General features: G+C 39.4%; 4 protein-coding genes across 4 annotated transcripts in view; all 4 read right to left on the reverse strand.

Annotated features, from left to right (window-relative positions):
- Window positions 1-4,261, reverse strand: part of LOC115226706 (zinc finger protein 91-like) — a 59,757-nt gene extending 55,496 nt beyond the window's left edge. The window contains exons 1-3 of the mRNA XM_036515121.1: window positions 4,124-4,261; window positions 1,389-2,992; window positions 1,162-1,304 (exon numbers count right to left, since the gene is read on the reverse strand). Of these exons, the coding sequence (XP_036371014.1) occupies window positions 1,162-1,304; window positions 1,389-2,634 (1,389 nt within the window). The 5' untranslated portion in view covers window positions 2,635-2,992; window positions 4,124-4,261. The remainder of the gene's footprint in view (window positions 1-1,161; window positions 1,305-1,388; window positions 2,993-4,123) is intronic.
- Window positions 4,262-18,295: 14,034 nt separating this feature from the next.
- On the reverse strand, window positions 18,296-19,936 carry LOC118768496 (zinc finger protein 2 homolog). Its single transcript, XM_036515122.1, has 2 exons — window positions 19,643-19,936; window positions 18,296-18,867 (listed from the first exon to the last, which is right to left on the reverse strand). The coding sequence occupies exons 1-2, from the start codon at window positions 19,815-19,817 to the stop codon at window positions 18,296-18,298; spliced, it is 747 nt and encodes a 248-aa protein (XP_036371015.1). The 5' UTR covers window positions 19,818-19,936.
- Window positions 19,937-28,179: 8,243 nt separating this feature from the next.
- On the reverse strand, window positions 28,180-51,882 carry LOC115226775 (zinc finger protein 91-like). Its single transcript, XM_036515222.1, has 5 exons — window positions 51,077-51,882; window positions 44,772-46,279; window positions 43,695-44,351; window positions 37,182-37,204; window positions 28,180-29,806 (listed from the first exon to the last, which is right to left on the reverse strand). The coding sequence occupies exons 2-5, from the start codon at window positions 45,937-45,939 to the stop codon at window positions 28,568-28,570; spliced, it is 3,087 nt and encodes a 1,028-aa protein (XP_036371115.1). The 5' UTR covers window positions 45,940-46,279; window positions 51,077-51,882; the 3' UTR covers window positions 28,180-28,567.
- Window positions 51,725-55,524, reverse strand: LOC115226707 (zinc finger protein 239-like). Its single transcript, XM_029797725.2, has 3 exons — window positions 55,399-55,524; window positions 52,313-53,625; window positions 51,725-51,765 (listed from the first exon to the last, which is right to left on the reverse strand). Exons 2-3 carry the CDS (start codon window positions 53,283-53,285, stop codon window positions 51,725-51,727), a joined length of 1,014 nt encoding a protein of 337 aa, XP_029653585.2. The 5' UTR covers window positions 53,286-53,625; window positions 55,399-55,524.
- Between the last annotated feature and the right edge of the window lie 7,499 nt (window positions 55,525-63,023).

Genomic DNA, 63,023 nt, shown 5'->3' on the forward strand with positions numbered 1-63,023 from the left:
GAACAAACACTTCCGCGCATGCGTAATACAATAATGGTGATGTTCTTAACTGTTATATGGAAATGTAAATATGTTTGCAAATTGTTTTTGTTACATGTTTTCTGTGTTCTGAATACTTTTATTTTAATAAATGTTGCTTACCGCAAGTTATGGATGATTCTTTTATGACTTCATTGCTTTCAAAGGTATTTTCGTGCCCGACATTAGGCAGATGCCAGAGATCCTAGAAGCCATACACACACACACACACACGCAGATAGAATGGATTTTATATGAGATGTAATATATAACATCTTATACAAGTTGTTTGTATCAATTTGCTGTCTACACCTGTTAAAATTCTGTGAAACATTGCAAATATGTTAAAGTAACATTCAGTTTGTTACTAGGCTCATTGAAGTTTAATAAAAAATCTATAATTATATGGCTACGGCCCCTGGAAGGGATCCACATATATAACCAATATATTTTCCTTTAACAGACAAGGGAAATACCTCATTCATTTTCCTATAATAAATACCTCTCGATTTATTAAACGAGCTGTAACAAAAATGTGGGATAAATTTTCCTTGCAAACAAGCAAGATAAAAGCGATTTTGCGAAATATTTGCGTGACGAAGAATTTGTTCTGCGGCTTACGTATTTAGCAGATATTTTTTCGAAATTAAACGACCTGAATTTGTATTTACAACGAACAGAAGGTATTAGTATATTTGCAATTTATGAGAACATTCGAGGTTTTATGAAAAAACTTGTCTTCTGGAAAATTGTATTAACAAGTGAAATTATTACCGTTTTGAAACATTTGAAATTTTTGTAATGGAGAATAAAGCAAAAGTTGATGATGGTATAATCATTGAGATATCTGAACACTTGAATAAGTTAAATGAAAGTTTTGAATTTTATTTTCATAAAGTGATGAATACTATACAACAGAAAAGATGGATTATGAACCCCTTTCAGTCTGACGTGACGACTGGAATATCAACAAAAGCCGATGAGGAACTTATTGTTTTATCCGAAGACTCTTCCTTGAAAATGACTTTTAACACAGGAATATGGTGTCTCTCCTGAATGAAAATGTTTGTGAGAAGTTAAGCACTACTTTGAGAGAAGGATTTACTATAAATGATATGGTTTCTATCCTATATGATCAAGTATGTGAGAATTTAAAACACTTCGGTCAGAGAATGATGTACGACAGACATCACAGTGATATGGCTTCTCTCCTGTATGAATACGTATGTGCGTAGTCAAGTTACCTTTTCGAGAGAATGACTTACCACAAGTGTCACAGTGAAATAACTTCTCCCCTGTATGAACACTTATGTGAGAGTTTAAAGCACTCTGGTCACAGAATGATGTACCACAGACATCACAGTGATAAGGCTTCTCCCCTGTATGAATACGTTTGTGTCTAGTCAAGTTATTACTCTGAGGGAAGGATTTACCACAAATGTCACAGTGAAACGGCTTCTCCCCTGTATGAACACGTATGTGATAATTTAAAGCACTTCGGTCAGAGAATGATTTACCACAGATATCACAGTGATAAGGCTTCTCTCCAGTATGAATACGTATGTGTGTAGTCAGGCTACCTTTCTGAAAGAATGATTTACCACAAATGTCACAGTGAAATGGCTTCTTCCCTGTATGAAAACGCATGTGCGAATTAAAGGCACTTCGCTGAGAGAATGATGTACCACAGACACCACAGTGATAAGGCTTCTCTCCTGTATGAATACGTTTGTGTGTAGTCAAACTACCTTTTTGAAGGAACGATTTACCACAGATGTCACAGTGAAATGGTTTCTCCCCCGTATGAAAACGCATGTGCGAATTAAAAGCACTTCGGCCAAGGAATGATGCAAAACAGACATCACAGTGATATGGCTTCTTCCCTGTATGAATAAGTTCGTGTGTAGTCAAGCTACCTTTTCGAGAGAATGATTTACCACAAACGTTACAGTGAAATAGCCTCTCCCCTGTATGAACAAGTATGTGAGAGTTTAAAGCACTCTGGTCAGAGAATGATGTACCACAGACATCACAACGATAAGGCTTCTCCCCTGTATGAATACGTTTGTGTCTAGTCAAGTTATTATTTTGAGGGAAAGATTTACCACAGATGTCGCAGTGAAATGGCTTCTCCCCTGTATGAATACGTTGGTGTGTAGTCAAGTTAATTTTTTTAGAGAATGATTTACCACAGGTGTCACAATGAAATGGATTCTCCCCTCTATGAACAAGTATATGAGAGTTTAAAGCAGTCTGGTCAGAGAATGATGTACCACAGACATCACAACGATAAGGCTTCTCCCCTGTATGAATACGTTTGTGTCTAGTCAAGTTATTACTTTGAGGGAAAGATTTACCGCAGATGTCACAGTGAAACGGCTTCTCCCCTGTATGAATACGTTGGTGTGTAGTCAAGTTAATTTTTTTAGAGAATGATTTACCACAGGTGTCACAATGAAATGGATTCTCCCCTGTATGAACGCGTTTGTGCATATTTAAGTGACCCTTTTGTGAGAAAGACTTTTTACAGACATCACAGTCATATGACAGTTTTTGTTTCCCCTCTTCTCTATCTTCAGGAAAAATCAGTTCCTTTAGATTCTCACTCTTTTCCATTATTTTTCTTCAAAAATCACAGTATATAATCTTTTTTCACCTTTTTGATTCTATAGTCTTTTGTTTACAAATATTTCAACTGCTGTATTTCTGTCCATTGTTAATTTTGTCCCAAAACATTTTACTAAAATAATCCAAGTTTAATTCTTACACAGATTCATCTTGTGGACACTCCAGCCAGTGATATCCAGAAGGTTTGCTAATAACACATTTCAGAGTAAATATATCAGAGGAATTCCACCACAGATTTGTAGAAACAATCTTATATATCTGTTTTGTACAATATTTCCATTTTGGTCTTTAAAAGATGATAAATAATGAGAATGTATCTTCAGTTATGCCAATGTCATCTGATATTCTGAAATAATAAAGAAACAACAGTGTAAGATATAGAGGCTACTTAAAAAAATACAGATTCAATATTTCCATAAAGATTAACTCTAGAAATAAACATTTAACTGAACAACAGAACTTTTTAATTTATTAATATTTACATCACAAAATCCTGTTTGAAGCTAACATATTTGTAAACTCCAGCTACACATTCACACACACACACGTTTATGTATATATATACTCTTCCTTGTGTTAGTTGTTTTGACTGTGGCTATACTGGAGCATCATCTTAGAGGGTATTAGTTGATCAAATCAACCCTAGGACTTCATTTTTGAGCCTAGTACTTATATTGGCCTCTTTTGTGAAACCACTAAATTATGGGGACATAAACACACCAACACTGGTTATCAAACAGTCACAAAGACACACAGATATATATATATATATATATATGTATATACACATAAATACTTATCAATATACATATATATAGGGCTTCTTTCAGTTTCCATTCCAGAAAGCACGCGATCCCCAAAGTAAAAAAACACAGGATTTTACAACATTCAGAGTTTTGAAATGCCCTTCGGAATAATTCTGGCTAAAATCTACAATGATTTCAGTTGAAATCCTTACAGCCAATGTCAATGGCTAGAGAATAAGGCGAAATTACTCATTTTGCCCCGCTTACTAAGTTCTTCCCTTCCCGATACCAAGAAACAAACATTCGATGACTTATAATAAAGTATTCTTTATAACATCCCACGGAAGTTTCCAGCAGAGTTCTGAAATGTCGTTTAGAATAATTCTGGCTAAAACCTACAATAAATTCAGTTGAAATCTCTCTAAGCAATGTCACAATGGTGAGAGAATAAGGAGAAATTACTCATTTTGCCCCACCTAACTATTTTGTCCCTTTCCCTGTATCAAGTGACAAACATTCGATAAATTATAATAAAGCATTGGTTTCTCAGCATTTCTGTGGTTGGAGTTTATTTTAAGAACATTTCTCCAACTAAAACACACAACAAACAAACTTAAAGAAGAAACGATGGAGCCATAGCTAGAAATAGCAGCCAAATGTGGAACAGATCAAAGGACATCTGAGACACCAAAGTATTAAAAGATTAAATGTTTTCGTTGTTTAATACTTACGGAAATGTCTTTATAAAGGATGGTGTTGTTGTTATGAGTGCATCAGGTGGGAGAGAAATGTATTACAAATGTGTTTGGGAGTGAATTGAGAGAAATTCTGGCGCCAAACAAAGCTTGTCAAGATGTAATGAATGGAAGCGGAAATAGGTTTAGTGCGCATGCGTATGTAATAGTTGCGCGTGATATTCACATTTTGGCACAAGGCCAGCAATTTCAGGGGAGGGGAGGGTGCGTAAGTCGATTACCGCGGACCTCAGTTGTTAACTGGTATTTATTTTATTGAACCCCAGCAAAGAGGTGAAAGGCAAACTTTATTTGGATCTTTTCGCTTTGACCGACAGATTTTTAAATAATTTCCACGTAACTAAACACTTTTAAACTTCGTATACTGGTAGAATGTGTTACATAAAACATCTTTTTCTCTTGGCTTTATTGAGAAAATTATGTAGTTTGTAAGCTATTTGTTCTTTAATTTCTTGCATTTCGGCAATTTCAACCAATCAATGACGTCTATTGAGGTGAATACAATCTGTCCGGATCTTTGTCAACAACAATTTTTTGCGCTGTCAGCAATTAGAGCAAAGTCATCAGCATAGAGGAGCTCCCAGGGGCATACTATCTTGAATTCCTCCGTTATTACCTGGAGGACTATGATAAATAGGAGGGGGCTGAGGACTTAACCTTGGTGGACTCCTACCTCTATCCTGAATTCTTCAGTGTACTCGTTGCCAACCCTAACCTTAAGTGCAGCATCCCTGTACATGGCTTGCACGGTTCTCACTAACCATTCATCTATCCCTAGTTTCCTCATTGACCACCAGATGAGTGATCAGGGGACCCTGTCAAAGGCTTTCTCCATGTCAACGAAAGCGAGGTACAGGTGCTTATCTTTGGCTAGGTATATCTCCTGCAGCTGTCTTACCAGAAATATAGCATCAGTGGTGCTTTTCCCTGGCACGAATCCAAACTGCATTTCATCCAAACTGACTCTCTCCCTAATTAGTTGGGCTATGACCCACTCCCTGACCATCATTACCTGATCCAACAACTTGATACCTCTGTATTTATTTGTATCTAAACCATCACCTTTACCTTTGTAGCAGTTGACTATGGTGCTGCTACACCAGTCGTTGGGTATGACTCCTTCGTGTATCACCTGGTTAACTGTACGGGTGACTAGGCTATAGCCGACACTGCCAGATATTTTGAGCATCTCTGCAGTAATTCCTGATGGGCCGGGGACTTTCCCTGTCTTCATACTTGTAATTGCCTTATCTATCGAGGTACTGACAACTCGGATAGCTGGTCAGTACATATATATATATATATAAAATCTCATAACAATTCTGCTTGTCGTTGTTACTTAACCCTTTCATTACTGTATTTATTTTGAGATGCTCTCTGTTACTTTCAATTACTTTAAATATAACAAAGAATTTAGTAAAATAACTTAGTTATCATTCAGCTAGTGTTAGGAACATAAATTGTGACTAAGGTTTGGTGGAAGATTTTAACTCAAAACTTATGAGAACAAGACATTTGTACTTAGAGCCAGAGCCGGTTTCAGCCGGGTTGGTAATGAAAGGGCTAAATGTTAAGTAGCAATAAAATACATCACTAAGGAAAGCTGTTGTTCTGGCTGTCAACTTGTGAGGTGTTATTGTTTTCAACTATGAACCATAGAATTTGCTATGGGAAAATTGAAGATTTGATTTCGATTTTAGTGCTAGCTTGTTTGCAAGGAAAATTTATCCCACGTGTTTTGTTACAGCTTGTTTAATAAATCGAGAGGTATTTATTATAGGAAAATGAATGAGGTATTTCCCTTGTCTGTTAAAGGAAAATATATTGGTTATATATGTGGATCCCTTCCAGGGGCCGTAGCCATATAATTATAGATTTTTTATTAAACTTCAATGAATGTTACTTTAACATATTTGCAATGTTTCACAGAATTTCAACAGGTGTAGACAGCAAATTGATACAAACAACTTGTATAAGATCTTATATATTACATCTCATATAAAATCCATTCTATCTGTGTGTGTGTGTGTATGGCTTCTAGGATCTCTGGCATCTGTCTAATGTCGGGCACGAAAATACCTTTAAAAGAATCATAAAAGAATCATCCATAACTTGCAGTAAGCAACATTTATTAAAATAAAAGTATTCAGAACACAGAAAACATGTAACAAAAACAATTTGCAAACATATTTACATTCCCATATAACAGTTAAGAACATCACCATTATTGTATTACGCATGTGCGGACGTGTTTGTTCGACTAGGTACTGCTGGTTTAATTACGCACGACTCTAGTTAGAGAAGGGGTGCGTATTATACACAAGGTTTAGGTTTTTCAGTGGTACAGCTCCCTAAAAATCCCCTGCATATTATACTCAAGGATTTACGGTACTCCCTTCAGTCGAATACTTCTTTGCAGACTATGTTGTTTGTGTAAGTTCTCCCTCTTCTTTCCCTGTGCTTGTCAGTCTTGTTAAATTTAACCCTCACATCAGATCATTTGCGAGACCTTCAGAATGCAACATACAGCTGACCATGGTTGAATACAGGTTCAGGCAAGAATGGCCCCACTTTATGAAATGTCTGCCCTTGTAAGCTTTATTGATAGTCATTGCATGACAGGTGAACAGGAGTCTGGTTTCTTTCTAAAGAGAATGGCAAGTTTGGGATGCGCATGTGTCAAGTGATAGGTAATACAAAAAACTTAGTTCAATTAAAAACAAAAGCAGTTTTCTTTTCACTATGCACTCACCATTGTCACCACCACCACCACCACCCTCTCTCTTTCTGTCTTTTTTTAATCTCACCATCAGAACATCACCCCTCTACTGAAATTATATTCCTAACACTTTTCTGTATCACTTTGAACTGACTTTTTAATCATGTAATACATATTATGTACTCCCCTGTCACACTTCATGCTTCTCACTCACTCTTTTTCTCTCTCTCGCCCTTTCTCTGATCATGTGAATGTGTTACCCTTTCGTTACCAACCCGGCTGAAACTGGCTCTGGCTCTAAGTACAAATGTCTTGTTTTCATAAGTTTTGAGTTAAAATCTTCCACCAAACCTTAGTCACAATTTATGTTCCTAACACTAGCTGAATGATAACTAAGTTATTTTACTAAATCTTTCAACATCAATGGAAATTGTAGCTGAGATACCAGTGCCGGTGGCACGTAAGAGAACCGTCCGAACGTGGCCGTTGCCAGCGCCGCCCCAACTGGCCTCCGTGCCAGTGACATGGCCAGTTGCCAGCCTCGTCTGGCACCTGTACAGGTGGCACGTAAAAAGCACCCACTACACTCTCAGAGTGGTTGGCGTTAGGAAGGGTAACCAGCTATAGAAACACTGCCAGATCAGACTGGGCCTGGCGCAGCCTCCTGGCTTCCCAGACCCCAGTTGAACTGCCCAACCCATGCTAGCATGGAACAACAGACGTTAAACGATGATGATGATGATGACTTCAGTCAAAATAGTGAACTTTATTAAGTCAAAGACTTTGCAATCGCGCCTATTTGAGAAGTTGTGCAAAGAGATGAGAAGCGATCATAAATCACTTCTTTTGCACACAGAAATACGATGTCTCCCTAGGGGGCAAGTGTTAACAAGACTTGCAGAACTCCACGAAGAAGTAGCTATATTTTTAGAAGATAATAGCGATTTTGCGAAATATTTGCGTGACGAAGAATTTGTTCTGAGGCTTACGTATTTAGCAGATATTTTTTCGAAATTAAACGACCTGAATTTGTATTTACAAGGAACAGAAGGTATCAGTATATTTGCAATTCATGAGAAAATTCGAGGTTTTATGAAAAAACTTGTCTTGTGGAAAAATTGTATTAACAAGCGAAATTATGACCGTTTTGAAACATTTGAAATTTTTGTAATGGAGAATAAAGCAAAAGTTGATGATGGTATAATCATTGAGATATCTGAACACTTGAATAAGTTAAATGAAAGTTTTGAATTTTATTTTCATAAAGTGATGAATACTATACAACAGAAAAGATGGATTATGAACCCCTTTCAGCCTGACGTGACGACTGGAATATCAACAAAAGCCGGTGAGGAACTTATTGATTTATCCGAAGACTCTTCCTTGAAAATGACTTTTAACACAGGAATATGGTGTCTCTCCTGAATGAAAATGTTTGTGAGAAGTTAAGCACTACTTTGAGAGAAAGATTTAATAATAATAATAATAATAATAATAATTGTGTACAGTGCTCAGGTGCACTACAACTCATCTAAAGTGTATGTATAATCAGGTGTAGTTTCGGCGGATTTCGGAAAGCATTAAAGGATGCAGTGTCATGGCAGTCAACAACTGACGCAGGCAGTTTATTCCATGCTTCAGCAACTCTGAGCGTGAAAAAATGTTTCCGAAAGTCATGATATGGTTTCTATCCTATATGAACAAGTATGTGAGAATTTAAAACACTTCGGTCAGAGAATGAGGTACCACAGACATCACAGGGATAAGGCTTCTCTCCTGTATGAATACGTATGTGCGTAGTCAAGTTACCTTTTCGAGAGGATGATTTACCACAAGTGTCACAGTGAAATAGCTTCTCCCCTGTATGAACACTTATGTGAGAGTTTAAAGCAGTCTGGTCAGAGAATGATGTACCACAGACATCACAACGATAAGGCTTCTCCCCTGTATGAATACGTTTGTGTCTAGTCAAGTTATTACTTTGAGGGAAAGATTTACCACAGATGTCACAGTGAAATGGTTTCTCCCCTGTATGAACACGTATGTGTGAATTAAAAGCACTTCGGCCAAGGAATGATGCAAAACAGACATCACAGTGATATGGCTTCTCTCCAGTATGAATACGTTGGTGTGTAGTCAAGCTACCTTTTCTAGGGAATGATTTACCGCAGATGTCACAGTGAAATAGCTTCTCCCCTGTATGAACAAGTATGTGAGAGTTTAAAGCACTCTGGTCAGAGAATGATGTACCACAGACATCACAACGATAAGGCTTCTCCCCTGTATGAATACGTTTGTGTCTAGTCAAGTTATTACTTTGAGGGAAAGATTTACCACAGATGTCACAGTGAAATGGCTTCTCCCCTGTATGAACACGTATGTGTGAATTAAAAGCACTTCGGCCAAGGAATGATGCAAAACAGACATCACAGTGATATGGCTTCTCTCCAGTATGAATACGTTGGTGTGTAGTCAAGCTACCTTTTCTAGTGAATGATTTACCGCAGATGTCACAGTGAAATAGCTTCTCCCCTGTATGAACAAGTATGTGAGAGTTTAAAGCACTCTGGTCAGAGAATGATGTACCACAGACATCACAACGATAAGGCTTCTCCCCTGTATGAATACGTTTGTGTCTAGTCAAGTTATTATTTTGAGGGAAAGATTTACCACAGATGTCGCAGTGAAATGGCTTCTCCCCTGTATGAACAAGTATGTGAGAGTTTAAAGTACTCTGGTGAGAGAATGATGTACCACAGACATCACAACGATAAGGCTTCTCCCCTGTATGAATACGTTTGTGTCTAGTCAAGTTATTACTTTGAGGGAAAGATTTACCACAGATGTCACAGTGAAATGGTTTCTCCCCTGTATGAACACGTATGTGTGAATTAAAAGCACTTCGGCCAAGGAATGATGCAAAACAGACATCACAGTGATATGGCTTCTCTCCAGTATGAATACGTTGGTGTCTAGTCAAGCTACCTTTTCTAGGGAATGATTTACCGCAGATGTCACAGTGAAATAGCTTCTCCCCTGTATGAACAAGTATGTGAGAGTTTAAAGCACTCTGGTCAGAGAATGATGTACCACAGACATCACAACGATAAGGCTTCTCCCCTGTATGAATACGTTTGTGTCTAGTCAAGTTATTACTTTGAGGGAAAGATTTACCACAGATGTCACAGTGAAATAGCTTCTCCCCTGTATGAACAAGTATGTGAGAGTTTAAAGCACTCTGGTCAGAGAATGATGTACCACAGACCTCACAACGATAAGGCTTCTCCCCTGTATGAATACGTTTGTGTGTAGTCAAGTTATTACTTTGAGAGAAAGATTTACCACAGATGTCGCAGTGAAATGGCTTCTCCCCTGTATGAATACGTTGGTGTGTAGTCAAGTTATTATTTTGAGGGAAAGATTTACCACAGATGTCGCAGTGAAATGGCTTCTCCCCTGTATGAATACGTTTGTGTCTAGTCAAGTTATTATTTTGAGGGAAAGATTTACCACAGATGTCACAGTGAAATAGCTTCTCCCCTGTATGAACAAGTATGTGAGAGTTTAAAGCACTCTGGTCAGAGAATGATGTACCACAGACCTCACAACGATAAGGCTTCTCCCCTGTATGAATACGTTTGTGTCTAGTCAAGTTATTACTTTGAGGGAAAGATTTACCACAGATGTCGCAGTGAAATGGCTTCTCCCCTGTATGAATACGTTGGTGTGTAGTCAAGTTATTATTTTGAGGGAAAGATTTACCACAGATGTCGCAGTGAAATGGCTTCTCCCCTGTATGAATACGTTGGTGTGTAGTCAAGTTAATTTTTTTAGAGAATGATTTACCACAGGTGTCACAGTGAAATGGCTTCTCCCCTGTATGAACACGTTTGTGCATATTTAAGTGACCCTTTTTTGAGAAAGACTTTTTACAGACATCACAGTCATGTGACAATTTTTGTTTCCCCTCTTCTCTATCTTCAGGAAAAATCAGTTCCTTTAGATTCTCACTCTTTTCCATTATTTTTCTTCAAAAATCACAGTATATAATCTTTTTTCACCTTTTTGATTCTATAGTGTTTTGTTTACAAATATTTCAGCTGCTGTATTTTTGTCCATTGTTAATTTTGTCCCAAAACATTTTACTAAAATAATCCAAGTTTAATTCTTACACAGACTTATCTTGTGGACACTCCAGCCAGTGATATCCAGAAGGTTTGCTAATAACACATTTCAGAGTAAATATATCAGAGGAATTCCACCATAGATTTGTAGAAACAATCTTATATATCTGTTGTGTACAATATTTCCATTTTGGTCTTTAAAAGATGATAAATAATGAGAATGTATCTTCAGTTATGCCAATGTCATCTGATATTCTGAAAGAATAAAGAAACAACAGTGTAAGATATAGAGGCTACTTAAAAAAATACAGATTCAACATTTCCATAAAGATAAACTCTAGAAACAAACATTTAACTGAACAACAGAACTTTCTAATTTATTAGAATTTACATGAGAAAATCTTGTGTGAAGCTAACATATTTGTAAACTCCAGCTACACATTCACACACGTTTATATATATATATACTCTTCCTTGTGTTAGTTGTTTTGACTGTGGCTATACTGGAGCATCACCTTAGAGGGTGTTAGTTGATCAAATCAACCCTAGGACTTCATTTTTTAGCCTAGTACATATATTGGCCTCTTTTGTGAAACCACTAAATTATGGGGACACAAACATACGAACACTGGTTATGAAGTGTTGGTGGGGCGTCAAACAGTCACAAAGATATAAATGCATATATACATAAATACTCATTAATATACATATATATATATATATATATATTGGGCTTCTTTCAGTTTCCATCTACCAAATCCAATGACAAGGATTTAGTCGGCTAATGTCTATTGTATAAAATACTTGCCTAAGTAGGTTCGCAGTGGGACTGAACCTGGAAACATATATATATATATATATATATATATATATATATATGCTTACACGTTAATATATACGTACGTGTATGTATATACATGTGTGTGTATGTGAAGGTTTTGGGGTTAGTGGTGTGAGCAATCAGCTCCTAATAAGGTCATAATTTCAATTCCCAGCAGTGTGCTGTGTTGTTGAGCAAGACATGTTGCTCCAGGTTCACTCAGCTGACAAAAGTGAATTGTACCAGTAATTTGAAGGGCCAGCCTTATCACATTAGTAAGGTGGATCAGAATTGGGTAGAAAGTTGATGGAAAATTTGCTGAAAATAAAAAGGAGGTGGCACCCGACTGTGTTATGGACAGCAACTGGAAGAAGTAGGATGGCCAATTTCTAGTGGTAAATATAAAGTGAAGGAGAAAATACAAAAATTAAAAAAAAGGGATTACTCATTTTGCCCCACTTACTAATTTTGGTTCCCTTTCTCTATATCAAGAAACAAACATAGGATGCAGAAAGTGATGTAGATGTTCTTCGGTTTCTATTTGGCTGTCTTCATATTTATTATGGTTGAATGAGATATTCCCACAAAGATATTATATTTAAATTGACCTAATATGTTGGGATTGACATGTGCCCTTCATTTAACCATCTTACAAACAATAACTCTGAGCACCTTTTCGAACTCCACCCGTCTACCACCCGTGGACATATTTACAAAGTCAGAAAACAGCACAGCTCCCATGACTTCAGGAAACATTTTTTCATGCTGAGAGATGCTCAAACATGGAACAAACTGCCGGCATCAGTTGTTTGTTGTCGGAGCATTGCATCCTTCAAAACTTCCTGAGATTCGCCAACACTACACCTGATTTTCTCCCCTCCATATACACGCAAGCATGTATCTGACTCATACATTGTTCGCTTCCCAGACATTTGTACATCACTGCATACACTTCATTACACACTTTTGACAAGTTGTGGTGCACCTGAGCACTGTATACAATAATTTCATTATTATAACTTAAACCTGATTTCTTTTACAACTTGCTGTCGATAAAATGACAAGAGCGGTCAAATACCTTTCCTGGAGACGTATTAAAGTGTCAATTCCAAAGATATTTTCATTTGGTTCTCGTTCATTTATCCAAATTCAATTCCATATAAATACTTGAGAGTAATTTCCCTTCGTCAATAAAGATCCAGGTGATTAAACGGGAAGGCGGCCCTAAATTCCGGTCTGAAAGCTATGTCCCACAGAGATGACAAGAATTAAAGCACCTCTCTGTTTCGTTTAGACAAATCTGAAGCTAGTACAAGATTTAAGACGGCATTCCTTCGACATAATTCGACAAAAGTCAAACCATTTCACTTTGGGTATTTTCCGTGGAAGCAAATGACAATTCGATTCTGTTTGGAAATTTTCGGATTTTACATACACACATGAAACGGGTGTAGAACGAATATGCAAGGCTTTCTTTCTTCGAGGTTATACCCTTATGACTTCTGGTCATTATGGAGGAAAGCAACGTCGGGTATCTTTAATTCTACAACAAGAACTGTATGTGGGAATGAGTAGCTTCCAGAAAGCACGCGATCCACTAAGTAAAAATCGGAAAAAAAACCCAGGATTTTACAACATTCAGAGTTCTGAAATGTCCTTTAGAATAATTCTGGCTAAAACCTACAATGATATCAGTTGAAATCTTTCTAAGCAATGCCAATAGTGGAAAAAAAAGGCGAAATTACTCATTTTGCCCCGCTTATTAATTTCGTCCCATTCCCCACACCAAGAACCAAACATTCGATGAATTATAAAAAAGCATTCTTTATAACATCCCACGGAAGTTTCCAGAAGAGTTCTGAAATGTCGTTTAGAATAATTCTGGCTAAAACTAATATCAACAGTGTAAAAGTGAGGCGAAATTACTCATTTTGCCCCGCTTACTAATGTCGTCCCCTCTCTCTTTATCAAGAAACAAACATTCAATATATTATAATAAAGCATTGGTTTTTCAACATTTCTGTGGTTGGAGTTTATTCGGGAATACTTCCCAAACTAAAACACAACAAACGAACGTGGAAACGATGGCGCGTGTAGGAAGAAATGAGGAATTACTCATTTTGCCCCACATGCCTATTTTGTCCCCTTCCCATTGGTTTCTCAGCATTTCTGTGGTTGGAGTTTATTTTAAGAACATTTCTCCACCTAAAACACACAACAAACAAACTTAAAGAAGAAACGATGGAGCGTGTAGGAGGTTGCCGCCATAGCTAGAAATAGCAGCCAAATGTGGAACAAAATCTGATTCACAAAGTATTGAAAGATTAAATGTTTTCGTTGTTTAATACTTACGGAAATGTCTTTATAAAGGATGGTGTTGTTGTTGTTATGAGTGCATCAGGTGGGAGAGAAATGTATTATAAATGTGTTTGGGAGTGAATTGAGAGAAATTCTGGCGCCAAACAAAGCTTGTCAAGATGTAATGAATGGAAGCGGAAATAGGTTTAGTGCGCATGCGTATGTAATAGTTGTGCGTGATATTCACATTTTGGCACAAGGCCAGCAATTTCAGGGGAGGGGAGGGTGCGTAAGTCGATTACCGCGGACCGCAGTTGTTAACTGGTATTTATTTTATTGAACCCCAGCAAAAAGGTGAAAGGCAAACTTTATTTGGATCTTTTCGCTTTGACCGACAGATTTTTAATATAATTTCCACGTAACTAAACACTTTTAAACTTCGTATACTGGTAGAATGTGTTTATAAAACATCTTTTCCTCTTGGCTTTCTTGAGAAAATTCTGTAGTTTGTAAGCTATTTGTTCTTTAATTTCGGCAATTTCAACCAATCAATGACGTCTATTCAGGTGAATACAATTTCTGCCGTAGTTTGTCAAAAACTTCCTGCACAGATACACACATTACATATTATCTATTCGTTTAAAAATCAGAATGGGGATCTTTTCGGTTTGAACGGCCGTTTTTTTAAATAATTTCCACGTAACTAAACACTTTTAAACTTCGTATACTGGTAGAATGTGTTACATAAAATATCTCTTTCTCGTGGCTTTCTTGAGAAAATACTGTAATTTGTAAGCTATTTGTTCTTTAATTTCTTGCATTTCAGCAATTTCAACCAATCAATGACGTCTATTGAGGTGAATACAATCTCTCCGGATCTTTGTCAACAATAATTTTTTGCGCTGTCAGCAATTAAAGCAAAGTCATTGGCATAGGGACGTTCCCAGGGTCATACTGTCTTGAATTCCTCTGTTATTACCTGGAGGACTATGATAAATAGGAGGGGGCTGAGGACTGAACCTTGGTGGACCCCTACATCTACCCTGAATTTTTCAGTGTACTCGTTGCCAACCCTAACCTTAAGTGCAGCATCCCTGTACATGGCTTGCACGGTTCTCACTAACCATTCATCTATCCCTAGTTTCCTCATTGACCACCAGATGAGTGATCGGGGGACCCTGTCAAAGGCTTTCTCCATGTCAACGAAAGTGAGGTACAGGGGCTTATCTTTGGCTAGGTATTTCTCCTGCAGCTATCCTACCAGAAATATAGCATCAGTGGTGCTTTTCCCTGGCACGAAACCAAACTGCATTTCATCCAAACTGACTCTCCCTAATTAGTTGGGCTATGACCCTCTCCGTGACCATCATTATCTGATCCAACAACTTGATACCTCTGTAATTATTTGTATCTAAACCATCACCTTTACCTTTGTAGCAGTTGACTATGGTGCTGCTACACCAGTCATTGGGTATGACTCCTTCGTGTATCACCTGGTTAACTGTATGGTGACTAGGCTATAGCCGACACTGCCAGATATTTTGAGCATCTCTGCAGTAATTCCTGATGGGCCGGGGACTTTCTCTGTCTTCATACTTGTAATTGCCTTATCTATCAAGGTACTGACAACTCAGATAGCTGGTCAGTACATATATATATATATATATATAAAATCTCATAACATTTCTGCTTGTCATTGTTACTTAACCCTTTCATTACTGTATTTATTTTGAGATGCTCTCTGTTACTTTCAATTACTTTAAATATAACAAAGAATTTAGTAAAATAACTTAGTTATCATTCAGCTAGTGTTAGGAACATAAATTGTGACTAAGGTTTGGTGGAAGATTTTAACTCAAAACTTATGAGAACAAGACATTTGTACTTAGAGCCAGAGCCAGTTTCAGCCGGGTTGGTAACGAAAGGGTAACACATTCACATGGTCAGAGAAAGGGGGAGAGAGAGAAAAAGAGTGAGTGAGAAACATGAAGTGTGGCAGGGGAGTACGTAATATGTATTACATGATTAAAAAGTCAGTTCAAAGTGATACAGAAAAGTGTTAGGAATATAATTTCAGCAGAGGGGTGATGTTCTGATGGTGAGATTAAAAAAAGACAGAAAGAGAGAGGGTGGTGGTGGTGACAATGGTGAGTGCATAGGGAAAAGAAAACTGCTTTTGTTTTATAATTGAACTAAGTTTTTTGTATTACCTATCACTTGACACATGCGCGTCCCAAACTTGCCATTCTCTTTAGAAAGAAACCAGACTCCTGTTCACCTGTCATGCAATGACTATCAATAAAGCTTACAAGGGCAGACATTTCGTAAAGTGGGGCCATTCTTGCCTGAACCTGTATTCAACCATGGTCAGCTGTATGTTGCATTCTGAAGGTCTCGCAAATGATCTGATGTGAGGGTTAAATTTAACAAGACTGACAAGCACAGGGAAAGAAGAGGGAGAACTTACACAAACAACATAGTCTGCAAAGAAGTATTCGACTGAAAGGAGTACCGTAAATCCTTGAGTATAATATGCAGGGGATTTTTAGGGAGCTGTACCCCTGAAAAACCTAAACCTTGTGTATAATACGCACCCCTTCTCTAACTAGAGTCGTGCGTAATTAAGCCAGCAGTACCTAGTCGAACAAACACGTCCGCGAATGCGTAATACAATAATGGTGATGTTCTTAACTGTTATATGGGAATGTAAATGTTTGCAAATTGTTTTTGTTACATGTTTTCTGTGTTCTGAATACTTTTATTTTAATAAATGTTGCTTACCGCAAGTTATGGATGATTCTTTTATGACTTCATTGCTTTCAAAGGTATTTTCGTGCCCGACATTAGGCAGATGCCAGAGATCCTAGAAGCCATACACACACACACACAGATAGAATGGATTTTATATGAGATGTAATATATAACATCTTATACAAGTTGTTTGTATCAATTTGCTGTCTACACCTGTTGAAATTCTGTGAAACATTGCAAATATGTTAAAGTAACATTCAGTTTGTTACTAGGCTCATTGAAGTTTAATAAAAAATCTATAATTATATGGCTACGGCCCCTGGAAGGGATCCACATATATAACCAATATATTTTCCTTTAACAGACAAGGGAAATACCTCATTCATTTTCCTATAATAAATACCTCTCGATTTATTAAACGAGCTGTAACAAAAATGTGGGATAAATTTTCCTTGCAAACAAGCAAGATAAAAGCGATTTTGCGAAATATTTGCGTGACGAAGAATTTGTTCTGAGGCTTACGTATTTAGCAGATATTTTTTCGAAATTAAACGACCTGAATTTGTATTTCCAACGAACAGAAGGTATTAGTATATTTGCAATTCATGAGAACATTTGAGGTTTTATGAAAAAACTTGTCTTCTGGAAAAATTGTATTAACAAGCGAAATTATGACTGTTTTGAAACATTTTAAATTTTTGTAATGGAGAATAAAGCAAAAGTTGATAATGGTATAATCATTGAGATATCTGAACACTTGAATAAGTTAAATGAAAGTTTTGAATTTTATTTTCATAAAGAGATGAATACTATACAACAGAAAAGATGGATTATGAACCCCTTTCAGCCTGACGTGACGACTGGAATATCAACAAAAGCCGATGAGGAACTTATTGTTTTATCCGAAGACTCTTCCTTGAAAATGACTTTTAACACAGGAATATGGTGTCTCTCCTGAATGAAAATGTTTGTGAGAAGTTAAGCACTACTTTGAGAGAAAGATTTAATAATAATAATAATAATAATAATTGTGTACAGTGCTCAGGTGCACTACAACTCATCTAAAGTGTATATATAATCAGGTGTAGTTTCGGCGGATTTCGGAAAGCATGAGGGCCTTAAAGGATGCAGTGTCATGGCAGTCAACAACTGACGCAGGCAGTTTATTCCATGCTTCAGCAACTCTGAGCGTGAAAAAATGTTTCCGAAAGTCGTGATATGGTTTCTATCCTATATGAACAAGTATGTGAGAATTTAAAAGACTTTGGTCAGAGAATGATTTACCACAGACTTCACAGGGATAAGGCTTCTCTCCTGTATGAATACGTATGTGCGAAGTCAAGTTACCTTTTCGAGAGAATGATTTACCACAAGTGTCAAAGTGAAATAGCTTCTCCACTGTATGAACACTTCTGTGAGAGTTTAAAGCACTCTGGTCACTCTGTATGAATACGTTTGTGTCTAGTCAAGTTATAACTCTGAGGGAAAGATTTACCACAAATGTCACAGTGAAACAGCTTCTCCCCCCTGTATGAACTTGGGAACGTATGTGAGAATTTAAAGAACTTTGGAACCGAATGTGATGTCCACAGAACATCACAATGAAAAGGCTTCTCTCCTGTATGAATACGTATGTGTGTAGTCAGGCCACCTTTCTGAAAGAATGATTTACCACAGATGTCACAGTTAAATGGCTTCTTCCCTGTATGAATACGTTGGTGTGTAGTCAAGTTAATTTTTTTAGAGAATGATTTACCACAGGTGTCACAATGAAATGGAGTCTCCCCTGTATGAACAAGTATATGAGAGTTTAAAGCACTCTGGTGAGAGAATGATGTACTACAGACATCACAACGATAAGGCTTCTCCCCTGTATGAATACGTCTGTGTCTAGTCAAGTTAAAACTTTGAGGGAAAGATTTATCACAGATGTCGCAGTGAAATGGCTTCTCCCCTGTATGAACACGTTCGTGTGTAGTCAAGTTACTTATTTTAGAGAATGATTTACCACAGGTGTCACAATGAAATGGATTTTCCCCTGTATGAACCGTTTTGTGCATATTTAAGTGACCCTTTTGTGAGAAAGACTTTTTACAGACAAGAATGATTTACCACGGTGTCACAATGAAATGGATTTTCCCCTGTATGAACACGTTTGTGCATATTTAAGTGACCCTTTTGTGAGAAAGACTTTTTGTAAGTTTAAGCACTCTGTGTCACTCTGGTATGAATCAGTTTGTGTCTAGCAAGTGTATAAACTCTGAGGTGAAAGATTTACCACCAATGTCACAGTGAAACACTTCGTCCCCTGTATGAACACGTTGTGAGAATTTAAAAACTTTGGGAACCGAATGAATGTACCACAGACATCACAATGAAAAGGCTTCTCTCCTGTATGAATACGTATGTGTGTAGTCAGGCCACCTTTCTGAAAGAATGATTTACCACAGATGTCACAGTTAAATGGCTTCTTCTTCCCTGTATGAATACGTTGGTGTGTAAGTCAGTTTATTTTTTTAGAGAAATATTTACCACAGGTGTCACAATGAAATGAGTCTCCCCTGTATGAACAAGTATATGAGAGTTTAAAGCACTCTGGTGAGAGAATGATGTACTACAGACATCACAACGATAAGGCTTCTCCCCTGTATGAATACGTCTGTGTCTAGTCAAGTTAAAACTTTGAGGGAAAGATTTATCACAGATGTCGCAGTGAAATGGCTTCTCCCCTGTATGAACACGTTCGTGTGTAGTCAAGTTACTTATTTTAGAGAATGATTTACCACAGGTGTCACAATGAAATGGATTTTCCCCTGTATGAACACGTTTGTGCATATTTAAGTGACCCTTTTGTGAGAAAGACTTTTTACAGACATTACAGTCATATGACAGCTTTTGTTTCCCCTCTTCTCTACCTTCAGGAAAAATCAGTTCCTTCACTTTCTCACTCTTTTCCATTATTTTTCCTTCAAGTTCACAATATACCTTCTTTTTTTATTCTTTTTGCTTCTATAGTCTTTTGTTTACAAATATTTCAACTGTTGTATTTCTGGCCACTGTTACCTTTGTCACAAAACAACTAATTTATCCACGTTCAATCTGCAAACAGGCTCATCTTGTAGACACTCTCCACCAGTGATGTCCAGAAGGTTTGCTAATAACACAATTCAGAGTAATATATCAGAGGAATTCCACCATAGATTTGTAGAAACAATCTTATATATCTGTTCAGTAAAATATTTTCATTCTGGTCTTTAAAAGATGATAAATAATGAGAATGTATCTTTGGTTATGCCAATGTCATCTGATATTCTGAAATAATAAAGAAACAACAGTGTAAGATAGAGAGGCTACTTAAAAAAATACAGATTCAACATTTCCATAGAGATAAACTCTAGAAATAAACATTTACCTGAACAAAAGAACTATTCACTTTATTAAAATTTACAAGAGAAAATCTTGTGTGAAGCTAACAGATTTGTAAACTCCAGTTATACATTCACGCACATTCTTTTACTTATTTCAGTTGTTTTGACTGTCGCCATGCTGGAGCACCACCTTAGAGGGTTTTAGTAGATCAAATCTACCTAGGACTCATTTTTTGAGCCTAGTACATATTGTATTGACCTCTTTTGTGAAACCACTAAATTATGGGCACATAAACACACATATACATATTTACATTAACACACAAACACCGCAAAATCCTAAGTAATTTGCACACTTGTGTTATTGACGCAGGCAATTTTCAGGATAAAAATTATTAAAAAAAGCTTGTAAAATTCTCACCCAAAAGTTTTCAGAATTGCCAATATGGCCAGGAGCAAAAGGTTTTCAATTTAGTTGTATTTAGCATAATTTCACCTATGATTAGATTTTATTAAACTTTCCTTAAATAAAAATAATTTCTGTTTAACAGGTATCACATTCTGGGGAGAGTCATTTTCTTTTTGTGCCTTATAACGTAACACACTCACTGGTAAAATTTCCACTTATTTCTTATTTTTATTTTCCTAAAATTTTCGTTGCGTCTTGCAACCTTTTCAAAGCTATTAAATTACAAAGTGTTTATATTGTTTATAATAAACTTTATTTTACATTTTTTGCCCACAAGATTACGACCAATCTTTAGTATACTGCTGAGGTGTGGCAAAATAAGTTTAATTAGCAATAAACATCAGCTTGGATGACACTCAACCGACAGAGGTGACCCATCAAACTGATTATGGAAACAGAATTCTGATGCATAGAACATAACTCTTTACTCTCTTTCACTTGTTTCAGTCATTTGACTGTGGCCATACTGGAGAACCACCTTTAGTCGAGCAAATCGACCCCGAGACTTATTCTTTGTAAGCCCAGTACTTATTCTATCGGTCTCTTTTGCCAAACCGCTAAGTGACGGGGACATAAACACACCGGAATCGGTTGTCAAGCAATGCTAGGGGGACAAACACAGACACACAAACATATACACACACATACATATATATACATATATACGACGGGCTTCTTTCAGTTTCCGTCTACCAAATCCACTCACAAGGCATTGGTCGGCTCGAGGCTATAGCAGAAGACACTTGCCCAAGGTGCCACGCAGTGGGACTGAACCCGGAACCATGTGGTTGGTAAGCAAGCTACTTACCACACAGCCACTAGAAGAGTCAAGTGGGGTTGGTTATAAAGCCATTCTTAAAACAGAACTCCGCCTTCTTTATTTTCTTTTTGTTTTCACAGTAGATCTTATCAGAAACATCATCCGGATACTTTATTCGCAACCTGAATTACAATCGGGTTGAAAGACGATGCGAAATTCCTTGAAAATGAAAAAAGACCACGTTTCGGACTGCAATTTCGACAACCACGACAACCAATTGCCATTCCTAAACATAATGTAACAACAATAACGATGTAACGAGATTCCAAACAGGCGGGGAATAAAACAAAGAGAAATTGGAAATTACTTATTTTGCCCCGCTTACCTATTTCTTCCCCTTCCCTATATCAAGTGACAAACATTCGATAAATTATAATAAAGCATTGGTTTCTCAATATTTCTGTGGTTGGAGTTTATTTTAAGAACATTTCTCCAACCAAAACAAAAAACAAACTTAAAAGGGAAAACTAGGAAATTACTCATTTTGCCCCGCTTACTAATTTCGTCCCCTTCCCGATATCAAGACACAAACATTCGATGAATCATAATAAAGCATTGGTTTCCCAACATTTCTCTGGTCGGAGTGTATTTTGGGGATATTTCTCCACCTAAAACACACAACAAACAAACCTAAAGAAGAAACGATGGAGCGTGTAGGAGGTTGCCGCCATAGCTAGAAATAGCAGCAACGTGGAACAAAATCTGATTCACAAGTATTGAAAGATTAAATGTTTTCGTTGTTTAATACTTACGGAAATGTCTTTATAAAGGATGGTGTTGTTGTTATGAGTGCGTCAGGTGGAAGAGAAATGTTTTATAGATTGTGTTTGGGAGAAATTCTAGGCACCAGACAGTCTTGTACTGCAGTGATGAATGGAGACGGAAGAACGTTTAGTGCGCATGCGTATGAGATGTTGGCTTCAAATTTTTAGCACAAGGCCAGCAATATCGAGGGAGGGGGTGGGTGCCTAAGTCGAATCCATGGACCAGTGCTTTTCAAACTTTTTGCTGTTGTTGTTATGAGTGCGTCAGGTGGTAGAGAAATGTATTATAAATGTGTTTGGGAGTGAATTGAGAGGAATTCAAAGACGTACTGAATGGAAGCGGAAGTATATTCTGTGCGCATGCGTATGAAATATTGGTTTCACATTTCGACACAAGGCCAGCAATTTCGGAGGCGGAGGCGGGGGCGGGGGTGCTGCGGCCGAAGTCGATGACTTGGACGGCGAGCTGGCAGAATCGTTAGCACGCCGGGCGAAATGCGTAGCCGTATTTCGTTTGTCGTTACGTTCTGAGTTCAAATTCCGCCGAGGTCGACTTTACCTTTCATCCTTTCGGGGGTCGATAAATTAAGTACCAGTTACGCACTGGAGTCGATGTAATCGACTTAATACCTATGTCTGTCCTTGTTTGTCCCCTCTGTGTTTAGCCCCTTGTGGGTAGTAAAGAAATAGGTATTTCGTCTGCCGTCACAAGGGGTTAAACACAGAGAGGACAGACAAATGGATTAAGTCGATTACATCGACTCCAGTGCGTAACTGGTACTTATTTAATCGACCCCGAAAGGATGAAAGGCAAAGTCGACCCTGGTGGAATTTTTTGAGACAAATTAAATATTTTTCGAACAAAGTAAATAATTTTTTAAACTAAGTAAATAAATTATTTATTTTTATAAACAAACTAAAGTTAGGGTCAAGAAGTCGTTGTAGGATCGACTACTTACGACTAGCTAGCGCGTATGCGCGCACCGGGACCACTGTTCGCTAGTAGTACCCCGGACTGCAACTTCAACAACTATGATGATTAAATTTCAGTCCTAAATACAATCCAGCAACACTCACAAATGTAATGATTCCGAAAAGGTACAGAGAAAATAAAGATGGGAAATTACTCATTTTGCCCCGCTCACTAATTATGTCGAATTCTCTATATCAAGTGACAAACATTCGATAAATTATGCGCACCGGGACCACTGTTCGCTAGTTATACCCCGGACTGCAACTTCAACAACTATGATGATTAATTTTCAGTCCTAAATGCAATGCAGTAACACTCACAAATGTAATGATTCCGAAAAGGTACAGAGAAAATTAAGATAAGAAATTACTCATTTTGCCCCGCTCAGTAATTATGTCCAATTCTCTATATCAAGTGACAAACATTCGATAAATTATAATAAACCATTGGTTTCTCAACATTTCTGTGGTCGGAGTTTATTTGAGGATATTTCTCCAACTAAAACACACAACAAACTAACGTGGAAAACGATGGAGCGTGTAGAAGGTTGCCGCCATAGCTAGAAAAAGCAGCCAAATGTCGCACACATCAAAGGACATCTGAGACACAAAGTATTAAACAATTAAATGCTTTCATTCTTTAATACTTACGCAAATGTCTTTACAAAGGATGGTGTTGTTGTTAGAAGTGCGTCAGGCGGTAGAGAAATGTATTATAAATGTGTTTGGGAGTGAATTGAGAGAAATTCTGGCTCCGGACACGTTTGTCAAGGTGCGAAGTATATTCTATGCGCATGCGTATGAAATATTGGTTTCACATTTCGACACAAGGCCAGCAATTTCGGTGGGAGGAGGGGGGTGCTGCGGCCGAAGTCGATGACATGGACCGCAGTAGTCAACTGGTATTTAATTTATTGAACCCCCCCCCCAACAAAAAGGTGAAAGGCAAAGTGGACCATACAGGAATTTGGGAATACCTACACAATTGTACCTCCCTCGGGTTTCTTTCTTTATAACTTTCAGAGAAAAATTTTTAATGAAATTTTCAATACATACGCCAAAGATGGTGTAGATTACGACTGCTTTGGAATTTGTTCTGAAGGAAAAAAACCCCAGAAAACCCAGGCTAACGTTTACAATATTAACGAAATAGAAACGAACTAAAAAAGGGCAACGGGTGTAAACTTTCAGGAAAATGGTTTTTTAAATGAAATTTTGGATCTTTTCGCTTTGACCGGCAGATTTTTAAAATAATTTCTTTGTAACTAAACACTTTTAAACTTCGTATACTTGTAGAATGTATTTATAAAACATCTTTTTCTCTTGGCTTCCTTGAGAAAATTCTGTAGTTTGTAAGCTATTTGTTGTTAAATTTCTTGCATTTCGGCAATTTCAACCAATCAATGACGTCTATTGAGGTGAATTCAATTTCTGACGTAAACATTTTCTGGCGGTGTCATATGAAAATATCCCTGTTATTAATGAGAAAAAAGATACTCTGTGGCCATAAACTGAGGGGTCACTTGTAAACATAGCTGGATAACAAAACCATTCCCTATTTAGTGTCCACCAATAATTATGACCCTAGTATCGATCTATTGCATTTTAATCTGTTTTAGGGTTAGGGTTGAGTTAGGGTTAGGGTTATGGGTGGGGGTAAGGGTATCTACGAGCTGGGATATCAATGTCCTCCTCTAACAATTGTTTGCAGATTTTCACAGCTTTGTTGGTAGAGATACTTGTTCCAGTTACAAATCTCATATCAATTGCATCATTATCATCATTGTTTGACCGTGGTCGAGACAATGGAATTTACCATGCTACGCCAGACTTCACGGTCCATCATAGCATCACGGAGGTCCTGTTGCTGGATGCCTGTATCCCTGGAGATTACATCAGGGTAGGAGAGTGTGCGCCCTCTGGTATCGCGAGTAGATGGCTTCCAAAGGAGAAGAGTAGAAATTACCTCGTTTTCAGCTCTACAACAATGTCCAGCAAACTGGACTCTTCTACCTTTCACAAGAGATATGTATGTATGTATATATATATATATATATATATATCATCATCATCATCATTCGAACATGGTGGAGACAATGGAATTTACTATGTTACGCCAGACTTCATGGTCCATCATAGCATTACGGAGGTCCTGTTGCTGGATGCCTGTATCCCTGGAGATTACATCAGGGTAGGAGAGTGTGCGCCCTCTGGTACCGCGAGCAGATGGCTTCCAGAGGAGAAGAGCAGAAATTGCCTCTTTTTCAGCTCTACAACAATGTCCAGCAAACTGGACTCTCCTACCTTTCACAAGAGATGACACAGGTGGTAATTTCCCATATATTTGTACTTTGGTTGGATGACGCTTCCATGAGAGATTTTGATTTTTACAGACATACATACACACAAACACATGGGTGTAGTGTATAATGACTATGTATATAGGAATAACTTCATCACCACACATCACTGCCATGGGCTGTAATCTTCTCAACCGTATTCTACCCTCCCACTTCAACGGGTCCAATATTAAACTGCTTCCCTTTTTCATATCATTCCCATTGTTTCAATACCACAACCCATTTTCATTTACCCAAAGAACTGCACCCCTCATGAACCCTCCCACCCGTACCCCATATTCTTCTTCTTGTCCACTTCAATACAGATTCAGCTCAGCATATATCCAACCTCATCCAGTTGATCTTAACCTTTTTGTTACTAACTCGGCCAAAACCGGCCCTGGCTCTGTGGTAAAATGTCTTGTTTTTGTAAGTTCTGAATTAAAATCTTCCACCAAACCTTAGTCACAATTTATATTCCTAACACTAGCTTAATTGATAACTAAGTTATTTTACAAATTTCTTTGTTATATTTAAAATAATTGAAAGAAACTCAGAGTATCTCAAAATAAATACAGTAACGAAACGGTTAATCTTGCATCATCTTTGTTTGTGTTGGTGTGTGTTTCTCTCATCTTTTACTTGTTTCAGTCATTTGACTGTGGCCATGCTGGGGCAACAACTGAAAGAAATTTTATTCAAATAAATCCACCCTAGTACTTGTCTTTTTGTTAAGCCTGGCGCTTATTCTGTCAGTCCCTTTTGCTGAACAGCTAAGTCACGAGAAGGCAAACAGACCACCACCAGTTGTCAAGCAATACTGAGAGACAAACACAAAGATGTATATAGATACGTATATATACTCTTTTACTCGTTTTAGTCATTTGACTGCGGCCATGCTGGAGCACCACCTTTAGTCGAGCAAATCGACCCCGGGACTTATTCTTTGTAAGCCCAGTACTTATTCTATCGGTCTCTTTTGCCGAACCGCTAGGTGACGGGGACATTAACACACCAGCATCGGATCTCAAGTGATGTTGGATGGGACAAACACACATATACATATATACGACGGGCTTCTTTCAGTTTCCGTCTACCAAATCCACTCACAAGGCTTTGGTCGGCCCGAGGCTATAGTAGAAAACGCCTGCCCAAGGTGCCACGCAGTGGGACTGAACCCGGAACCATGTGCTTGGTAAACAAGCTACTTACCACACAGCCACTCCTGCGCCTATATTATATATATATATATATATATATATATATATATATATATATACAGTGTGTTGGTTATAATTTTCGCTTGAGTTAACTGTGGCTGGTTCATCTTGATGTACCTGTGTGTTGGTTATGCATTCACTGGTCTAGTCTGTCTGCCTGGAGTTACCGAATACAAAAGAATGACAAGAAGAACCACGTAAATTCAATGCGATTTATTTATTACAACCCCTTATAAAAATACATGGCAAATGTCTTACATATTGTGAAGTAACAGGTTTGGCAAGTTTTAACGAACTCTATCTGGAACAGTGGGAGTTGTATCACAGTTGAAATTCTGTAGCATCTTCATGGTTTGGTTCTGTGTGTTGGGCAGCATCATTTGTTGTGATCTCATCTCTTTCTCCCCCTCCTTCTTTCTGCTTAAAAGAGTGAGGAACCATTCCTTATATAACAACAACTAGTGGGCAGGAAGAGAATTTTTCTGCTTTGGGATAAAGACACTTGCTCAAACACTAGTTGGCTAATTAAGACAATTTGATCTTTACAACAGAGTTAGTCCAACACTAATCATGTGATCGATGTTGACAATACCGAAATACACACATCATCCTAATAATCATTTAATGTCCGTTAACAACAGAAAAACACAAAACTATAGCAAAAGTAAATAAGAAACTTTAAGGAAAATTAACTAAGTGTATGGACTTAGTTGAAATTTTAATTCACTGCTGTTAGTAAATTATGAACTTGCTTTAATCAGTAAGTCTGTCAACAACTAAGAAACACAAAAACTTCTCAAAAGTTTATGAGGAAGTTATAGGCAAATTTAATGAAGTATACAGATTGAAGTCAAATTTAAGAAGTTACTTCCGTCAGTAAATTATGAAATTACTCTTATCAGTAAAACTCAGTTTTGTCTGTAAATAGCAATTAAAAACTTGTGAAAAAAAAGAGTGAGTGAGATATATATATATACATATATTCAAAATGTGACCACGTGTGTACCGTTGGCAATTTTTTTCCCTCTTTCTTCCCTTCTCCTATGTTTCCGACAAAGAGCTCCGCTCGAAACGTTAAACCCTCCTTCTTTCCTGAGTGTCCAATAATACTATATTTGTTTCACGTCCTTGCGTTGTTGGGTTTTTTTTTCGTTTTTGTGCTTTCATGTTTGGATTAACTTTATATACATATATATATATATAGAGAGAGAGAGAGAGCTAGCTAGTTAGACAGACAAATGAGATAGATATAGATAGAAAAGATATAGACAAAAAGACACAGATATTGAATGTGCAATCATGAGTATCATTTTATATATGTGTGTATAAATATATATTTTTCACATGTAAATAAATGCTAAAAGAATGTATTTTCAAATCCTTTATTCAATGCATTTGCTAATATTTAAAATAAATTGTATTAAATGTGATTTTCAATGACAGTCAAAAATGGTCCCCTATGGTCCTTGTGGGAAGTAAGAAATGTTGTTACTTGTAGGGTTAGGTCTTTAGCATTTAAAGTTGCCATATCTGGTCCAAATTTTCTATCTATCTTATGGTCAAACTAGCCAGAGTTGGCCTCTTGCACCTACCCTACAATGTCATTCTAAATACAAACAATCATATCGTAAAAACTTGAAAGCTGTGAGATAATGTAAGACAAGTTGAAAATAATGTGAATAAATAAACATCACATTCGACAGAATAACCTGCATGGTAAAGGGTTCAGGCACCACTCACAGTCAATAGGATTTTCTCATGTATGGAAACGTTTGTGAGTAGTTAAGTTGCCACTTTGAGAGAATGACTTGCCACAGATATCACAGTGAAATGGCTTCTCTCCTGTATGAACACGCTTGTGACTAGTTAAAGCAGTACTTCCAGAAAATGATTTGCCACAGATATCACACTGATATGGCTTCTCCCCTGTATGAATACGCTTGTGACTAGTTAAAGCGCAACTCTGAGAAAATGATACCCCACAGATATCACAAGAATATGGTGTCTCTCCTGTATGAATACGTTTATGAGTAGTTAGGTTACTACTGGCAGCAAAAGATTTGTTACAGATGTCGCAGTGATATGGCTTCTCACCAGTATGAATACGTTTATGATCAGTCAAAGCACAGTTGCGAGGGAATGATTTACCACAGATATTACAAGAATATGGTTTCTCTCCTGTATGTGTACGTTTGTGAGAATTGAAAGCACTTCGGTCTGAGAATGATTTACTACAGGTGTTACACTGATATGGCCTCTCTCCTGTATGAACACGTTTGTGACGACTGAAATAGCTCTTCTCAGAGAATAACTTACCACAGACATCACAGCGATATGGCGTCTCTCCAGTATGAATACGTTTGTGTTTAGTTAATCTGTCATTTGTAGACAATGATTTACCACAAATGTCACAGTGAAATCGCTTTTTCCCTGTATGAACAAGTGTGTGTGTATTTAAAGCACTTTGGTTAGAGAATGATGTACCACAGATATCACAATGATAAGGCTTCTCCCCTGTATGAATACGTTTGTGTATAGTCATGTAACCATTTGAGGAGAACAATTTTCCACAGATATCACAATGGTATGGCTTCTCTCCTGTATGGATATATTTGTGTTTAGATAAGTTGAAACTCAAGGAGAATGACTTGCCACAGATATCACAAGGATACGGCTTCTCTCCTGTATGGAAACGTTTATGAGTAGCTAAATTGCCACGTTGAGAGAATGATTTACCACAGGTTTCACAGCGAAATGGCTTCTCTCCTGAATGGAAACGTTTATGATTCATTAGGGTACTACTAAGAGAGAAAGATTTATTACAGATATCACAGTGATACGGCTTCTCTCCTGTATGGACATATTTATGCTTAGCTAAGTTGTCATTTCGGGAGAATAATTTACCACAGATATCACAAGAATAAGGTGTCTCTCCTGTATGAATACGCTTGTGAATAGTCAGGGTACTACTTACAGAGAAAGATTTGTTACAGATGTTGCAGCGATATGGCTTCTCACCCGTATGAATACGTTTGTGAGAATTTAAACTGCTTTTGCTTGAGAGCGATTTGCCACAGATATTACAGGAATATGGTGTCTCACCTGAATGAATACGTTTGTGCATATTGAAAGTTCCAGAAATTTGTACGAACACATTTTCAAAGTGGAATTCTACGACACATTTCAGAAACAATCTTTATACATCTGTTCTGTACAATATTTTGGTCTTTAAAAGATGATAAAAATGGAATGTATCTTCAGTTATCCACGGTCATCTGATATTCTGAAATAATAAAGAAAACAACAGTGAAGATATAGAGGCTACTTAAAAAAAACTGATTCAACATTTCCATAAAGATAACTGTAGAATAAACATTTACCTGAACAACGAATTTTAAATTTATTAAAATTTACATCTTATGTGAAGCTAACATATTTGTAAACTCCAATACACATTCACATTTAAAAATAATACACACAACAGGCACAGGAGTGGCTGTGTGGTAAGTAGCTTGTTTACCAACCACATGGTTCCGGGTTCAGTCCCATTGCATGGCACTTTGGGCAAGTGTCTTCTACTATATCCTCAGGCCGACCAAAGCTTGTGAGTGGATTTGGTAAGACGGAAACTGAAAGAAGACCGTCGTATATATGTATATATATGTGTGTGTGTGTTTGTGTTTGTCCCCTAGCATTGATTGATAACCGATGCTGGTGTGTTTATTCCCCGTTACTTGGCGGATCGGCAAAAGAGACCCATAGAATAAGTACTGGGCTTACAAAAGTATAAGTCCCGGGGTCGAGTTGCTCGATTAAAAGGGCGGTGCTCCAGTATGACCGCAGTCAAAATGACTGAAACAAGTAAAAGATAAAGAGTACACACACACACACACACACACACAGTGAGAACAATCAAAACAGTCAAAATCAAAGGAAATGAAATCAGATATCAGAAAGCAGAACCAAAATCGAGGTCGATCAACATCAGTGGAAGTTGCAGCAGTGGGTTAAGCGAACCATCCGATCGTGGTCGCTGCCGGCGCCGCCCCGGTGGCACGTAAAAGCACCATCCGTTCGTGTCCGCTGCCAGCCCCGACTGGCCCCGGGCCGGTGGCACGTAAAAGCACCATCCGTTCGTGTCCGCTGCCAGCCCCGACTGGCCCCGGGCCGGTGGCACGTAAAAGCACCATCCGTTCGTGTCCGCTGCCAGCCCCGACTGGCCCCCGGCCGGTGGCACGTAAAAAGCACCCACTACACTCATTGGAGACAAGATCGGGATTCGTAGTGGGTGGGAAAAACAAATGGGGAAACGATGGAGCGTGTAGGAGGTTGCCGCCATAGCTAGAAATAGCAGCAAATGTCGCACGCATCAAAGGACATCTAAAACACCAAAGTATTGAAAGATTAAACGATTTCGTTGTTTAATACTTACGGAAATGTCTTTATAAAGGATGGTGTTGTTGTTAGAAGTGCTTCGGGTGGTTGAGAAATGAATGTATAAATGTGTTTTGGAGTGAATTGAGAGAAATTCTGGCACCAGACATGTGCGCAGAGATTTCAGGAATGGAGGCGGAAATACGCTTAGTGCGCATGCGTATGAAATATTCATTTCACCTTTTGTCACAAGGCCAGCAATTTCGGTGAGGAGAGGGGGGGGTGCCTAAGTCGATTACACGAACCTCAGTGGATGGAAGCACTCCGTCGGTTACGACGATGAGGGTTCCGGTTGATCCGAATCAACGGAACAGCCTGCCCGTGAAATTAACGTGTAAGTGGCTGAGCACTCCACAGAGACGTGTACCCTTAACGTAGTTCTCGGGGATATTCAGCGTGACACAGAGAGTGATAAGGCCGGCCCCTTGAAATACAGGTACAACAGAAACAGGAAGTAAGAGTGAGAGAAAGTTGTGGTGAAAGAGTACAGCAGGGATCACCACCATCCCCTGCCGGAGCCTCGTGGAGCTTTTAGGTGTTTTCGCTCAATAAACACTCACAACGCCCGATCTGTGAATCGAAACCGCGAGTCCTATGACCGCGAGTCCGCTGCCCTAACCACTGGGCCATTGCGTCTCCACTAACGAACCTTAGTAGTCAACTGGTAATTTATTTTATTGACCCGCCAAAAAAGGCGAAAGGCAAAACTGACCCCGAAACGATGAAAGGCACAGTCGACTTCCCGGAGTTTCGGCATACGTAGAAAAGGTGCACCCTGCCTACTGGATCGATTCAATCTGACGTGTGATTTTGGTAGGGGGATACTTTGGCTGCTATTTTTAGCGAGTCGAGTGGCCAGGTAGAGGCTCTTTCGTTGGTTTGATTGCGTGATGAGATTTTTTTACACCTATACGTACGTATATATATATATATCATAGGCAGAAGTTTGAGAGTAAGTCAAAAGCTGAGAGTTTCATGTATTGGCACTCATGAAACACGAATTTGGCCATTGTCACTCTGTAACTTCTGCCTATCATTGACGTGTGTGTTTATTTATATATATATATATATATATATATCATCATCATCACCGTTTAACGTCCGTTGTATGTGCTAGCATGGGTTGGACGGTTCGACCGGGGTCTGGTAAGCCATAGAGGCTGCACCAGCCTCTTGTCTGATTTGGCAGTGTTTCTACAGCTGGATGCCCTTCCTAACGCCAACCATTCCATGAGTGTAGTGGGTGTTTTTTACGTGCCACCGGCACAGGAGCCAGAGCAGGCTGGCAAACAGCCACGATCGGTTGGTGCTTTTACGTGTCACCGACACAGACGCCAGTCAGGCGACGCTGACAAAAATAAAATTCTAATCATTCTGGATTATGCATTAACTGGTGTAGTCGGTGTCCCTGGAGTTACCATAAATAAACAAATGACAAGAAGATCTAGGACTGTTATTTATTACAACCCCTTATAAAAATACATGGCAAATGTCTTACAAATTGTGAAGTAACAGGTTTGGCAAGTTTTAACGAACTCTATCTGGAACAGTGGGAGTTGTATCACAGTTGAAATTCTGTAGCATGTTCATGGTTTGATTCTGTGTGCTGGGCAGCATCTGTTGTTGTGATCTGTCCGTTGCTGTACAAGTTTACCAGGCCAGAGAGAGAGAGATCAGGATGAAGACAGAAACAGGTGTGCCGCCACAAAGGAGATACATGGTTACCCAGCCTGAGGGAAATGCAGGAGAAGGAGATAGAGGCTGGGAGACAACACGATGGAGATAGTGGCAAAATGATGGGCGTATTCACTAGGGAGGGGATCAGAACATAAATGGGGATGGTTGAGTAAGGGAAGAAAGAGATATAGATGGTGGCAAGGGCCAGGACATACCTTAAGGTTCAAACGTCATAATCTAAGGGACAGGATAGGATACTGTAATGTGGCGAGCTGGCAGGAACGTTAGGCTCTGAGTTCAAATTCCGCTGAGGTCGACATCCTTTCGGGGTAGATTAATAAGTACCAGTTACGCACTGGAGTCGATGTAATCGACTTAATCCCTTTGTCTGTCCTTGTTTGTCTCTCTCTGTGTTTAGCCCCTTGTGGGTAGTAAAGGAATAGGATACTGCAAAGGAAGCATGATTAGAGTGTAGGGGGTGTTGAGTTTAACGAACTCTATCTGGAACAGTGGGAGTTGTATCACAGTTGAAATTCTGTAGCATTGGTTATGAGTTTTGCTTGCGAGTTAACAGTGGCTGGTTCATCTTGATGTACCTGTGTGTTGGTTATGCATTCACTGGTCTAGTCTGTCTGCCTGGAGTTACCGAATACAAAAGAATGATAAGAAGAACCACGTAAATTCAATGCGATTTATTTATTACAACCCTTTATAAAAATACATGGCAAATGTCTTACATATTGTGAAGTAACAGGTTTGGCAAGTTTTAACGAACTCTATCTGGAACGGTGGAATTTGTATCAGTTGAAATTCTGTAGCATCTTCCTGGTTTGGTTCTGTGTGCTGGGCAGCATCAGTTGTCCTGATCTCATCTCCATCTCTCCTTCTTTCTCTCTTTACAAAAACGGTAAGGACCATTCCTTATATAATGACTGGTGGTCCAGAAGAGAAACTACTATCTTCAGTGCTTGCAATTTCACTTGGCTTCATGTACCTTTTCATTTGTAATAATTTAACACTTTCGTTACTGAATTTATTTTGAGATGCTCTGTTTCTTTCAATTACTTTAAATATAACAAAGAATTTAGTAAAATAACTTAGTTATCATTGAGCTAGTGTTAGGAGCATATATTGTGACTAAGATTTGGTGGAAGATTTTAATTCAAAACTTATGAAAACAAGACATTTGTACTCAGAGCCAGAGCCGGTTAGTAACGAAAGGGTTAAAGATTAATAGCCAGGAAGACAATATGATTCCTATAAATATAAATGTTGGGTTTCTTTCAGTTTCCCTCTAAAAAACCCACTCACAAGGATATGTTCGGCTTAGTATTCTAGTAGAATAGACTTGCATAAGGTGCCATGTAGTGGGACTGATCCCAGAAGCATGCAGTTGGGAAGCAAGGTTCACACCTATTTCTTTACTACTCACAAGGGGCTAAACACAGAGAGGACAAACAAACGAATTAAGTCGATTATATCGACCCCAGTGCGTAACTGGTACTTATTTAATCGACCCCGAAAGGATGAAAGGCAAAGTGGACCTCAACCGAATTTGAACTCAGAACGTTACTGGCAGATGAATTACAGCAAAGCGTTTCGCCCGGCATGTTAACGGTTCTGCCAGCTCGCCGCCTTGCTTAGGAAGCAAGGTTCAAACCACACGGCCACACCTATTGGTTTTAACAGATTCTTAAAATTCATGCAAGACAAAATTTAAAATATGCAAAAAAGTTGCTTTTAATAAAAATAAAAATATCCCACAGGTGAGTTACCTGAGATGTGGTGAAATAAACTCTGGAGTTAGGAGGCTGTTATCACACACAGCTCTATCTCCTCTCCTGTGTGATTACATCTATAGTTAGAGAGAGTGTCCCTTATTCTTTATGTTTTGGTATAGAAGGAACTTCCACAATTACAACAATTCCCTGATGAATAGTTTGGTTAATGCCATGGAAAAAGCCCACAACACTACCACAATTTTAGAAGCTCAAAATGCTTATTGTTCTTATGAATTGTCACATTGATAGTCATACATCTATATGAATAGATACACATTTAGTTAACACCAGAAGTACCGAGCGGTCATTTACCACCAATTCTGCTAATTACTTTTTAATTCCTACAAATGTATTGAATGTGCAATCATGAGCATCATATCAAATATATGTGCATAGATATATATTTTTCACATGTAAATAAATGCTAAAAGAATGAATTTTCAAATCCTTTATTCAATGCATTTGCTGATATTTAAAATAAATTGTATTAAATGTGATTTTCAATGACAGTCAAAAATGGTCCCCTATGGTCCTTGTGGGAAGTAAGAAATGTTGTTACTTGTAGGGTTAGGTCTTTAGCATTTAAAGTTGCCATATCTGGTCCAAATTTTCTATCTATCTTATGGTCAAACTAGCCAGAGTTGGCCTCTTGCACCTACCCTACAATGTCATTCTAAATACAAACAATCATATCGTAAAAACTTGAAAGCTGTGAGATAATGTAAGACAATTTGAAAATAATGTGAATAAATAAACATCACATTCGACAGAATAACCTGCATGGTAAAGGGTTCAGTCACCACTCACAGAGAAAAGGTTTTCTCATGTATGAATACGCTTGTGAGAAGTTAAGGCGCTACTATGAGAGAATGATTTGCCACAGATATCACAGTGATATGGCTTCTCACCTGTATGAATACGCTTGTGACCAGTTAAAGCGCTACTCTGGGAGAATGATTTGCCACAGATATCACAGTGATATGGTGTCTCTCCTGTATGAATACGTTTATGGGTAATTAGGTTACTGCTGGCAGAGAAGGATTTCTTACAGATGTCACAGTGATGTGGCTTCTCTCCTGTATGAATACGTTTATGATCAGTCAAAGCACAGTTGCGAGGGAATGATTTACCACATATATTACAAGAATATGGTTTTTCTCCTGTATGTGTACGTTTGTGAGAAGCGAGAGCACTACAACGTGAGAATGATTTACTACAGATGTTACACTGATATGGCTTCTCTCCTGTATGAATGCGTTTGTGAGAATTGGAAGCACTTTGGTCAGAGAAAGATTTACCACACACATCACAGTGATATGGCTTCTCGCCAGTATGAATACGTTTGTGTCTAGTCAATTTGTTATTTGCAGAGAATGATTTACCACAAATGTCACAGCGAAATCGCTTTTCCCCTGTATGAACAATCGTGTGTGAATTTAAAGCACTCTGTTGAGAGAATGATGTACCACAGACATCACAGTGAAAGGGCTTCTCTCCTGTATGGATACGTTTGTGTACAAGCAATTCGTAACTTGTACAGAATGATTTACCACAGATATCACAGTGGTATGGCTTCTCTCCTGTATGGAAACGTTTATGGGTAGCTAAGTCGCCAAGTTTAAAGAATGATTTACCACAGATTTCACAGTGAAATGGCTTCTCTCCTGTATGAATGCGTTTGTGATTAGTTAGGGTACTTCTTTGAGAGAAAGATTTATTACAGACATCACAGTGATACGGTTTCTCTCCTGTATGGATATATTTATGTTCAGCTAAGTTGTCATTTCGGGAGAATGATTTACCACAGATATCACAAGAATAAGGTGTCTCTCCTGTATGAATACGCTTGTGAATAGTCAGAATACTACTTACAGAGAAAGACTTGTTACAGATGTTGCAGCGATATGGCTTCTCACCCGTATGAATACGTTTGTGAGAAGTTAAACTGCTTTTGCTTGAGAGCGATTTGCCACAGATATTACAGGAATATGGTGTCTCAACTGAATGAATATGTTTGTGCCTATCCAAGCCACCCTTTTGTGAGAATGATTTACTACAGATGTTACACTGATATGGCTTCTCTCCTGTATGAATACGCTTGTGAAATGAAAGTACTTCGGTCAGAGAATGATTTACCACAGATGACACAGTGAAATGGCTTCTCCCCTGTATGAATACGTTTATGAGTAATTAGGTATTACTCTGAGAGAAAGATTTGTTACAGATGTTGCAGTGATATGGCTTCTCCCCTGTATGAATACGTTTATGAGAAGTTAGCTGATTACTGACACAAAAAGATTTGTTGCAGATGTCACAGTGATATGGTTTCTCTCCTGTATGAACACGTCTGTGAGCAGTCAAAGAACTGCTGAGAGAAAATGATCTACTGCAGATATTACAAGAATATGGTGTCTCTCCTGTGTGAATACGTTTATGATCAGTTAAAGTATTACTGTGAGAGAATGATTTACCACAGATGTCACAGTGAAATGGCTTCTCTCCTGTATGAACACGTCGGTGTGAAATCAACTCCATTTTCTGAGAGAATGATTTACCACAAACATCACAGTGAAATGGCTCTCTCCTGTATGAATACGTTTTGTGTGTAGTCAATCTGCTATTGCAGAGAATGATTTACCACAAATGTCACAGTGAAATGGCTTCTCTTGTATGAATACGTTTGTGTCTAGTCAATTTGCTATTTGCAGAGAATGATTTACCACAAATGTCACAGTGAAATGGCTTTTCACCTATATGAATACATTTCTGCTTATTCAAGTTACCCTTTTCAGAGAAGGACTTTTTACAGACATCACGTTCGTGTGACAATATACGTCTCTTCTTCACTTTGTCTTCTAGAAAAGTCAAATCCTTTGGTTCCTCACTATTTTCCATTTTATTTCTTTGAAAATCACAATAGATATATTTTTTCCTTCTCTTTGCTTCTACACTATTTTGTTTACAAATATTTCAACTGCTGTATTTCTGTCCAGTAAATTTATCCAAGTTTAATTTCCACACAGACACATCTTGTAGACACTCCAGCCAGTGAAGTCCAGAAAGTTTGCTAAGAACGCATTTCAAAGTGGAATTCTACGACACATTTTCAGAAACAATCTTATACATCTCTTCTGTACAATATTTTGGTCTTTAAAAGATGATAAATAATGAGAACGTATCTTCAGTTATACCAATGTGATCTGATATTCTAAAATAATAAAGAAACAACAGTGTAAGATATAGAGGCTACTTAAAAAATACTGATTCAACATTTCCATAGAGGTAAATTCTAGAAATAAGCATTTACCTGAACAACAGAATTTTAAATTTATTAAAATTTACATCTTATGTGAAGCTAACATATTTGTAAACTCCAATTACACATTCACATTTAAAAATAAATACACACGCAAGGCACAGGAGTGGCTGTGTAGTAAGTAGCTTGTTTACCAACCACATGGTTCCGGGTTCAGTCCCATTGCATGGCACCTTGGGCAAGTGTCTTCTACTATATCCTCAGGCCGACCAAAGCCTTGTGAGTGGATTTGGTAGACGGAAACTGAAAGAAGACCGTCGTATATATGTATATATATATATATATGTATGTGTGTGTGTTTGTGTTTGTCCCCCTAGCATTGATTGATAACCGATGCTGGTGTGTTTATGTCCCCGTTACTTGGCGGTTCGGCAAAAGAGACCCATAGAATAAGTACTGGGCTTACAAAAGTATAAGTCCCGGGGTCGAGTTGCTCGATTAAAAAGGCGGTGCTCCAGTATGACCGCAGTCAAAATGACTGAAACAAGTAAAAGAGTAAAGAGTACACACACACACACACAGTGAGAACAGTCAAAATCAAAGGAAATGAAATCAGATATCAGAAAGCAGAACCAAAATCGAGGTCGATCAACATCAGTGGAAGTTGCAGCAGTGGTTAAGCGAACCATCCGATCGTGGTCGCTGCCGGCGCCGCCCCGGTGGGACGTAAAAGCACCATCCGTTCGTGTCCGCTGCCAGCCCCGACTGGCCCCCGGGCCGGTGGCACGTAAAAGCACCATCCGTTCGTGTCCGCTGCCAGCCCCGACTGGCCCCCGGGCCGGTGGCACGTAAAAGCACCATCCGTTCGTGTCCGCTGCCAGCCCCGACTGGCCCCCGGGCCGGTGGCACGTAAGAAGCACCCACTACACTCATTGGAGACAAGATCGGGATTCGTAGGGGGTGGGAAAAACACATGGGGAAACGATGGAGCGTGTAGGAGGTTCCCGCCATAGCTAGAAATAGCAGCCAAATGTCGCACGCATCAAAGGACATCTAAAACACCAAAGTATTGAAAGATTAAACGATTTCGTTGTTTAATACTTACGGAAATGTCTTTATAAAGGATGGTGTTGTTGTTAGAAGTGCTTCGGGTGGTTGAGAAATGTATTATAAATGTGTTTGGGAGTGAATTGAGAGAAATTCTGGCACCAGACATGTGCGCAGAGATTTCAGGAATTGAGCCGGAAATACGCTTAGTGCGCATGCGTATGAAATATTCATTTCACATTTTGTCACAAGGCCAGCAATTTCGGTGAGGAGAGGGGGGGTGCCTAAGTCGATTACACGAACCTTAGTGGATGGAAGCACTCCGTCGGTTACGACGATGAGGGTTCCGGTTGATCCGAATCAACGGAACAGCCTGCCCGTGAAATTAACGTGTAAGTGGCTGAGCACTCCACAGAGACGTGTACCCTTAACGTAGTTCTCGGGGATATTCAGCGTGACACAGAGAGTGATAAGGCCGGCCCCTTGAAATACAGGTACAACAGAAACAGGAAGTAAGAGTGAGAGAAAGTTGTGGTGAAAGAGTACAGCAGGGATCACCACCATCCCCTGCCGGAGCCTCGTGGAGCTTTTAGGTGTTTTCGCTCAATAAACACTCACAACGCCCGGTCTGGGAATCGAAACCGCTCTCCTATGACCGCGAGTCCGCTGCCCTAACCACTGGGCCATTAGGCCTCCACTAACGAACCTTAGTAGTCAACTGGTAATTTATTTTATTGACCCGCCAAAAAAGGCGAAAGGCAAAACTGACCCCGAAACGGTAAAAGGCACAGTCGACTTCCCCGTAGTTTCGGCATACGTAGAAAAGGTGCACCCTGCCTACTGGATCGATTCAATCTGACGTGTGATTTTGGTAGGGGGATACTTTGGCTGCTATTTTTAGCGCGTTGAGCGGCCAGGTAGAGGCTCTTTCATTGGTTTGATTGCGTGATGAGATTTTTTGACACCTATACGTACGTATATATATATATCATCGGCAGAAGTTTGAGAGTAAGTCAAAAGCTGAGAGTTTCATGTATTGGCACTCATGAAACACGAATTGGGCCATTGTCACTCTGTAACTTCTGCCTATCATTAACGTGTGTGTTTATATATATATATATATATATATATATCTCATCATCATCACCATCATCGTTTAACGTCCGTTTTAAGTGCTAGCATGGGTTGGACGGTTCGACCGGGGTCTGGTAAGCCATGGAGGCTGCACCAGCCTCTTGTCTGATTTGGCAGTGTTTCTACAGCTGGATGCCCTTCCTAACGCCAACCACTCCGTGAGTGCAGTGGGTGTTTTTTACGAGCCACCGGCACAGGAGCCAGAGCAGGCTGGCAAACAGCCACGATCGGTTGGTGCTTTTACGTGTCACCGACACAGACGCCAGTCAGGCGACGCTGACAAAAATAAAATTCTAATCACTCTGGATTATGCATTAACTGGTGTAGTCGGTGTCCCTGGAGTTACCATGTATAAACAAATGACAAGAAGATCTAGCACTGTTATTTATTACAACCCCTTATAAAAATACATGGCAAATGTCTTACAAATTGTGAAGTAACAGGTTTGGCAAGTTTTAACGAACTCTATCTGGAACAGTGGGAGTTGTATCACAGTTGAAATTCTGTAGCATGTTCATGGTTTGGTTCCGTGTGTTGGGCAGCATCTGTTGTTGTGATCTGTCTGTTGCTGTGGAGGAAGTACAAGTTTACCAGGCCAGAGAGAGAGAGAGAGATCAGGATGAAGACAGAAACAGGTGTGCCGCCACAAAGGAGATACATGGTTACCCAGCCTGAGGGAAATGCAGGAGAAGGAGATAGAGGCTGGGAGACAACACGATGGAGATAGTGGCAAAATGATGGGCGTATTCACTAGGGAGGGGATCAGAACATAAATGGGGATCGTTGAGTAAGGGAAGAAAGAGATATAGATGGTGGCAAGGGCCAGGACATACCCTTAAGGTTCAAACGTAATAATATAAGGGACAGGATACTGTAAATGTGGCGAGCTGGCAGGAACGTTAGGCTCTGAGTTCAAATTCCGCTGAGGTCGACATCCTTTGGGGTAGATTAAATAAGTACCAGTTACGCACTGGAGTCGATGTAATCGACTTAATCCCTTTGTCTGTCCTTGTTTGTCTCCTCTCTGTGTTTAGCCCCTTGTGGGTAGTAAAGGAATAGGATACTGCAAAGGAAGCATGATTAGAGTGTAGGGGGTGTTGAGTTTTAACGAACTCTATCTGGAACAGTGGGAGTTGTATCACAGTTGAAATTCTGTAGCATTGGTTATGAGTTTTGCTTGCGAGTTAACTGTGGCTGGTTCATCTTGATGTACCTGTGTGTTGGTTATGCATTCACTGGTCTAGTCTGTCTGCCTGGAGTTACCCAATACAAAAGAATGACAAGAAGAACCACGTAAATTCAATGCGATTTATTTATTACAACCCTTTATAAAAATACATGGCAAATGTCTTACATATTGTGAAGTAACAGGTTTGGCAAGTTTTAACAAACTCTATCTGGAACGGTGGAAGTTGTATCACAGTTGAAATTCTGTAGCATCTTCCTGGTTTGGTTCTGTGTGCTGGGCAGCATCAGTTGTCCTGATCTCATCTCCATCTCTCCTTCTTTCTCTCTGCACAAAAACGGTAAGGACCATTCCTTATATAATGACTGGTGGTCCGGAAGAGAAACTAGTATTTTCAGTGCTTGCAATTTCACTTGGCTTCATGTATTTTCTCATTTGTAATAATTGAACCCTTTCGTTACTGTATTTATTTTGAGATGCTCTGTTTCTTTCAATTACTTTAAATATAACAAAGAATTTAGTAAAATAACTTAGTTATCATTGAGCTAGTGTTAGGAGCATAAATTGTGACTAAGATTTGGTGGAAGATTTGTATTCAAAACTTATGGAAACAAGACATTTGTAATCAGAGCCAGAGCCGGTTAGTAACAAAAGGGTTAAAGATTAATAGCCAGGAAGACAAATATAAATGTTGGGTTTCTTTCAGTTTCCCTCTAAAAAATCCACTCACAAGGGTTTGTTCGGCTTAGTGTTCTAGTAGAATAGACTTGCATAAGGTGCCATGTAGTGGGACTGATCCCAGAAGCATGCAGTTGGGAAGCAAGGTTCATACCTATTTCTTTACTACCCACAAGGGGCTAAACACAGAGAGGACAAACAAGGAAAGACAAACGAATTAAGTCGATTATATCGACCCCAGTGCGTAACTGGTACTTATTTAATCGACCCCGAAAGGATTAAAGGCAAAGTCGACCTCAACCGTATTTGAACTCAGAACGTTAGCGGCAGATGAATTACCGCAAAGCGTTTCGCCCAGCATGCTAACGGTTCTGCCAGCTGGCCGCCTTGCTTAGGAAGCAAGGTTCATACCACACGGCCACACCTATTGGTTTTAACAGATTCTTAAAATTCATGCAAGACAAAATTTAAAACCTACACAAAAGTTGCTTTTAATAAAAAAAAAATATCCCACAGGTGAGTTACCTGAGATGTGGTGAAATAAACTCTGGAGTTAGGAGGCTGTTATCACACACAGCTCTATCTCCTCTCCTGTGTGATTACATTTATAGTTAGAGAGAGTGTCCCTTATTCTTTATGTTTTGGCATAGAAGGAACTTCCGCAATTACAACAATTCCCTGATGAATAGTTTGGTTAATGCCATGGAAAAAGCCCACAACACTACCACAATTTTAGAAGCTCAAAATGCTTATTGTTCTTATGAATTGTCACATTGATAGTCATACATCTATATGAATAGATACACATTTAGTTAACAGCAGAAGTACCGAGCGGTCATTTTTCACCAATTCTGCTTATTACTTTTTAATTTCTACAACTGTATTAAATGTGCAATCATGAGCATCATATCAAGTATATGTGCATAGATATATATTTTTCACATGTAAATAAATGCTAAAAGAATGTATTTTCAAATCCTTTATTCAATGCATTTGCTGATATTTAAAATAAATTGTATTAAATGTGATTTTCAATGACAGTCAAAAATGGTCCCCTATGGTCCTTGTAGGAAGTAAGAAATGTTGTTACTTGTAGGGTTAGCTCTTTAGCATTTAAAGTGGCCATACCTGGTCCAAATTTTCTATCTATCTTATGGTCAAACTAGCCAGAGTTGGCCTCTTGCACCTACCCTACAATGTCATTTAAATACAAACAATCATATCGTAAAAACTTGAAAGCTGTGAGATAATGTAAGACAAGTTGAAAATAATGTGAATAAATAAACATCACATTCGACAGAATAACCTGCATGGTAAAGGGTTCAGTCACCACTCACAGAGAAAAGGTTTTCTCATGTATGAATACGCTTGTGAGAAGTTAAGGCACTACTACGAGAGAATGATTTGCCACAGCTATCACAGGGATATGGCTTCTCTCCTGTATGAATACGCTTGTGACTAATTAAATAAGTACTTAGAGAAAATGATTTGCCACAGATATCGCAGTGATATGGCTTCTCCCCTGTATGAATACGCTTGTGACCAGTTAAAGCGCTACTCTGAGAGAATGATTTGCCACAGATATCACAGTGATATGGCTACTCTCCTGTATGAATACGCTTGTGCATAGTCAAAGAAGTACTTCCAGAAAATGATAGACCACAGATATCACAATGGTATGGCTTCTCACCTGTATGAATACGTTTATGATAAGTTAAAGCGGTGTTGCGAGGGAATGATTTACCACATATATTACAAGAATATGGTTTTTCTCTTGTATGTGTACGTTTGTGAGAAGCGAGAGCACTACTACATGAGAATGATTTACTACAGATGTTACACTGATATGGCTTCTCTCCTGTATGAATGCGTTTGTGAGAATTGGAAGCACTTTGGTCAGAGAAAGATTTACCACAGATGACACAGTGATATGGCTTCTCGCCAGTATGAATACGTTTGTGTCTAGTCAAATTGTTATTTGTAGACAATGATTTACCACAAATGTCACAGCGAAATCGCTTTTCCCCTGTATGAACAATCGTGTGTGAATTTAAAGCACTCTGTTGAGAGAATGATGTACCACAGACATCACAGTGAAAGGGCTTCTCTCCTGTATGAATACGTTTGGGTACAAGCAATTCGTAACTTGTACAGAATGATTTACCACAGATATCACAGTGGTATGGCTTCTCTCCTGTATGGAAACGTTTATGGGTAGCTAAGTTGCCAAGTTGAAAGAATGATTTACCACAGATATCACAAGAATAAGGTGTCTCTCCTCTATGAATACGCTTGTGAATAGTCAGATTACAACTTACAGAGAAAGACTTGTTACAGATGTTGCAGCAATATGGCTTCTCACCCGTATGAATACGTTTGTGAGAAGTTAAACTGCTTTTGCATGAGAGCGATTTGCCACAGATATTACAAGAATATGGTGTGTCAACTGAATGAATATGTTTGTGCCTAACCAAGCCACCTTTTTGAGAGAATGATTTACTACAGATGTTACACTGATATGGCTTCTCTCCTGTATGAACACGCTTGTGAGAAATGAAAGTACTTAGGTCAGAGAATGATTTACCACAGATGACACAGTGAAATGGCTTCTCCCCTGTATGAATACGTTTATGAGTAATTAGGTTATTACTCCGAGAGAAAGATTTGTTACAGATGTTGCAGTGATATGGCTTCTCCCCTGTATGAATACGTTTATGATAAGTTAGCTGATTACTGACACAAAAAGATTTGTTGCAGATGTCACAGTGATATGGTTTCTCTCCTGTATGAACACGTCTGTGAGCAGTCAAAGAACTGCTGAGAGAAAATGATTTACTGCAGATATTACAAGAATATGGTGTCTCTCCTGTGTGAATACGTTTATGATTAGTTAAAGTACTACTTTGAGAGAATGATTTACCACAGATTTCACAGCGAAATGGCTTCTCTCCTGAATGGAAACGTTTATGATTAGTTAGGGTACTACTAAGAGAGAAAGATTTATTACAGATATCACAGTGATACGGCTTCTCTCCTGTATGGACATATTTATGCTTAGCTAAGTTGTCATTTCGGGAGAATGATTTACCACAGATATCACAAGAATATGGTGTCTCTCCTGTATGAATACGCTTGTGAATAGTCAGGGTACTACTTACAGAGAAAGACTTGTTACAGATGTCGCAGCGATATGGCTTCTCACCTGTATGAATACGTTTGTGAGAATTTAAACTGCTTTTGCTTGAGAGCGATTTGCCACAGATATTACAGGAATATGGTGTCTCACCTGAATGAATACGTTTGTGCATATTCAAGAGACCCTTATGAGAGAATGATTTACTGCAGATGTTACACTGATATGGCTTCTCTCCTGTATGAACACGCTTGTGAGAAATGAAAGTACTTCGGTCAGAGAATGATTTACCACAGATGACACAGTGAAATGGCTTCTCCCCTGTATGAATACGTTTATGAGTAATTAGGCTATTACTCTGAGAGAAAGATTTGTTACAGATGTCACAGTGATATGGTTTCTCTCCTGTATGAACACGTTTGTGAGAAGTCAAAGAACTGTTGCTAGAAAATGATTTACCACAGATATTACAGGAATATGGAGTCTCCCCTGTGTGAATACGTTTATGATGCGTTAAAGCACTACTGTGAGAGAATGATTTACCACAGATTTCACAGTGAAATGGCTTTTCGCCCGTATGAATACGTTGGTGTGTGGTCAAGTTACTACTTGCAGAAAATGATTTACCACAGACGTCACAGTGAAATGGCTTCTCTACTGTATGAATACGTTTGTGCTTATTCAAGCTGCCCTTTTGAGAGAAAGACTTTTTACAGACATTACAATTATGTGATAATTTCCGTCTCCTCTTTGCTTTTTCTTCTGGAAAAGTCAAATCCTTCGGTTCCTCACTATTTTCCATTTTATTTCTTTGAAAATCACAATAGATATATTTTTTCCTTCTCTTTGCTTCTACACTGTTTTGTTTACAAATATTTCAACTGCTGTATTTCTGTCCAGTGATACTTTCGTCTAAATACTCTCTAGTAAATTTATCCAAGTTTAATTTCCACACAGACTCATCTTGTAGACACTCCAGCCAGTGAAGTCCAGAAAGTTTGCTAAGAACACATTTCAAAGTGGAATTCTACGACACATTTTCAGAAACAATCTTATACATCTGTTCTGTACAATATTTTGGTCTTTAAAAGATGATAAATAATGAGAACGTATCTTCAGTTATGCCAATGTGATCTGATATTCTGAAATAATAAAGAAACAACAGTGTAAGATATAGAGGCTACTTAAAAAAATACTGATTCAACATTTCCATAAAGATAAACTGTAGAAATAAACATTTACCTGAACAACAGAATTTTAAATTTATTAAAATTTACATCTTATGTGAAGCTAACATATTTGTAAACTCCAATTACACATTCACATTTAAAAATAAATATACACGCAAGGCACAGGAGTGGCTGTGTGGTAAGTAGCTTGTTTACCAACCACATGGTTCCGGGTTCAGTCCCATTGCATGGCACTTTGGGCAAGTGTCTTCTAGTATATCCTCAGGCCGACCAAAGCCTTGTGAGTGGATTTGGTAGACGGAAACTGAAAGAAGCCCGTCGTATATATATATATATATATATATATGTATGTGTGTGTTTGTGTTTGTCCTCCTAGCATTGCTTGATAACCGATGCTGGTGTGTTTATGTCCCCGTTACATGGCGGATCGGCAAAAGAGACCCATAGAATAAGTACTGGGCTTACAAAAGTATAAGTCCCGGGGTCGAGTTGCTCGATTAAAAAGGCGGTGCTCCAGTATGACCGCAGTCAAAATGACTGAAACAAGTAAAAGAGTAAAGAGTACACACACACACACACAGTGAGAACAGTCAAAATCAAAGGAAATGAAATCAGATATCAGAAAGCAGAACCAAAATCGAGGTCGATCAACATCAGTGGAAGTTGCAGCAGTGGTTAAGCGAACCATCCGATCGTGGTCGCTGCCGGCGCCGCCCCGGTGGCACGTAAAAGCACCATCCGTTCGTGTCCGCTGCCAGCCCCGACTGGCCCCCGGGCCGGTGGCACGTAAAAGCACCATCCGTTCGTGTCCGCTGCCAGCCCCGACTGGACCCCGGGCCGGTGGCACGTAAAAAGCACCCGCTACACTCATTGGAGACAAGATCGGGATTCGTAGGGGGTGGGAAAAACACATGGGGAAACGATGGAGCGTGTAGGAGGTTGCCGCCATAGCTAGAAATAGCAGCCAAATGTCGCACACATCAAAGGACATCTAAAACACCAAAGTATTGAAAGATTAAACTATTTCGTTGTTTAATACTTACGGAAATGTCTTTATAAAGGATGGTGTTGTTGTTAGAAGTGCTTCGGGTGGTTGAGAAATGTATTATAAATGTGTTTGGGAGTGAATTGAGAGAAATTCTGGCACCAGACATGTGCGCAGAGATTTCAGGAATTGAGCCGGAAATACGCTTAGTGCGCATGCGTATGAAATATTCATTTCACATTTTGTCACAAGGCCAGCAATTTCGGTGAGCAGAGGGGGGTGCCTAAGTCGATTACACGAAGCTTAATGGATGGAAGCACTCCGTCGGTTACGACGATGAGGGTTCCGGTTGATCCGAATCAACGGAACAGCCTGCTCGTGAAATTAACGTGTAAGTGGCTGAGCACTCCACAGACACGTGTACCCTTAACGTAGTTCTCGGGGATATTCAGCGTGACACAGAGAGTGATAAGGCCGGCCCCTTGAAATACAGGTACAACAGAAACAGGAAGTAAGAGTGAGAGAAAGTTGTGGTGAAAGAGTACAGCAGGGATCACCACCATCCCCTGCCGGAGCCTCGTGGAGCTTTTAGGTGTTTTCGCTCAATAAACACTCACAACGCCCGGTCTGGGAATCGAAACCGCTCTCCTATGACCGCGAGTCCGCTGCCCTAACCACTGGGCCATTGCGCCTCCACTAACGAACCTTAGTAGTCAACTGGTAATTTATTTTATTGACCCGCCAAAAACGGCGAAAGGCAAAACTGACCCCGAAACGGTAAAAGGCACAGTCGACTTCCCCGTAGTTTCGGCATACGTAGAAAAGGTGCACCCTGCCTACTGGATCGATTCAATCTGACGTGTGATTTTGGCAGGGGGATACTTTGGCTGCTATTTTTAGCGAGTCGAGTGGCCAGGTAGAGGCTCTTTCGTTGGTTTGATTGCGTGATGAGATTTTTTGACACCTATACGTACGTATATATATATATCATCGGCAGAAGTTTGAGAGTAAGTCAAAAGCTGAGAGTTTCATGTATTGGCACTCATGAAACACGAATTGGGCCATTGTCACTCTGTAACTTCTGCCTATCATTAACGTGTGTGTTTATATATATATATATATATATATATATATCTCATCATCATCACCATCATCGTTTAACGTCCGTTTTAAGTGCTAGCATGGGTTGGACGGTTCGACCGGGGTCTGGTAAGCCATGGAGGCTGCACCAGCCTCTTGTCTGATTTGGCAGTGTTTCTACAGCTGGATGCCCTTCCTAACGCCAACCACTCCGTGAGTGTAGTGGGTGTTTTTTACGTGCCACCGGCACAGGAGCCAGAGCAGGCTGGCAAACAGCCACGATCGGTTGGTGCTTTTACGTGTCACCGACACAGACGCCAGTCAGGCGACGCTGACAAAAATAAAATTCTAATCACTCTGGATTATGCATTAACTGGTGTAGTCGGTGTCCCTGGAGTTACCATGTATAAACAAATGACAAGAAGATCTAGCACTGTTATTTATTACAACCCCTTATAAAAATACATGGCAAATGTCTTACAAATTGTGAAGTAACAGGTTTGGCAAGTTTTAATGAACTCTATCTGGAACAGTGGGAGTTGTATCACAGTTGAAATTCTGTAGCATGTTCATGGTTTGGTTCCGTGTGTTGGGCAGCATCTGTTGTTGTGATCTGTCTGTTGCTGTGGAGGAAGTACAAGTTTACCAGGCCAGAGAGAGAGAGAGAGATCAGGATGAAGACAGAAACAGGTGTGCCGCCACAAAGGAGATACATGGTTACCCAGCCTGAGGGAAATGCAGGAGAAGGAGATAGAGGGTGGGAGACAACACGATGGAGATAGTGGCAAAATGATGGGCGTATTCACTAGGGAGGGGATCAGAACATAAATGGGGATCGTTGAGTAAGGGAAGAAAGAGATATAGATGGTGGCAAGGGCCAGGACATACCCTTAAGGTTCAAACGTAATAATATAAGGGACAGGATACTGTAAATGTGGCGAGCTGGCAGGAACGTTAGGCTCTGAGTTCAAATTCCGCTGAGGTCGACATCCTTTTGGGGTAGATTAAATAAGTACCAGTTACGCACTGGAGTCGATGTAATCGACTTAATCCCTTTGTCTGTCCTTGTTTGTCTCCTCTCTGTGTTTAGCCCCTTGTGGGTAGTAAAGGAATAGGATACTGCAAAGGAAGCATGATTAGAGTGTAGGGGGTGTTGAGTTTTAACGAACTCTATCTGGAACAGTGGGAGTTGTATCACAGTTGAAATTTTGTAGCATTGGTTATGAGTTTTGCTTGCGAGTTAACTGTGGCTGGTTCATCTTGATGTACCTGTGTGTTGGTTATGCATTCACTGGTCTAGTCTGTCTGCCTGGAGTTACCCAATACAAAAGAATGACAAGAAGAACCACGTAAATTCAATGCGATTTATTTATTACAACCCTTTATAAAAATACATGGCAAATGTCTTACATATTGTGAAGTAACAGGTTTGGCAAGTTTTAACAAACTCTATCTGGAACGGTGGAAGTTGTATCACAGTTGAAATTCTGTAGCATCTTCCTGGTTTGGTTCTGTGTGCTGGGCAGCATCAGTTGTCCTGATCTCATCTCCATCTCTCCTTCTTTCTCTCTGCACAAAAACGGTAAGGACCATTCCTTATATAATGACTGGTGGTCCGGAAGAGAAACTAGTATTTTCAGTGCTTGCAATTTCACTTGGCTTCATGTATTTTCTCATTTGTAATAATTGAACCCTTTCGTTACTGTATTTATTTTGAGATGCTCTGTTTCTTTCAATTACTTTAAATATAACAAAGAATTTAGTAAAATAACTTAGTTATCATTGAGCTAGTGTTAGGAGCATAAATTGTGACTAAGATTTGGTGGAAGATTTGTATTCAAAACTTATGGAAACAAGACATTTGTACTCAGAGCCAGAGGTGGTTAGTAATGACAGGGTTAAAGAATAATAGCCAGGAAGACAATATGCTTCCTACAAATATAAATGTTGGGTTTCTTTCAGTTTCCCTCTAAAAAACCCACTCACAAGGGTTTGTTCGGCTTAATGTTCTAGTAGAATAGACTTGCATAAGGTGCCATGTAGTGGGACTGATCCCAGAAGCATGCAGTTGCGAAGCAAGGTTCATACCTATTTCTTTACTACCCACAAGGGGCTAAACACAGAGAGGACAAACAAGGACAAACAAACGAATTAAGTCGATTATATCGACCCTAGTGCGTAACTGGTACTTATTTAACCCTTTAGTGTTCGCATTATTCTGCCAAAATTAATCCTTTTTTATCTAAATTGTTTTGAACTAATCATGCATTATCCTGAATCTATGAGATTTTGATGAGGTACCTGTAATTTTTAAAACGATATTGTAGGATTAGTGTGAGAGACCAGATCTGGCCAGTCTGACCATAAAACAGGTAGAATACTTTTGGCCGGATATGGCCGGTTTAAATGCTAAAGGGTTAATCGACCCTGAAAGGATGAAAGGCAAAGTCGACATCAGCCGAATTTGAACTCAGAACGTTAGCGGCAGATGAGATACAGCAAGGCGTTTCGCCCGACATGCTAACGGTTCTGCCAGCTGGCCGCCTTGCTCAGGAAGCAAGGTTCATACCACACGGCCACACCTATTGGTTTTAACAGATTCTTAAAATTCATGCAAGACAAAATTTAAAACCTACACAAAAGTTGCTTTTAATAAAAATAAAAATATCCCACAGGTGAGTTACCTGAGATGTGGTGAAATAAACTCTGAAGTAAGGAGGCTGATATCACACACAGCTCTATCTCCACTCCTGGGTGATTACATTTATAGTTAGAGAGAGTGTCCCTTATTCTTTATGTTTTGGCATAGAAGGAACTTCCACAATTACAACAATTCCCTGATGAATAGTTTGGTTAATGCCAAGGAGAAAGCTCACAACACTATCACAATTTTAGAAGCTCAAAATGCTTATTGTTCTTATGAATTGTCACATTGATAGTCATACATCTATATGAATAGATACACATTTAGTTAACACCAGAAGTACCGAGCGGTCATTTTTCACCAATTCTGCTTATTACTTTTTAATTTCTACAACTGTATTGAATGTGCAATCATGAGCATCATATCAAGTATATGTGCATAGATATATATTTTTCACATGTAAATAAATGCTAAAAGAATGTATTTTCAAATCCTTTATTCAATGCATTTGCTGATATTTAAATTAATTTGTATTAAATGTGATTTTCAATGACAGTCACAAATGGCCCCCTATGGTCCTTGTAGGGTTAGCTCTTTAGCATTTAAAGTGGCCATACCTGGTCCAAATATTCTATCTATCTTATGGTCAAACTAGCCAGAGTTGGCCTCTTGCACCTACCCTACAATGTCATTCTAAATACAAACAATCATATCGTAAAAACTTGAAAGCTGTGAGATAATGTAAGACAATTTGAAAATAATGTGAATAAATAAACATCACATTCGACAGAATAACCTGCATGGTAAAGGGTTCAGTCACCACTCACAGAGAAAAGGTTTTCTCATGTATGAATATGCTTGTGAGAAGTTAAGGCACTACTATGAGAGAATGATTTGCCACAGATATCACAGGGATATGGCTTCTCTCCTGTATGAATACGCTTGTGACCAGTTAAAGCGCTACTCTGGGAGAATGATTTGCCACAGATATCGCAGTGATATGGCTTCTCTCCTGTATGAATACGCTTGTGCATAGTCAAAGAAGTACTTAGAGAAAATGATAGACCACAGATATGACAGTGGTATGGCTTCTCACCTGTATGAATGCGTTTGTGACCAGTTAAAGCGCTACTCTGAGAGAAAGATTTGCCACAGATATCGCAGTGATATGGCTTTTCTCCTGTATGAATGCGTTTGTGATAATTAGAAGTACTTTGGTGAGAGAAGGATTTACCACACACATCACAGTGATATGGCTTCTCGCCAGTATGAATACGTTTGTGTCTAGTCAAACTGTCATTTGCAGAGAATGTTTTACCACAAATGTCACAGCGAAATGGCTTCTCTCCAGTATGAATATGTTTGTGTCGAGTCAATTTGTCATTTGCAGAGAATGATTTACCACAAATGTCACAGCGAAATCGCTTTTCCCCTGTATGAACAATCGTGTGGTAATTTAAAGCACTCTGTTGAGAGAATGATATACCACAGACATCACAGTGAAAGGGCTTCTCTCCTGTATGAATACGTTTGTGTACAAGCAAATCGGAACTTGTACAGAATGATTTACCACAGATATCACAGTGGTATGGCTTCTCTCCTGTATGGAAACGTTTATGGGTAGCTAAGTTGTCATTTCGGGAGAATGATTTACCACAAATGTCACAGCGAAATCGCTTTTCCCCTGTATGAACAATCGTGTGTGAATTTAAAGCACTAAGGTTAGAGAATGCTGTACCACAGACATCACAGTGAAAGGGCTTCTCTCCTGTATGAATACGTTTGTGTACGAGCAATTCGGAACTTGTACAGAATGATTTACCACAGATATCACAGTGGTATGGTTTCTCTCCTGTATGGTAACGTTTATGAGTAGCTAAGTTGCAAAGGTGAAAGAATGATTTACCACAGATATCACAGTGGTATGGCTTCTCTCCTGTATGGTAACGTTTATGAGTAGCTAAGTTGCTACTTTGAGAGAACGATTTACCACAGATTTCACAGTGAAATGGCTTTTCGCCCGTATGAATACGTTGGTGTGTGGTCAAGTTACTACTTACAGAAAATGATTTACCACAGACGTCACAGTGAAATGGCTTCTCTCCTGTATGAATACGTTTGTGCTTATTCAAGCTGCCCTTTTGAGAGAAAGACTTTTTACAGACATTACAATTATGTGATAATTTCAGTCTCCTCTTTGCTTTTTCTTCTGGAAAAGTCAAATCCTTTGCTTTCTCACTCTTCTCCATATTTTTTCTTTCAAAATTACAATAGATATATTTTTTCCTTCTCTTTGCTTCTACACTGTTTTGTTTACAAATATTTCAACTGCTGTATTTCTGTCCAGCGTTACTTTCGTCTGAATACTCTCTAGTAAACTTATCCAAGTTTAATTTCCACACAGACTCATCTTGTAGACACTCCAGCCAGTGAAGTCCAGAAAGTTTGCTAAGAACACATTTCAAAGTGGAATTCTACGACACATTTTCAGAAACAATCTTATACATCTGTTCTGTACAATATTTTGGTCTTTAAAAGCTGATAAATAATGAGAATGTGTCTTCAGTTATGCCAATGTCATCTGATATTCTGAAAGAATAAAGAAACAACAGTCTAAGATATAGAGGCTACTTAAAAAAATACAGATTAAACATTTCCATAGAGGTAAATTCTAGAAATAAGCATTTACCTGAACAACAGAATTTTAAATTTATTAAAATTTACATTTGAAAATCTTATGTGAAGCTAAAATATTTCTAAACTCCAGCTACACATTCGCATTTAAAAATACATACACACACACACACATATATATGTATATATACTCAACTAATAAGGGTGAGAAAATTGGATACTAATTTAATAGTCCCATCTTTTACCATATATATATATATATATATATATATATATATATATACACACATAGATATATATATTAGTAGAAATACCTGGCATTGCCCAGTTATGGAAAATAACAAAATTTCAATATACCTTTTAGATCACTAACCTAAGATAGATTACAGAAGTGTTACTTCCCCGTAGCTAAGGTACCAACTTCATGCATTAATAACCTAGTGTTTCCCAGGTTGTTGAAACTAATGAAATTTAAGTATGCCTTTTAAATCTTTCAGTAAAATGGAACATGGATTATGTAGTTCTCGACAATTAGCTGAGGTACAAACTATTAATGTCAATAATATATTTTATCTGATGTTCTCACTGTTAGAAACCAGGTAGTTCTTTCTCTTTACTATCACCTTCAATTGTCAGTACTTATTTGAAACACGTTCAACCTGAAAATACATAAATTTGAGAAGAACCGGCCTGTAGGTGCTCCCCTCCTCTTACTAAGTACATTTAACAAAACTTCAATAATCAGATGACATGAGTATAAACAAGCATCTTGGGCAAGTGTCTTCTACCATAGCCTCGGGCCGACCAAAGCCTTGGGAGTGGATTTGGTAGACGGAAACTGAAAGAAGCCCGTCCTATATATGTATGTATATATATGCGTGTGTGTGTTTGTGTGTCTGTGTTTGTCCCCCTAGCATTGCTTGAAAACCGATGCTGGTGTGTTTATGTCCCCGTTAGTTAGCGATTCGTCAAAACAGACCGATAGAATAAGTACTGGGCTTACAAAGAATAAGTCCCTGGGTCGATTTGCTCGACTAAAGGCGGTGCTCCAGCGTGGCCGCAGTCAAATGACTGAAACAAATAAAGGAGTAAAAATATTGACCATAACCCGTGGCCTCTACCAAGGATGTAGCCAGTCCACTTATGCATAGCTTTGCTTCTTGGGACACAAAACTCTACTTATGAAGACCTGCTGAGGCAAGTGAAAGTCAAAATCGAAATCGATCAACATCAGTGGAAATTGTAGCTGTGATACCAGTGCCGGTGGCACGTAAGAGAACCATCCGAACGTGGCCACCCCGCCTGGCCCCCGTCCCTGTGGCACGTAAGAGAACCATCCGAACGTGGCTGCCCCGCCTGGCCCCCGTGCCAGTGGCACGTAAGAGAACCATCACAACGTGGCCGCCCCGCCTAGCCCCCGTGCCAGTGGAACGTAAAAGAACCATCCGAACGTGGCTGCCCCGCCTGGCCGGTGGCACGTAAGAGAACCATCCGAACGTGGCCGCCCGAACTGGCCCCCGGGCCGGTGGCACGTAAAAAGCACCCACTACACTCATTGGAGACAAGATCGGGATTCGTAGGGGGTGGGAAAAACAAATGGGGAAACGATGGAGCGTGTAGAAGGTAGGCTCCATAGCTAGAAATAGCAGCCAAATGTCGCACACATCAAAGGACATCTAAAACACCAAAGTATTGAAAGATTAAACGATTTCATTGTTTAATACTTACGGAAATGTCTTTATAAAGGATGGTGTTGTTGTTAGAAGTGCTTCGGGTGGTTGAGAAATGTATTATAAATGTGTTTAGGAGTGAATTGAGAGAAATTCTGGCACCAGACATGTGCGCAGAGATTTCAGGAATGGAGGCGGAAATGCGATTAGTGCGCATGCGTATGAAATATTCATTTCACCTTTTGTCACAAGGCCAGCAATTTCGGTGAGCAGAGGGGGGGTGCCTAAGTCGATTACGCGAAGCTTAATGGATGGAAGCACTCCGTCGGTTACGACGATGAGGGTTCCGGTTGATCCGAATCAACGGAACAGCCTGCTCGTGAAATTAACGTGTAAGTGGCTGAGCACTCCACAGACACGTGTACCCTTTACGTAGTTCTCTGGGATATTCAGCGTGACACAGAGAGTGACAAGGCCGGCCCCTTCGAAATACAGGTACAACAGAAACAGGAAGTAAGAGTGAGAGAAAGTTGTGGTGAAAGAGTACAGCAGGGATCACCACCATCTCCTGCCGGAGCCTCGTGGAGCTTTTAGGTGTTTTCGCTCAATAAACACTCACAACGCCCGGTCTGGGAATCGAAACCGCTCTCCTATGACCGCGAGTCCGCTGCCCTAACCACTGGGCCATTGCGCCTCCACTAACGAACCTTAGTAGTCAACTGGTAATTTATTTTATTTACCCGCCAAAAGAGGCGAAAGGCAAAACTGACCCCGAAACGGTAAAAGGCACAGTCGACTTCCCCGTAGTTTCGGCATACGTAGAAAAGGTGCACCCTGCCTACTGGATCGATTCAATCTGACGTGTGATTTTGGCAGGGGGATACTTTGGCTGCTATTTTTAGCGAGTCGAGTGGCCAGGTAGAGGCTCTTTCGTTGGTTTGATTGCGTGATGAGATTTTTTTACACCTATACGTACGTATATATATATATATATCATCGGCAGAAGTTTGAGAGTAAGTCAAAAGCTGAGAGTTTCATGTATTGGCACTCATGAAACACGAATTTGGCCATTGTCACTCTGTAACTTCTGCCTATCATTGACGTGTGTGTTTATTTATATATATATATATATATATCATCATCATCACCGTTTAACGTCCGTTGTATGTGCTAGCATGGGTTGGACGGTTCGACCGGGGTCTGGTAAGCCATAGAGGCTGCACCAGCCTCTTGTCTGATTTGGCAGTGTTTCTACAGCTGGATGCCCTTCCTAACGCCAACCATTCCATGAGTGTAGTGGGTGTTTTTTACGTGCAACCGGCACAGGAGCCAGAGCAGGCTGGCAAACAGCCACGATCGGTTGGTGCTTTTACGTGTCACCGACACAGACGCCAGTCAGGCAACGCTGACAAAAATAAAATTCTAATCATTCTGGATTATGCATTAACTGGTGTAGTCGGTGTCCCTGGAGTTACCATAAATAAACAAATGACAAGAAGATCTAGCACTGTTATTTATTACAACCCCTTATAAAAATACATGGCAAATGTCTTACAAATTGTGAAGTAACAGGTTGGCAAGTTTTAACGAACTCTATCTGGAACAGTGGGAGTTGTATCACAGTTGAAATTCTGTAGCATGTTCATGGTTTGATTCTGTGTGCTGGGCAGCATCTGTTGTTGTGATCTGTCCGTTGCTGTACAAGTTTACCAGGCCAGAGAGAGAGAGATCAGGATGAAGACAGAAACAGGTGTGCCGCCACAAAGGAGATACATGGTTACCCAGCCTGAGGGAAATGCAGGAGAAGGAGATAGAGGCTGGGAGACAACACGATGGAGATACTGGCAAAATGATGGGCGTATTCACTAGGGAGGGGATCAGAACATAAATGGGGATGGTTGAGTAAGGGAAGAAAGAGATATAGATGGTGGCAAGGGCCAGGACATACCCTTAAGGTTCAAACGTCATAATATAAGGGACAGGATACTGTAAATGTGGCGAGCTGGCAGGAACGTTAGGCTCTGAGTTCAAATTCCGCTGAGGTCGACATCCTTTCGGGGTCGATTAAATAAGTACCAGTTACGCACTGGAGTCGATGTAATCTAGAAAAGTCAAATCCTTTGGTTCCTCACTATTTTCCATTTTATTTCTTTGAAAATCACAATAGATATATTTTTTCCTTCTCTTTGCTTCTACACTATTTTGTTTACAAATATTTCAACTGCTGTATTTCTGTCCAGTAAATTTATCCAAGTTTAATTTCCACACAGACACATCTTGTAGACACTCCAGCCAGTGAAGTCCAGAAAGTTTGCTAAGAACGCATTTCAAAGTGGAATTCTACGACACATTTTCAGAAACAATCTTATACATCTCTTCTGTACAATATTTTGGTCTTTAAAAGATGATAAATAATGAGAACGTATCTTCAGTTATACCAATGTGATCTGATATTCTAAAATAATAAAGAAACAACAGTGTAAGATATAGAGGCTACATTTAACTGAACAAGGGAATTTTAAATTTATTAAAATTTACATCTTATGTGAAGCTAACATATTTGTAAACTCCAATTACACATTCACATTTAAAAATAAATACACACGCAAGGCACAGGAGTGGCTGTGTAGTAAGTAGTTGTTTACCAACCACATGGTTCCGGGTTCAGTCCCACTGCATGGCACCTTGGGCAAGTGTGTCTCCTACTATATCTCAGGCGACCAAAGCCTTGTGAGTGGATTTGGTAGACGGAAACTGAAAGAAGCCCGTCGTATATATATATAATATATATATATGTATGTATGTGTGTGTTGTGTTTGTCCCCCTAGCATTGCTTGATAACCGATGCTGGTGTGTTTATGTCCCCGTTACTTGGCGGTTCGGCAAAAGAGACCCATAGAATAAGTACTGGCTTACAAAAGTATAAGTCCCGGGGTCGAGTTGCTCGATTAAAAAGGCGGTGCTCCAGTATGACCGCAGTCAAAATGATGACTGAAACAAGTAAAAGAGTAAAGAGTACACACACACACACACAGAGAACAGTCAAAATCAAAGGAAATGAAATCAGATATCAGAAAGCAGAACCAAAATCGAGGTCGATCAACATCAGTGGAAGTTGCAGCAGTGGTTAAGCGAACCATCCGATCGTGGTCGCTGCCGGCGCCGCCCCGGTGGCACGTAAAAGCACCATCCGTTCGTGTCCGCTGCCAGCCCCGACTGGCCCCCGGGCCGGTGGCACGTAAAAGCACCATCCGTTCGTGTCCGCTGCCAGCCCCGACTGGCCCCGGGCCGGTGGCACGTAAGAAGCACCCACTACACTCATTGGAGACAAGATCGGGATTCGTAGTGGGTGGGAAAAACAAATGGGGAAACGATGGAGCGTGTAGGAGGTTGCCGCCATAGCTAGAAATAGCAGCCAAATGTCGCACACATCAAAGGACATCTAAAACACCAAAGTATTGAAAGATTAAAACGATTCTTTGTTTTAATACTTACGGAAATGTCTTTATAAAGGATGGTGTTGTTGTTAGAAGTGCGTCAGGTGTTGAGAAATGTATTATAAATGTGTTTAGGAGTGAATTGAGAGAAATTCTGGCACCAGACATGTGCGCAGAGATTTCAGGAATGGAGGCGGAAATGCGATTAGTGCGCATGCGTATGAAATATTCATTTCACCTTTTGTCACAAGGCCAGCAATTTCGGTGAGCAGAGGGGGGGTGCCTAAGTCGATTACGCGAAGCTTAATGGATGGAAGCACTCCGTCGGTTACGACGATGAGGGTTCCGGTTGATCCGAATCAACGGAACAGCCTGCCCGTGAAATTAACGTGTAAGTGGCTGAGCACTCCACAGACACGTGCACCCTTAACGTAGTTCTAGGGGATATTCAGCGTGTCACAGAGAGTGACAAGGCCGGACCCTTGAAATACAGGTACAACAGAAACAGGAAGTAAGAGTGAGAGAAAGTTGTGGTGAAAGAGTACAGCAGGGATCACCACCATCCCCTGCCGGAGCCTCGTGGAGCTTTTAGGTGTTTTCGCTCAATAAACACTCACAACGCGGTCTGGGAATCGAAACCGCGATCCTATGACCGGAGTCCGCTGTCCTAACCACTGGGCCATTGCGCCTCCACTAACGAACTTAGTAGTCAACTGGTAATTTATTTTATGATCCGCCAAAAAGGCGAAAGGCAAAACTGACCCCGAAACGGTAAAAAGCACAGTCGACTTCCCCGTAGTTTCGGCATACATAAGTAGAAAAGGTGCACCCTGCCTACATGGATCGATTCAATCTGACGTGTGATTTAGATAGGGGGGATACTTGGCTGCTATTTTTAGCGTGTCGAGCGGCAGGTAGAGGCTCTTTCATTGATTGATTGCGTGTGCGTGATGAGATTTTTTGACACCTTACGTACGATATATATATATATCATGGCGCAGAAGTTTGAGAGTAAGTCAAAGCTGAGAGTTCATGTATTGGCACTCATGAAACACGAATTTGGCCATTGTCACTCTGTAACTTCTGCCTATCATTAACGTGGGTGTCTATATATATATATATATTTTTTATATCATCATCATCACCATCAACGTTTACGCCGTCGTAGTGTATGTGCTAGCATGGGTTGGACGGTTCGACCGGGGTCTGGTAAGCCAGAGAGGCTGCACCAGCCTCTTGTCTGATTTGGCAGTGTTTCTACAGCTGGATGCCCTTCCTAACGGCAAGCATTCCGTGAGTGTAGTGTGTGTTTTTTACGTGCCACCGGCACAGGAGCCAGAGCAGGCTGGCAAACAGCCACGATCGGTTGGTGCTTTTACGTGTCACCGACACAGACGCCAGTCAGGCGACGCTGCCAAAAATAAAATTCTAATCATTCTGGATTATGCATTAACTGGTGTAGTCGGTGTCCCTGGAGTTACCATAAATAAACAAATGACAAGAAGATCTAGGACTGTTATTTATACAACCCCTTATAAAAAATACATGGCAAATGTCTTACATATTGTGAATTAAACAGGTTTGGCAAGTTTTAACGAACTTATCTGGAACAGTGGAGTTGTATCACAGTTGAAATTCTGTAGCATGTCATGTTTGATTCTGTGTGTTGGCAAGCATCTGTTGTTGTGACTGTCGTTGCTGTAGAGGAAGTACAGTTTACCAGGCCAGAGAGAAGAGATCAGGATGAAGACAGAAACAGGAGATACATGGTTACCCAGCTGAGGGAAATGCAGGAGAAGGAGATAGAGGCTGGGAGACAACACGATGGAGATAGTGGCAAAATGATGGGCGTATTCACTAGGGAGGGGATCAGAACATAAATGGGATGGTTGAGTAAGGGAAGAAAGAGATATAGATGGTGGCAAGGCCCAGGACATACCCTTAAGGTTCAAACGTCATAATAAAGGGACAGGATACTGTAAATGTGGCGAGCTGGCAGGAACGTTAGGCTCTGAGTTCAAATTCCGCTGAGGTCGACATCCTTTCGGGGTCGATTATTTAAATAAGTACCGTTACGCACTGGAGTCGATGTAATCGACTTAATTCCCTTTGTCTGTCCTTGTTTGTCTCCTCTCTGTGTTTTAGCCCTTGTGGGTAGTAAAGGAATAGGATACTGCAAAGGAAGCATGATTAGAGTGTAGGGGGTGTTGAGTTTTAACGAACTCTATCTGGAACAGTGGGAGTTGTATCACAGTTGAATTATTGTAGCATTGTTATGAGTTTTGCTTGCGAGTTAAACTGTGGCTGGTTCATCTTGATGTACCTGTGTGTTGGTTATGCATTCACTGGTCTAGTCTGTCTGCCTGGAGTTACCCAATACAAAAGAATGACAAGAAGAACACGTAAATTCAATGCGATTTTATTTATTACAACCTTTATAAAAATACATGGCAAATGTCTTACATATTGTGAAGTAACAGGTTTGGCAAGTTTTTAACAAACTCTATCTGGAACGGTGGACGTTGTATCCAGTTGAGAAGTTAACTGCTTTTGTTGAGGCGATTTGCCACAGATATTACAGGAATATGGGTGTGTCAACTGAATGAATATGTTTGTGCCTAACCAGCCACCTTTTTGAGAGAAATGATTTACTACAGATGTTCACACTGATATGGCTTCTCTCCTGTATGAACCACGCTTGAGGGAGAAAATGAAAGTTACTTCGGTCAGAGAAGATTGCCACAGATGACACAGTGAAATGGCTTCTCCCCTGTATGATACGTTATGAGTAATTAGGGTTATTACTCAGAGAGAAAGATTGTTACAGATGTTTGCAAGTGATATGGCTTCTCCCCTGTATGAATACTTTATGAGAAGTTAGCTGACTAATGACACCAAAAATTTGTTGCAGATGTCACAGTGATATGGTTTTCTCCTGTATGAACACGTTTGTGAGCAGTCAAAGAACTGCTGCTAGAAAATGGTTTACTGCAGATATTACAAGAATATGTGTCTCTCCTGTGTGATACGTTTATGATTAGTTAAAGAACAACTTTGAGAGAACGATTTACCACAGATTTCACAGTTGAAATGGCTTCTTCCTGTTATGAACACGTTGGTGTGAAATCAACTCCATTTTGAGAGAATGTTTACCACAGATTTCACAGGAAATGGCATCTCTCCTGTATGAATACGTTTGTGTATAGTCAATTTGCTATTGTAGAGAATGATTACACCAAATGTCACAGCGAAATGGCTTTTCCACTGTATGAATACATTTCTGCTTATTCAAGTTACCCTTTTCAGAGAAGGACTTTTTACAGACATCACGTTTATGTGACAATATCGTCTCTTCTTCACTTTGTCTTCTAGAAAAGTCAAATCCTTTGGTTCCTCAACTATTTTCCATTTTATTTCTTTGAAAATCACAATAGATTATTTTTTTCCTTAGCTTTGCTTCTACACTATTTTGTTTACAAATATTTCACACTGCTGTATTTCTGTCCAGTAAATTTATCCAAGTTTAATTTCCACACAGACACATCTTGTAGACACACTCCAGCAGTGAAGTGCAGAAAGTTTGCTAAGAAACACATTTCAAAGTGGAATTCTACGACACATTTCAGAAACAATCTATACATCTGTTCTGTACAATATTGTGGTCTTTAAAAGATGATAAATAATGAGAACGTATCTTCAGTTATACCAATGTCATCTGATATCTGAAATAATAAAAGAAGAAACAACAGTGTAAGAATAGAGGGCTACCTTAAAAATACTGATTCAACATTTCCTAAACGAGAAACTGTAGAAATAAACATTTACCTGAACAACAGAATTTTAAATTTATTAAATTTACATCTTATGTGAAGCTAACATATTTGTAAACTCCAATTACACATTCACATTTAAAAATAAATATACACGAGGCACAGGAGTGGCTGTGTGGTAAGTAGCTTGTTACCAACCACATGGTTCCGGGTTCAGTCCCATTGCATGGCACTTTGGGCAAGTGTCTTCTAGTATATCCTCAGGCCGACCAAAGCCTTGTGAGTGGATTTGGTAGACGGAAAACTGAAGAAGGCCCGTAGTTATATTAATATATATTATATATATATATAGTATGTGTGTGTTTGTGTTTGTCCCCCTAGCATTGCTTGATAACCGATTCGCTGGTGTGCTTATGTCCCCGTGAAACATGGCGCGATCGGCAAAAGAGACCCATAGACTAGTACTGGGCTTACAA

The sequence above is a fragment of the Octopus sinensis genome, linkage group LG30 (genome assembly GCF_006345805.1).
Source record: "Octopus sinensis linkage group LG30, ASM634580v1, whole genome shotgun sequence".
Taxonomy (NCBI): domain Eukaryota; kingdom Metazoa; phylum Mollusca; class Cephalopoda; order Octopoda; family Octopodidae; genus Octopus; species Octopus sinensis.

Excerpts from the sequence above, each read along its gene's own strand:
- LOC115226707 (XM_029797725.2), bottom strand. The coding sequence starts at position 53,285 with ATGGAGAAGAGTGAGAAAGCAAAGGATTTGACTTTTCCAGAAGAAAAA. Across the intron at positions 51,766-52,312 it reads CAGTTTGACTAGACACAAAC|CTTTCAAGTTTTTACGATAT; the intron begins GTATTCATACTG and ends ATTATCTCACAG.
- LOC115226775 (XM_036515222.1), bottom strand. The coding sequence starts at position 45,939 with ATGGAAAATAGTGAGGAACCGAAGGATTTGACTTTTCCAGAAGAAAAA. Across the intron at positions 44,352-44,771 it reads TACAGGAGAGAAACCATATC|GCTGCAACATCTGTAACAAG; the intron begins ACTGTGACATCT and ends AGAAGCCATATT. Across the intron at positions 37,205-43,694 it reads TCATAAACGTATTCATACAG|GAGAGAAGCCATTTCACTGT; the intron begins GTGAGAAGCCAT and ends GTGTTCATACAG.
- LOC118768496 (XM_036515122.1), bottom strand. The coding sequence starts at position 19,817 with ATGGAAAAGAGTGAGAAAGTGAAGGAACTGATTTTTCCTGAAGGTAGA. Across the intron at positions 18,868-19,642 it reads ATTTCATTGTGACACCTGTG|GTAAATCATTCTCTAAAATA; the intron begins GTAAATCATTCT and ends GTGACACCTGTG.